This window comes from Ranitomeya variabilis, chromosome 2, assembly GCF_051348905.1.
Source record: "Ranitomeya variabilis isolate aRanVar5 chromosome 2, aRanVar5.hap1, whole genome shotgun sequence".
Lineage (NCBI taxonomy): Eukaryota > Metazoa > Chordata > Amphibia > Anura > Dendrobatidae > Ranitomeya > Ranitomeya variabilis.
Window position 1 is genome coordinate 422544074 of NC_135233.1, and position 60948 is coordinate 422605021.

The following is a 60948-nucleotide window of genomic DNA, read 5'->3' on the forward strand; positions in this document are numbered from 1 at the left end:
AGTGTGGAGAATAAGGGGCAGGAGTGGGGGGAATAAGGGGCAGGAGTGCGGATTATAAGGGGGAGGAGTCTGGAGAATAAGGGGCAGGAGTGATGAGAATAAGGGGCAGGAGTGCGGAGAATAAGGGGCAGGAGTGGGGGGAATAAGGGGCTGGAGTGTGGGGAATAAGGGGCAGGAGAGTGGAGAATAAGGGGCTGGAGTGCGGAGAATCGGGCAGGAGTGCGGAGAATAAGGGGCAGGAGTCTGGAGAATAAGGGGCGGGAGTCTGGAGAATAAGGGGCGAGAGTGCGAAGAATAAGGGGCGGGAGTGCGGAGAATAAGGGGCGGGAGTGGGGAGAATAAGGGGCGGGAGTCTGGAGAATAAGGGGCAGCAGTCTGGAGAATAAAGGGCGGGAGTGTGGAGAATAAGGGGCAGGAGTGCGGAGAATAAGGGGCAGGAGTGCGGAGAATAAGGGGCAGGAGTGTTGAGAATAAGGGGCAGAAGTGTGGAGAATAAAGGGCGGGAGTGTGGAGAATAAGGGGCAGGAGTGCGGAGAATAAGGGGGCAGAAGTGCGGAGAATAAGGGGCAGGAGTGTGGAGAATAAGGGGCAGGAGTGTGGAGAATAAGGGGCAGGAGTCTGGAATATAAGGACAGGAGTGTGGAATAAGGGGCAGGAGTCTGGAGAATAAGAGGCAGGAGAGTGGAGAATAAGGGGCAGGAGTGTGGAGAATAAGGAGCGGAATAAGGGGCAGGAGTGTGGAGAATAAGGAGCAGGAGTGCGGAGAATAAGGGGCGGGAGTGCGGAGATTAAGGGGCGGGAGTGCGGAGAATAAGGGGCGGGAGTGTGGAGAATAAGGGGCAGGAGTGATGAGAATAAGGGTCAGGAGTGTGGAGAATAAGGGGCAGGAGTGTGGAGAATAAGGGCAGGAGTGTGGAATAAGGGGCAGGAGTCTGGAGAATAAGAGGCAGGAGTGTGGAGAATAATGAGCAGGAGTGTGGAGAATAAGGAGCGGAATAAGGGGCGGGAGTGCGGAGAATAAGGGGCGGGAGTGCGGAGAATAAGGGGCGGGAGTGCGGAGAATAAGGGGCGGGAGTGATGAGAATAAGGGTCAGGAGTGCGGAGAAAAAGGGGCAGGAGTGCGGAGAAGAAGGGGCAGGAGTGCGGAGAAGAAGGGGCAGGAGTGCGGAGAATAAGGGGCAGGAGTGCGGAGAATAAGGGGGAGGAGTGTGGAGAATAAGGGGCAGGAGTGTGGAGAATAAGGGGCAGGAGTCTGGAGAATAAGGGGGAGGAGTCTGGAGAATAAGGGGCAGGAGTGATGAGAATAAGGGGCAGTAGTGTGGAGAATAAGGGGCAGGAGTGTGGAGAATAAGGGGGAGGAGTGTGGAGAATAAGGGGCAGTAGTGTGGAGAATAAGGGGCAGGAGTGTGGAGAATAAGAGGGAGGAGTGTGGAGAATAAGGGGCAGGAGTCTGGAGAATAAGGGGCAGGAGTGCGGAGAATAAGAGGCGGGAGTGCGGAGAATAAGGGGCTGCAGTCTGGAGAATAAGGGGCTGCAGTCTGGAGAATAAGGGGCAGGAGTGCGGAGAATAAGGGGCAGGAGTCTGGAGAATAAGGGGCGGGAGTGCGGAGAATAAGGGGCAGGAGTGATGAGAATAAGGGGCAGGAGTGATGAGAATAAGGGGCAGGAGTGATGAGAATAAGGGGCAGGAGTGATGAGAATAAAGGGCAGGAGTGATGAGAATAAGGGGCGGGAGTGCGGAGAATAAGGGGCAGGAGTGATGAGAATAAGGGGCAGGAGTGATGAGAATAAGGGGCAGGAGTGATGAGAATAAGGGGCAGGAGTGATGAGAATAAGGGGCAGGAGTGGGGGGAATAAGGGGCTGGAGTGTGGGGAATAAGGGGGAGGAGTCTGGAGAATAAGGGGCAGGAGTGCGGAGAATAAGGGGCAGGAGTGATGAGAATAAGGGGCAGGAGTGATGAGAATAAGGGGCAGGAGTGATGAGAATAAGGGGCAGGAGTGGGGGGAATAAGGGGCTGGAGTGTGGGGAATAAGGGGGAGGAGTCTGGAGAATAAGGGGCAGGAGTGCGGAGAATAAGGGGCAGGAGTGTGGAGAATAAGGGGGAGGAGTGTGGAGAATAAGGGGGAGGAGTGTGGAGAATAAGGGGCAGGAGTGTGGGGAATAAGGGGCAGGAGTCTGGAGAATAAGGGGCAGGAGTGATGAGAATAAGGGGCAGTAGTGTGGAGAATAAGGGGCAGGAGTGTGGAGAATAAGGGGGAGGAGTGTGGAGAATAAGGGGCAGGAGTGTGGAGAATAAGGGGCAGGAGTGTGGAGAATAAGGGGCAGGAGTCTGGAGAATAAGGGGGAGGAGTCTGGAGAATAAGGGGCAGGAGTGATGAGAATAAGGGGCAGTAGTGTGGAGAATAAGGGGCAGTAGTGTGGAGAATAAGGGGCAGGAGTGTGGAGAATAAGGGGGAGGAGTGTGGAGAATAAGGGGCTGGAGTGTGGAGAATAAGGGGCAGGAGTGATGAGAATAAGGGGCAGGAGTGATGAGAACAAGGGGCAGGAGTGTGGAGAATAAGGGGCAGGAGTGTGGAGAATAAGGGGCAGTAGTGTGGAGAATAAGGGGCAGTAGTGTGGAGAATAAGGGGCAGGAGTGTGGAGAATAAGGGGCAGGAGTGATGAGAATAAGGGGCAGGAGTGTGGAGAATAAGGGGCAGTAGTGTGGAGAATAAGGGGCAGGTGTGTGGAGAATAAGGGGCAGGAGTGATGAGAATAAGGGGCAGGAGTGGGGGGAATAAGGGGGAGGAGTGTGGAGAATAAGGGGGAGGAGTGTGGAGAATAAGGGGCAGGAGTGTGGAATAGGGGGCAGGAGTGTGGAGAATAAGGGGCAGGAGTGCGGAGAATAAGGGGCAGGAGTGGGGGGAATAAGGGGCAGGAGTATGGAGAATAAGGGGCAGGAGTCTGGAGAATAAGGGGCAGGAGTCTGTAGAATAAGGGGCAGGAGTGATGAGAATAAGGGGCAGTAGTGTGGAGATTAAGGGGCAGGAGTGCGGAGAATAAGGGGCAGGAGTGCGGAGAATAAGGGGCAGGAGTGGAGGGAATAAGGGGCAGGAGTGTAGAGAATAGGGGGCAGGAGTCTGGAGAATAAGGGGCAGGAGTGTGGAGAATAAGGGGCAGGAGTGGGGGGAATAAGGGGCAGGAGTGATGAGAATAAGGGGCAGTAGTGTGGAGAATAAGGGGCAGAAGTGCGGAGAATAAGGGGGAGGACTCTGGAGAATAAGGGGCAGGAGTGATGAGAATAAGGGGCAGTAGTGTGGAGAATAAGGGGCAGAAGTGCGGAGAATAAGGGGCAGGAGTCTGGAGAATAAGGAGCAGGAGTGTGGAGAATAAGGGGCAGGAGTGGGGGGAATAAGGGGCAGGAGTGCGGATTATAAGGGGGAGGAGTCTGGAGAATAAGGGGCAGGAGTGATGAGAATAAGGGGCAGTAGTGCGGGGAATACGGGGCAGGAGTGCGGAGAATAAGGGGCAGGAGTGCGGAGAATAAGGGGCAGGAGTCTGGAGAATAAGGGGCAGGAGTCTGGAGAATAAGGGGCAGGAGTCTGGAGAATAAGGGGCAGGAGTGTGGAGAATAAGGGGCAGGAGTGGGGGGAATAAGGGGCAGGAGTCTGGAGAATAAGGGGAGGGAGTGCGGAGAATAAGGGGCAGGAGTGTGGGGAATAAGGGGCAGGAGTGATGAGAATAAGGGGCAGGAGTGTGGGGAATAAGGGGCAGGAGTGTGGAGAATAAGGGGCAGGAGTGTGGAGAATAAGGAGCAGGAGTGGGGGGAATAAGGGGCAGGAGTGGGGGGAATAAGGGGCAGGAGTGATGAGAATAAGGGGCAGTAGTGTGGAGAATAAGGGGCAGAAGTGCGGAGAATAAGGGGGAGGAGTCTGGAGAATAAGGGGCAGGAGTGATGAGAATAAGGGGCAGTAGTGTGGAGAATAAGGGGCAGAAGTGCGGAGAATAAGGGGCAGGAGTCTGGAGAATAAGGAGCAGTAGTGTGGAGAATAAGGGGCAGGAGTGGGGGGAATAAGGGGCAGGAGTGATGAGAATAAGGGGCAGTAGTGTGGAGAATAAGGGGCCGAAGTGCGGAGAATAAGGGGGAGGAGTCTGGAGAAAAAGGGGCAGGAGTGATGAGAATAAGGGGCAGTAGTGTGGAGAATAAGGGGCAGAAGTGCGGAGAATAAGGGGCAGGAGTCTGGAGAATAAGGAGCAGGAGTGTGGAGAATAAGGGGCAGGAGTGGGGGGAATAAGGGGCAGGAGTGCGGATTATAAGGGGGAGGAGTCTGGAGAATAAGGGGCAGGAGTGATGAGAATAAGGGGCAGTAGTGCGGGGAATACGGGGCAGGAGTGCGGAGAATAAGGGGCAGGAGTGCGGAGAATAAGGGGCAGGAGTCTGGAGAATAAGGGGCAGGAGTCTGGAGAATAAGGGGCAGGAGTCTGGAGAATAAGGGGCAGGAGTGGGGGGAATAAGGGGCAGGAGTGCGGAGAATAAGGGGAGGGAGTGTGGAGAATAAGGGGCAGGAGTGGGGGGAATAAGGGGCAGGAGTCTGGAGAATAAGGGGAGGGAGTGCGGAGAATAAGGGGCAGGAGTGTGGGGAATAAGGGGCAGGAGTGTGGAGAATAAGGGGCAGGAGTGTGGGGAATAAGGGGCAGGAGTGTGGAGAATAAGGGGCAGGACTGTGGAGAATAAGGAGCAGGAGTGGGGGGAATAAGGGGCAGGAGTGGGGGGAATAAGGGGCAGGAGTGCGGAGAATAAGGGGAGGGAGTGTGGAGAATAAGGGGCAGGAGTGGGGGGAATAAGGGGCAGGAGTCTGGAGAATAAGGGGAGGGAGTGCGGAGAATAAGGGGCTGGAGTGTGGAGAATAAGGGGCAGGAGTGATGAGAATAAGGGGCAGGAGTGATGAGAATAAAGGGCAGGAGTGATGAGAATAAGGGGCAGGAGTGGGGGGAATAAGGGTCAGGAGTGATGAGAATAAGGGGCAGGAGTGTGGAGAATAAGGGGCAGTAGTGTGGAGAATAAGGGGCAGGAGTGTGGAGAATAAGGGGCAGGAGTGTGGAGAATAAGGGGCAGGAGTGTGGAGAATAAGGGGCAGGAGTGATGAGAATAATGGGCAGGAGTGATGAGAATAAGGGGCAGGAGTGGGGGGAATAAGGGGGAGGAGTGTGGAGAATAAGGGGGAGGAGTGTGGAGAATAAGGGGCAGGAGTGTGGAATAAGGGGCAGGAGTGTGGAGAATAAGGGGCAGGAGTGCGGAGAATAAGGGGCAGGAGTAGGGGGAATAAGGGGCAGGAGTGTGGAGAATAAGGGGCAGGAGTCTGGAGAATAAGGGGCAGGAGTCTGGAGAATAAGGGGCAGGAGTCTGGAGAATAAGGGGCAGGAGTGGGGGGAATAAGGGGCAGGAGTGTGGAGAATAAGGGGGAGGAGTCTGGAGAATAAGGGGCAGGAGTGATGAGAATAAGGGGCAGTAGTGTGGAGAATAAGGGGCAGGAGTGCAGAGAATAAGGGGCAGGAGTGGGGGGAATAAGGGGCAGGAGTGTGGAGAATAGGGGGCAGGAGTCTGGAGAATAAGGGGCAGGAGTGTGGAGAATAAGGGGCAGGAGTGGGGGTAATAAGGGGCAGGAGTGCGGATTATAAGGGGGAGGAGTCTGGAGAATAAGGGGCAGGAGTGCGGATTATAAGGGGGAGGAGTCTGGAGAATAAGGGGCAGGAGTGATGAGAATAAGGGGCAGTAGTGCGGGGAATACGGGGCAGGAGTGCGGAGAATAAGGGGCAGGAGTGCGGAGAATAAGGGGCAGGAGTGTGGAGAATAAGGGGCAGGAGTGATGAGAATAAGGGGCAGGAGTGTGGGGAATAAGGGGTAGGAGAGTGGAGAATAAGGGGCTGGAGTGCAGAGAATCAGGGGCAGGAGTGCGGGGAATAAGGGGCAGGAGTGCGGAGAATATGGGACAGGAGTGCGGAGAATAAGGGTCTGGAGAGGGGGGAATAAGGGGCTGGAGTGTGGGGAATAAGGGGTAGGAGAGTGGAGAATAAGGGGCTGGAGTGCGGAGAATAAGGAGCGGGAGTGCCGAGAATAAGGGGCTGGAGTCTGGAGAATAAGGGGCTGCAGTCTGGAGAATAAGGGGCAGGAGTGCGGAGAATAAGGGGCAGGAGTGTGGAGAATAAGGGGCAGGAGTGCGGAGAATAAGGGGCAGGAGTGCGGAGAATAAGGGGCAGGAGTGTGGAAAATAAGGGGGAGGAGTGTGGAGAATAAGGGGCAGGAGTGTGGAGAATAAGGGGCAGGAGTGTGGAGAATAAGGGGCAGGAGTGTGGAGAATAAGGGGCAGGAGTCTGGAGAATAAGGGGCAGGAGTTTAGAGAATAAGGGGCAGGAGTGTGGAGAATAAGGGGCAGGAGTGTGGAGAATAAGGGGCAGGAGTGTGGAGAGTGATGAGAATAAGGGGCAGGAGTGATGAGAATAAGGGGCAGGAGTGATGAGAATAAGGGGCAGGAGTGATGAGAATAAGGGGCAGGAGTGGGGGGAATAAGGGGCTGGAGTGTTGGGAATAAGGGGCAGGAGTGTGGGGAATAAGGGGCAGGAGAGTGGAGAATAAGGGGCTGGAGTGCAGAGATTCAGGGGCAGGAGTGCGGGGAATAAGGGGCAGGAGTGCGGAGAACATGGGACAGGAGTGCGGAGAATAAAGGGCTGGAGAGGGGGGAATAAGGGGCTGGAGTGTGGGGAATAAGGGGCAGGAGAGTGGAGAATAAGGGGCTGGAGTCTGGAGATTAAGGGGCGGGAGTGCGGAGAATAAGGGGCGGGAGTGCGGAGAATAAGGGGCGGGAGTCAGGAGAATAAGGGGCGGGAGTGATGAGAATAAGGTGCAGGAGTGCGGAGAATAAGGGGCAGGAGTGTGGAGAATAAGGGGCAGGAGTGTGGAGAATAAGGAGCGGAATAAGGGGCAGGAGTGTGGAGAATAAGGGGCGGGAGTGCGGAGAATAAGGGGCAGGAGTGCGGAGAATAAAGGGCGGGAGTGCGGAGAATAAGGGGCGGGAGTGATGAGAATAAGGTGCAGGAGTGCGGAGAATAAGGGGCAGGAGTGTGGAGAATAAGGGGCAGGAGTGTGGAGAATAAGGGGCAGGAGTGTGGAGAATAAGGGGCAGGATTCTGGAGAATAAGGGGCAGGATTCTGGAGAATAAGGGGCAGGAGTGCGGAGAATAAGGGGCAGGAGTGATGAGAATAAGGGGCAGGAGTGTGGAGAATAAGGGGCAGGAGTGCGGAGAATAAGGGGCAGGAGTCTGGAGAATAAGGGGCAGGAGTGCGGAGAATAAGGGGCAGGAGTGTGGAGAATAAGAGGCAGGAGTGATGAGAATAAGGGGCAGGAGTGATGAGAATAAGGGGCAGGAGTGATGAGAATAAGGGGCAGGAGTGCGGAGAATAAGGGGCAGGAGTGCGGAGAATAAGGGGGAGGAGTGTGGAGAATAAGGGGCAGGAGTGGGGGGAATAAGGGGCTGGAGTGTGGGGAATAAGGGGCAGGAGAGTGGAGAATAAGGGGCTGGAGTGCGGAGAATCGGGCAGGAGTCCGGAGAATCAGGGGCAGGAGTGCGGGGAATAAGGGGCAGGAGAGCAGAGAATAATGGGCAGGAGTGCGGAGATAAAGGGGCAGGAGTGCGGAGAATAAGGGGCAGGAGTACGGAGAATAAGGGGCAGGAGTGCGGAGAATAAGGGGCAGGAGTGGGGGGAATAAGGGCCTGGAGTGTGGGGAATAAGGGGCAGGAGAGTGGAGAATAAGGGGCAGGAGTGCGGAGAATAAGGGGCAGGAGTCTGGAGAATAAGGGGCGGGAATCTGGAGAACAAGGGGCGAGAGTGCGAAGAATAATGGGCGGGAGTGCGGAGAATAAGGGGCGGGAGTGCGGAGAATAAGGGGCGGGAGTCTGGAGAATAAGGCGCGAGAGTGCGGAGAATAAGGGGCGGGAGTGCGGAGAATAAGGAGCGGGAGTCTGGAGAATAAGGGGCAGCAGTCTGGAGAATAAGGGGCAGGAGTGAGGAGAATAAGGGGCAGGAGTGAGGAGAATAAGGGGCAGGAGTGTGGAGAATAAGGGGAAGGAGTGTGGAGAATAAGGGGCAGGAGTGTGGAGAATAAGGGGCAGGAGTGTGGAGAATAAGGGGCAGGAGTGTGGAGAGTGATGAGAATAAGGGGCAGGAGTGATGAGAATAAGGGGCAGGAGTGATGAGAATAAGGGGCAGGAGTGATGAGAATAAGGGGCAGGAGTGATGAGAATAAGGGGCAGGAGTGGGGGGAATAAGGGGCTGGAGTGTTGGGAATAAGGGGCAGGAGTGTGGGGAATAAGGGGCAGGAGAGTGGAGAATAAGGGGCTGGAGTGCAGAGATTCAGGGGCAGGAGTGCGGGGAATAAGGGGCAGGAGTGCGGAGAACATGGGACAGGAGTGCGGAGAATAAAGGGCTGGAGAGGGGGGAATAAGGGGCTGGAGTGTGGGGAATAAGGGGCAGGAGAGTGGAGAATAAGGGGCTGGAGTCTGGAGATTAAGGGGCGGGAGTGCGGAGAATAAGGGGCGGGAGTGCGGAGAATAAGGGGCGGGAGTCAGGAGAATAAGGGGCTGCAGTCTGGAGAATAAGGGGCAGGAGTGCGGAGAATAAGGGGCAGGAGTGCGGAGAATAAGGGGCAGAAGTGTGGAGAATAAGGGGCAGGAGTGTGGAGAATAAGGGGCAGGAGTGTGGAGAATAAGGGGCAGGAGTGTGGAGAATAAGGGGCAGGAGTGTGGAGAATAAGGGGCAGGAGTGTGGAGAATAAGGGGCAGGAGTGTGGAGAATAAGGGGCAGGAGTGGAGAATAAGGGGCAGGAGTCTGGAGAATAAGGGGCAGGAGTGCGGAGAATAAGGGGCAGGAGTGATGAGAATAAGGGGCAGGAGTGATGAGAATAAGGGGCAGGAGTGATGAGAATAAGGGGCAGGAGTGATGAGAATAAGGGGCAGGAGTGATGAGAATAAGGGGCAGGAGTGATGAGAATAAGGGGCAGGAGTGCGGAGAATAAGGGGCGGGAGTGCGGAGAATAAGGGGCTGCAGTCTGGAGAATAAGGGGCTGCAGTCTGGAGAATAAGGGGCAGGAGTGCGGAGAATAAGGGGCAGGAGTCTGGAGAATAAGGGGCGGGAGTGCGGAGAATAAGGGGCAGGAGTGATGAGAATAAGGGGCAGGAGTGATGAGAATAAGGGGCAGGAGTGATGAGAATAAGGGGCAGGAGTGATGAGAATAAGGGGCAGGAGTGGGGGGAATAAGGGGCTGGAGTGTGGGGAATAAGGGGGAGGAGTCTGGAGAATAAGGGGCAGGAGTGCGGAGAATAAGGGGCAGGAGTGCGGAGAATAAGGGGCAGGAGTGTGGAGAATAAGGGGCAGGAGTGTGGAGAATAAGGGGGAGGAGTGTGGAGAATAAGGGGCAGGAGTGTGGAGAATAAGGGGCAGGAGTCTGGAGAATAAGGGGCAGGAGTGATGAGAATAAGGGGCAGTAGTGTGGAGAATAAGGGGCAGGAGTGTGGAGAATAAGGGGGAGGAGTGTGGAGAATAAGGGGGAGGAGTGTGGAGAATAAGGGGTAGGAGTGTGGGGAATAAGGGGCAGGAGTCTGGAGAATAAGGGGCAGGAGTGATGAGAATAAGGGGCAGTAGTGTGGAGAATAAGGGGCAGGAGTGTGGAGAATAAGGGGGAGGAGTGTGGAGAATAAGGGGCAGGAGTGTGGAGAATAAGGGGCAGTAGTGTGGAGAATAAGGGGCAGGAGTGTGGAGAATAAGGGGCAGGAGTGTGGAGAATAAGGGGGAGGAGTCTGGAGAATAAGGGGCAGGAGTGATGAGAATAAGGGGCAGTAGTGTGGAGAATAAGGGGCAGTAGTGTGGAGAATAAGGGGCAGGAGTGTGGAGAATAAGGGGGAGGAGTGTGGAGAATAAGGGGCTGGAGTGTGGAGAATAAGGGGCAGGAGTGATGAGAATAAGGGGCAGGAGTGATGAGAATAAGGGGCAGGAGTGTGGAGAATAAGGGGCAGGAGTGTGGAGAATAAGGGGCAGTAGTGTGGAGAATAAGGGGCAGTAGTGTGGAGAATAAGGGGCAGGAGTGTGGAGAATAAGGGGCAGGAGTGATGAGAATAAGGGGCAGGAGTGTGGAGAATAAGGGGCAGTAGTGTGGAGAATAAGGGGAAGGAGTGTGGAGAATAAGGGGCAGTAGTGTGGAGAATAAGGGGCAGGTGTGTGGAGAATAAGGGGCAGGAGTGATGAGAATAAGGGGCAGGAGTGGGGGGAATAAGGGGGAGGAGTGTGGAGAATAAGGGGGAGGAGTGTGGAGAATAAGGGGCAGGAGTGTGGAATAAGGGGCAGGAGTGTGGAGAATAAGGGGCAGGAGTGCGGAGAATAAGGGGCAGGAGTTGGGGGAATAAGGGGCAGGAGTGTGGAGAATAAGGGGCAGCAGTGTGGAGAATAAGGGGCAGGAGTCTGGAGAATAAGGGGCAGGAGTCTGGAGAATAAGGGGTAGGAGTCTGGAGAATAAGGGGCAGGAGTGATGAGAATAAGGGGCAGTAGTGTGGAGAATAAGGGGCAGGAGTGCGGAGAATAAGGGGCAGGAGTGCGGAGAATAAGGGGCAGGAGTGGAGGGAACAAGGGGCAGGAGTGTAGAGAATAGGGGGCAGGAGTCTGGAGAATAAGGGGCAGGAGTGTGGAGAATAAGGGGCAGGAGTGGGGGGAATAAGGGGCAGGAGTGATGAGAATAAGGGGCAGTAGTGTGGAGAATAAGGGGCAGAAGTGCGGAGAATAAGGGGGAGGACTCTGGAGAATAAGGGGCAGGAGTGATGAGAATAAGGGGCAGTAGTGTGGAGAATAAGGGGCAGAAGTGCGGAGAATAAGGGGCAGGAGTCTGGAGAATAAGGAGCAGGAGTGTGGAGAATAAGGGGCAGGAGTGGGGGGAATAAGGGGCAGGAGTGCGGATTATAAGGGGGAGGAGTCTGGAGAATAAGGGGCAGGAGTGATGAGAATAAGGGGCAGTAGTGCGGGGAATACGGGGCAGGAGTGCGGAGAATAAGGGGCAGGAGTGCGGAGAATAAGGGGCAGGAGTCTGGAGAATAAGGGGCAGGAGTCTGGAGAATAAGGGGCAGGAGTCTGGAGAATAAGGGGCAGGAGTGTGGAGAATAAGGGGCAGGAGTGGGGGGAATAAGGGGCAGGAGTCTGGAGAATAAGGGGAGGGAGTGCGGAGAATAAGGGGCAGGAGTGTGGGGAATAAGGGGCAGGAGTGATGAGAATAAGGGGCAGGAGTGTGGGGAATAAGGGGCAGGAGTGTGGAGAATAAGGGGCAGGAGTGTGGAGAATAAGGAGCAGGAGTGGGGGGAATAAGGGGCAGGAGTGGGGGGAATAAGGGGCAGGAGTGGGGGGAATAAGGGGCAGGAGTGATGAGAATAAGGGGCAGTAGTGTGGAGAATAAGGGGCAGAAGTGCGGAGAATAAGGGGAGGAGTCTGGAGATTAAGGGGCAGGAGTGATGAGAATAAGGGGCAGTAGTGTGGAGAATAAGGGGCAGAAGTGCGGAGAATAAGGGGCAGGAGTCTGGAGAATAAGGGGCAGGAGTGGGGGGAATAAGGGGCAGGAGTGATGAGAATAAGGGGCAGTAGTGTGGAGAATAAGGGGCCGAAGTGCGGAGAATAAGGGGGAGGAGTCTGGAGAATAAGGGGCAGGAGTGATGAGAATAAGGGGCAGTAGTGTGGAGAATAAGGGGCAGAAGTGCGGAGAATAAGGGGCAGGAGTCTGGAGAATAAGGAGCAGGAGTGTGGAGAATAAGGGGCAGGAGTGGGGGGAATAAGGGGCAGGAGTGCGGATTATAAGGGGGAGGAGTCTGGAGAATAAGGGGCAGGAGTGATGAGAATAAGGGGCAGGAGTGCGGAGAATAAGGGGCAGGAGTGGGGGGAATAAGGGGCTGGAGTGTGGGGAATAAGGGGCAGGAGAGTGGAGAATAAGGGGCTGGAGTGCGGAGAATCGGGCAGGAGTGCGGAGAATAAGGGGCAGGAGTCTGGAGAATAAGGGGCGGGAGTCTGGAGAATAAGAGGCAGGAGTGTGGAGAATAAGGGGCAGGAGTGTGGAGAATAAGGAGCGGAATAAGGGGCAGGAGTGTGGTGAATAAGGGGCGGGAGTGCGGAGAATAAGGGGCCGGAGTGCGGAGAATAAGGGGCCGGAGTGCGGAGAATAAGGGGCAGGAGTGATGAGAATAAGGTGCAGGAGTGTGGAGAATAAGGGGCAGGAGTGTGGAGAATAAGGGCAGGAGTGTGGAATAAAGGGCAGGAGTGTGGTGAATAAGGGGCAGGAGTGTGGAGAATAAGGGGCAGGAGTGCGGAGAATAAGGGGCAGGAGTGTGGAGAATAAGGGGCAGGAGTGATGAGAATAAGGGGCAGGAGTGATGAGAATAAGGTGTAGGAGTGCAGAGAATAAGGGGCAGGAGTCTGGAGAATAAGGGGCAGGAGTCTGGAGAATAAGGGGCAGGAGTCTGGAGAATAAGGGGCAGGAGTGCGGAGAATAAGGGGCAGGAGTGATGAGAATAAGGGGCAGGAGTGATGAGAATAAGGGGCAGGAGTGATGAGAATAAGGGGCAGGAGTGTGGGGAATAAGGGGTAGGAGAGTGGAGAATAAGGGGCTGGAGTGCAGAGAATCAGGGGCAGGAGTGCGGGGAATAAGGGGCAGGAGTGCGGAGAATATGGGACAGGAGTGCGGAGAATAAGGGTCTGGAGAGGGGGGAATAAGGGGCTGGAGTGTGGGGAATAAGGGGTAGGAGAGTGGAGAATAAGGGGCTGGAGTGCGGAGAATAAGGAGCGGGAGTGCCGAGAATAAGGGGCTGGAGTCTGGAGAATAAGGGGCTGCAGTCTGGAGAATAAGGGGCAGGAGTGCGGAGAATAAGGGGCAGGAGTGTGGAGAATAAGGGGCAGGAGTGCGGAGAATAAGGGGCAGGAGTGCGGAGAATAAGGGGCAGGAGTGTGGAAAATAAGGGGGAGGAGTGTGGAGAATAAGGGGCAGGAGTGTGGAGAATAAGGGGCAGGAGTGTGGAGAATAAGGGGCAGGAGTGTGGAGAATAAGGGGCAGGAGTCTGGAGAATAAGGGGCAGGAGTTTAGAGAATAAGGGGCAGGAGTGTGGAGAATAAGGGGCAGGAGTGTGGAGAATAAGGGGCAGGAGTGTGGAGAGTGATGAGAATAAGGGGCAGGAGTGATGAGAATAAGGGGCAGGAGTGATGAGAATAAGGGGCAGGAGTGATGAGAATAAGGGGCAGGAGTGGGGGGAATAAGGGGCTGGAGTGTTGGGAATAAGGGGCAGGAGTGTGGGGAATAAGGGGCAGGAGAGTGGAGAATAAGGGGCTGGAGTGCAGAGATTCAGGGGCAGGAGTGCGGGGAATAAGGGGCAGGAGTGCGGAGAACATGGGACAGGAGTGCGGAGAATAAAGGGCTGGAGAGGGGGGAATAAGGGGCTGGAGTGTGGGGAATAAGGGGCAGGAGAGTGGAGAATAAGGGGCTGGAGTCTGGAGATTAAGGGGCGGGAGTGCGGAGAATAAGGGGCGGGAGTGCGGAGAATAAGGGGCGGGAGTCAGGAGAATAAGGGGCGGGAGTGATGAGAATAAGGTGCAGGAGTGCGGAGAATAAGGGGCAGGAGTGTGGAGAATAAGGGGCAGGAGTGTGGAGAATAAGGAGCGGAATAAGGGGCAGGAGTGTGGAGAATAAGGGGCGGGAGTGCGGAGAATAAGGGGCAGGAGTGCGGAGAATAAAGGGCGGGAGTGCGGAGAATAAGGGGCGGGAGTGATGAGAATAAGGTGCAGGAGTGCGGAGAATAAGGGGCAGGAGTGTGGAGAATAAGGGGCAGGAGTGTGGAGAATAAGGGGCAGGAGTGTGGAGAATAAGGGGCAGGATTCTGGAGAATAAGGGGCAGGATTCTGGAGAATAAGGGGCAGGAGTGCGGAGAATAAGGGGCAGGAGTGATGAGAATAAGGGGCAGGAGTGTGGAGAATAAGGGGCAGGAGTGCGGAGAATAAGGGGCAGGAGTGTGGAGAATAAGGGGCAGGAGTGTGGAGAATAAGGGGCAGGAGTGTGGAGAATAAGGGGCAGGAGTGTGGAGAATAAGGGGCAGGAGTGTGGAGAATAAGGGGGAGGAGTCTGGAGAATAAGGGGCAGGAGTGATGAGAATAAGGGGCAGTAGTGTGGAGAATAAGGGGCAGTAGTGTGGAGAATAAGGGGCAGGAGTGTGGAGAATAAGGGGGAGGAGTGTGGAGAATAAGGGGCTGGAGTGTGGAGAATAAGGGGCAGGAGTGATGAGAATAAGGGGCAGGAGTGATGAGAATAAGGGGCAGGAGTGTGGAGAATAAGGGGCAGGAGTGTGGAGAATAAGGGGCAGTAGTGTGGAGAATAAGGGGCAGTAGTGTGGAGAATAAGGGGCAGGAGTGTGGAGAATAAGGGGCAGGAGTGATGAGAATAAGGGGCAGGAGTGTGGAGAATAAGGGGCAGTAGTGTGGAGAATAAGGGGAAGGAGTGTGGAGAATAAGGGGCAGTAGTGTGGAGAATAAGGGGCAGGTGTGTGGAGAATAAGGGGCAGGAGTGATGAGAATAAGGGGCAGGAGTGGGGGGAATAAGGGGGAGGAGTGTGGAGAATAAGGGGGAGGAGTGTGGAGAATAAGGGGCAGGAGTGTGGAATAAGGGGCAGGAGTGTGGAGAATAAGGGGCAGGAGTGCGGAGAATAAGGGGCAGGAGTTGGGGGAATAAGGGGCAGGAGTGTGGAGAATAAGGGGCAGCAGTGTGGAGAATAAGGGGCAGGAGTCTGGAGAATAAGGGGCAGGAGTCTGGAGAATAAGGGGTAGGAGTCTGGAGAATAAGGGGCAGGAGTGATGAGAATAAGGGGCAGTAGTGTGGAGAATAAGGGGCAGGAGTGCGGAGAATAAGGGGCAGGAGTGCGGAGAATAAGGGGCAGGAGTGGAGGGAACAAGGGGCAGGAGTGTAGAGAATAGGGGGCAGGAGTCTGGAGAATAAGGGGCAGGAGTGTGGAGAATAAGGGGCAGGAGTGGGGGGAATAAGGGGCAGGAGTGATGAGAATAAGGGGCAGTAGTGTGGAGAATAAGGGGCAGAAGTGCGGAGAATAAGGGGGAGGACTCTGGAGAATAAGGGGCAGGAGTGATGAGAATAAGGGGCAGTAGTGTGGAGAATAAGGGGCAGAAGTGCGGAGAATAAGGGGCAGGAGTCTGGAGAATAAGGAGCAGGAGTGTGGAGAATAAGGGGCAGGAGTGGGGGGAATAAGGGGCAGGAGTGCGGATTATAAGGGGGAGGAGTCTGGAGAATAAGGGGCAGGAGTGATGAGAATAAGGGGCAGTAGTGCGGGGAATACGGGGCAGGAGTGCGGAGAATAAGGGGCAGGAGTGCGGAGAATAAGGGGCAGGAGTCTGGAGAATAAGGGGCAGGAGTCTGGAGAATAAGGGGCAGGAGTCTGGAGAATAAGGGGCAGGAGTGTGGAGAATAAGGGGCAGGAGTGGGGGGAATAAGGGGCAGGAGTCTGGAGAATAAGGGGAGGGAGTGCGGAGAATAAGGGGCAGGAGTGTGGGGAATAAGGGGCAGGAGTGATGAGAATAAGGGGCAGGAGTGTGGGGAATAAGGGGCAGGAGTGTGGAGAATAAGGGGCAGGAGTGTGGAGAATAAGGAGCAGGAGTGGGGGGAATAAGGGGCAGGAGTGGGGGGAATAAGGGGCAGGAGTGGGGGGAATAAGGGGCAGGAGTGATGAGAATAAGGGGCAGTAGTGTGGAGAATAAGGGGCAGAAGTGCGGAGAATAAGGGGAGGAGTCTGGAGATTAAGGGGCAGGAGTGATGAGAATAAGGGGCAGTAGTGTGGAGAATAAGGGGCAGAAGTGCGGAGAATAAGGGGCAGGAGTCTGGAGAATAAGGGGCCGGAGTGCGGAGAATAAGGGGCAGGAGTGATGAGAATAAGGTGCAGGAGTGTGGAGAATAAGGGGCAGGAGTGTGGAGAATAAGGGCAGGAGTGTGGAATAAAGGGCAGGAGTGTGGTGAATAAGGGGCAGGAGTGTGGAGAATAAGGGGCAGGAGTGCGGAGAATAAGGGGCAGGAGTGTGGAGAATAAGGGGCAGGAGTGATGAGAATAAGGGGCAGGAGTGATGAGAATAAGGTGTAGGAGTGCAGAGAATAAGGGGCAGGAGTCTGGAGAATAAGGGGCAGGAGTCTGGAGAATAAGGGGCAGGAGTCTGGAGAATAAGGGGCAGGAGTGCGGAGAATAAGGGGCAGGAGTGATGAGAATAAGGGGCAGGAGTGATGAGAATAAGGGGCAGGAGTGATGAGAATAAGGGGCAGGAGTGTGGGGAATAAGGGGTAGGAGAGTGGAGAATAAGGGGCTGGAGTGCAGAGAATCAGGGGCAGGAGTGCGGGGAATAAGGGGCAGGAGTGCGGAGAATATGGGACAGGAGTGCGGAGAATAAGGGTCTGGAGAGGGGGGAATAAGGGGCTGGAGTGTGGGGAATAAGGGGTAGGAGAGTGGAGAATAAGGGGCTGGAGTGCGGAGAATAAGGAGCGGGAGTGCCGAGAATAAGGGGCTGGAGTCTGGAGAATAAGGGGCTGCAGTCTGGAGAATAAGGGGCAGGAGTGCGGAGAATAAGGGGCAGGAGTGTGGAGAATAAGGGGCAGGAGTGCGGAGAATAAGGGGCAGGAGTGCGGAGAATAAGGGGCAGGAGTGTGGAAAATAAGGGGGAGGAGTGTGGAGAATAAGGGGCAGGAGTGTGGAGAATAAGGGGCAGGAGTGTGGAGAATAAGGGGCAGGAGTGTGGAGAATAAGGGGCAGGAGTCTGGAGAATAAGGGGCAGGAGTTTAGAGAATAAGGGGCAGGAGTGTGGAGAATAAGGGGCAGGAGTGTGGAGAATAAGGGGCAGGAGTGTGGAGAGTGATGAGAATAAGGGGCAGGAGTGATGAGAATAAGGGGCAGGAGTGATGAGAATAAGGGGCAGGAGTGATGAGAATAAGGGGCAGGAGTGGGGGGAATAAGGGGCTGGAGTGTTGGGAATAAGGGGCAGGAGTGTGGGGAATAAGGGGCAGGAGAGTGGAGAATAAGGGGCTGGAGTGCAGAGATTCAGGGGCAGGAGTGCGGGGAATAAGGGGCAGGAGTGCGGAGAACATGGGACAGGAGTGCGGAGAATAAAGGGCTGGAGAGGGGGGAATAAGGGGCTGGAGTGTGGGGAATAAGGGGCAGGAGAGTGGAGAATAAGGGGCTGGAGTCTGGAGATTAAGGGGCGGGAGTGCGGAGAATAAGGGGCGGGAGTGCGGAGAATAAGGGGCGGGAGTCAGGAGAATAAGGGGCGGGAGTGATGAGAATAAGGTGCAGGAGTGCGGAGAATAAGGGGCAGGAGTGTGGAGAATAAGGGGCAGGAGTGTGGAGAATAAGGAGCGGAATAAGGGGCAGGAGTGTGGAGAATAAGGGGCGGGAGTGCGGAGAATAAGGGGCAGGAGTGCGGAGAATAAAGGGCGGGAGTGCGGAGAATAAGGGGCGGGAGTGATGAGAATAAGGTGCAGGAGTGCGGAGAATAAGGGGCAGGAGTGTGGAGAATAAGGGGCAGGAGTGTGGAGAATAAGGGGCAGGAGTGTGGAGAATAAGGGGCAGGATTCTGGAGAATAAGGGGCAGGATTCTGGAGAATAAGGGGCAGGAGTGCGGAGAATAAGGGGCAGGAGTGATGAGAATAAGGGGCAGGAGTGTGGAGAATAAGGGGCAGGAGTGCGGAGAATAAGGGGCAGGAGTCTGGAGAATAAGGGGCAGGAGTGCGGAGAATAAGGGGCAGGAGTGCGGAGAATAAGAGGCAGGAGTGATGAGAATAAGGGGCAGGAGTGATGAGAATAAGGGGCAGGAGTGATGAGAATAAGGGGCAGGAGTGCGGAGAATAAGGGGCAGGAGTGCGGAGAATAAGAGGGAGGAGTGTGGAGAATAAGGGGCAGGAGTGGGGGGAATAAGGGGCTGGAGTGTGGGGAATAAGGGGCAGGAGAGTGGAGAATAAGGGGCTGGAGTGCGGAGAATCGGGCAGGAGTCCGGAGAATCAGGGGCAGGAGTGCGGGGAATAAGGGGCAGGAGAGCAGAGAATAATGGGCAGGAGTGCGGAGATAAAGGGGCAGGAGTGCGGAGAATAAGGGGCAGGAGTACGGAGAATAAGGGGCAGGAGTGCGGAGAATAAGGGGCAGGAGTGGGGGGAATAAGGGCCTGGAGTGTGGGGAATAAGGGGCAGGAGAGTGGAGAATAAGGGGCAGGAGTGCGGAGAATAAGGGGCAGGAGTCTGGAGAATAAGGGGCGGGAATCTGGAGAACAAGGGGCGAGAGTGCGAAGAATAATGGGCGGGAGTGCGGAGAATAAGGGGCGGGAGTGCGGAGAATAAGGGGCGGGAGTCTGGAGAATAAGGCGCGAGAGTGCGGAGAATAAGGGGCGGGAGTGCGGAGAATAAGGAGCGGGAGTCTGGAGAATAAGGGGCAGCAGTCTGGAGAATAAGGGGCAGGAGTGAGGAGAATAAGGGGCAGGAGTGAGGAGAATAAGGGGCAGGAGTGTGGAGAATAAGGGGAAGGAGTGTGGAGAATAAGGGGCAGGAGTGTGGAGAATAAGGGGCAGGAGTGTGGAGAATAAGGGGCAGGAGTGTGGAGAGTGATGAGAATAAGGGGCAGGAGTGATGAGAATAAGGGGCAGGAGTGATGAGAATAAGGGGCAGGAGTGATGAGAATAAGGGGCAGGAGTGATGAGAATAAGGGGCAGGAGTGGGGGGAATAAGGGGCTGGAGTGTTGGGAATAAGGGGCAGGAGTGTGGGGAATAAGGGGCAGGAGAGTGGAGAATAAGGGGCTGGAGTGCAGAGATTCAGGGGCAGAAGTGCGGGGAATAAGGGGCAGGAGTGCGGAGAACATGGGACAGGAGTGCGGAGAATAAAGGGCTGGAGAGGGGGGAATAAGGGGCTGGAGTGTGGGGAATAAGGGGCAGGAGAGTGGAGAATAAGGGGCTGGAGTCTGGAGATTAAGGGGCGGGAGTGCGGAGAATAAGGGGCGGGAGTGCGGAGAATAAGGGGCGGGAGTCAGGAGAATAAGGGGCTGCAGTCTGGAGAATAAGGGGCAGGAGTGCGGAGAATAAGGGGCAGGAGTGCGGAGAATAAGGGGCAGAAGTGTGGAGAATAAGGGGCAGGAGTGTGGAGAATAAGGGGCAGGAGTGTGGAGAATAAGGGGCAGGAGTGTGGAGAATAAGGGGCAGGAGTGTGGAGAATAAGGGGCAGGAGTGTGGAGAATAAGGGGCAGGAGTCTGGAGAATAAGGGGCAGGAGTGGAGAATAAGGGGCAGGAGTGATGAGAATAAGGGGCAGGAGTGCGGAGAATAAGGGGCAGGAGTGATGAGAATAAGGGGCAGGAGTGATGAGAATAAGGGGCAGGAGTGATGAGAATAAGGGGCAGGAGTGATGAGAATAAGGGGCAGGAGTGATGAGAATAAGGGGCAGGAGTGATGAGAATAAGGGGCAGGAGTGCGGAGAATAAGGGGCGGGAGTGCGGAGAATAAGGGGCTGCAGTCTGGAGAATAAGGGGCTGCAGTCTGGAGAATAAGGGGCAGGAGTGCGGAGAATAAGGGGCAGGAGTCTGGAGAATAAGGGGCGGGAGTGCGGAGAATAAGGGGCAGGAGTGATGAGAATAAGGGGCAGGAGTGATGAGAATAAGGGGCAGGAGTGATGAGAATAAGGGGCAGGAGTGATGAGAATAAGGGGCAGGAGTGGGGGGAATAAGGGGCTGGAGTGTGGGGAATAAGGGGGAGGAGTCTGGAGAATAAGGGGCAGGAGTGCGGAGAATAAGGGGCAGGAGTGCGGAGAATAAGGGGCAGGAGTGTGGAGAATAAGGGGCAGGAGTGTGGAGAATAAGGGGGAGGAGTGTGGAGAATAAGGGGCAGGAGTGTGGAGAATAAGGGGCAGGAGTCTGGAGAATAAGGGGCAGGAGTGATGAGAATAAGGGGCAGTAGTGTGGAGAATAAGGGGCAGGAGTGTGGAGAATAAGGGGGAGAAGTGTGGAGAATAAGGGGGAGGAGTGTGGAGAATAAGGGGTAGGAGTGTGGGGAATAAGGGGCAGGAGTCTGGAGAATAAGGGGCAGGAGTGATGAGAATAAGGGGCAGTAGTGTGGAGAATAAGGGGCAGGAGTGTGGAGAATAAGGGGGAGGAGTGTGGAGAATAAGGGGCAGGAGTGTGGAGAATAAGGGGCAGGAGTGTGGAGAATAAGGGGCGGGAGTGTGGAGAATAAGGGGCAGGAGTGTGGAGAATAAGGGGGAGGAGTCTGGAGAATAAGGGGCAGGAGTGATGAGAATAAGGGGCAGTAGTGTGGAGAATAAGGGGCAGTAGTGTGGAGAATAAGGGGCAGGAGTGTGGAGAATAAGGGGGAGGAGTGTGGAGAATAAGGGGCTGGAGTGTGGAGAATAAGGGGCAGGAGTGATGAGAATAAGGGGCAGGAGTGATGAGAATAAGGGGCAGGAGTGTGGAGAATAAGGGGCAGGAGTGTGGAGAATAAGGGGCAGTAGTGTGGAGAATAAGGGGCAGTAGTGTGGAGAATAAGGGGCAGGAGTGTGGAGAATAAGGGGCAGGAGTGATGAGAATAAGGGGCAGGAGTGTGGAGAATAAGGGGCAGTAGTGTGGAGAATAAGGGGAAGGAGTGTGGAGAATAAGGGGCAGTAGTGTGGAGAATAAGGGGCAGGTGTGTGGAGAATAAGGGGCAGGAGTGATGAGAATAAGGGGCAGGAGTGGGGGGAATAAGGGGGAGGAGTGTGGAGAATAAGGGGGAGGAGTGTGGAGAATAAGGGGCAGGAGTGTGGAATAAGGGGCAGGAGTGTGGAGAATAAGGGGCAGGAGTGCGGAGAATAAGGGGCAGGAGTGGGGGGAATAAGGGGCAGGAGTGTGGAGAATAAGGGGCAGCAGTGTGGAGAATAAGGGGCAGGAGTCTGGAGAATAAGGGGCAGGAGTCTGGAGAATAAGGGGTAGGAGTCTGGAGAATAAGGGGCAGGAGTGATGAGAATAAGGGGCAGTAGTGTGGAGAATAAGGGGCAGGAGTGCGGAGAATAAGGGGCAGGAGTGCGGAGAATAAGGGGCAGGAGTGGAGGGAACAAGGGGCAGGAGTGTAGAGAATAGGGGGCAGGAGTCTGGAGAATAAGGGGCAGGAGTGTGGAGAATAAGGGGCAGGAGTGGGGGGAATAAGGGGCAGGAGTGATGAGAATAAGGGGCAGTAGTGTGGAGAATAAGGGGCAGAAGTGCGGAGAATAAGGGGGAGGACTCTGGAGAATAAGGGGCAGGAGTGATGAGAATAAGGGGCAGTAGTGTGGAGAATAAGGGGCAGAAGTGCGGAGAATAAGGGGCAGGAGTCTGGAGAATAAGGAGCAGGAGTGTGGAGAATAAGGGGCAGGAGTGGGGGGAATAAGGGGCAGGAGTGCGGATTATAAGGGGGAGGAGTCTGGAGAATAAGGGGCAGGAGTGATGAGAATAAGGGGCAGTAGTGCGGGGAATACGGGGCAGGAGTGCGGAGAATAAGGGGCAGGAGTGCGGAGAATAAGGGGCAGGAGTCTGGAGAATAAGGGGCAGGAGTCTGGAGAATAAGGGGCAGGAGTCTGGAGAATAAGGGGCAGGAGTGTGGAGAATAAGGGGCAGGAGTGGGGGGAATAAGGGGCAGGAGTCTGGAGAATAAGGGGAGGGAGTGCGGAGAATAAGGGGCAGGAGTGTGGGGAATAAGGGGCAGGAGTGATGAGAATAAGGGGCAGGAGTGTGGGGAATAAGGGGCAGGAGTGTGGAGAATAAGGGGCAGGAGTGTGGAGAATAAGGAGCAGGAGTGGGGGGAATAAGGGGCAGGAGTGGGGGGAATAAGGGGCAGGAGTGGGGGGAATAAGGGGCAGGAGTGATGAGAATAAGGGGCAGTAGTGTGGAGAATAAGGGGCAGAAGTGCGGAGAATAAGGGGAGGAGTCTGGAGATTAAGGGGCAGGAGTGATGAGAATAAGGGGCAGTAGTGTGGAGAATAAGGGGCAGAAGTGCGGAGAATAAGGGGCAGGAGTCTGGAGAATAAGGGGCAGGAGTGGGGGGAATAAGGGGCAGGAGTGATGAGAATAAGGGGCAGTAGTGTGGAGAATAAGGGGCCGAAGTGCGGAGAATAAGGGGGAGGAGTCTGGAGAATAAGGGGCAGGAGTGATGAGAATAAGGGGCAGTAGTGTGGAGAATAAGGGGCAGAAGTGCGGAGAATAAGGGGCAGGAGTCTGGAGAATAAGGAGCAGGAGTGTGGAGAATAAGGGGCAGGAGTGGGGGGAATAAGGGGCAGGAGTGCGGATTATAAGGGGGAGGAGTCTGGAGAATAAGGGGCAGGAGTGATGAGAATAAGGGGCAGGAGTGCGGAGAATAAGGGGCAGGAGTGGGGGGAATAAGGGGCTGGAGTGTGGGGAATAAGGGGCAGGAGAGTGGAGAATAAGGGGCTGGAGTGCGGAGAATCGGGCAGGAGTGCGGAGAATAAGGGGCAGGAGTCTGGAGAATAAGGGGCGGGAGTCTGGAGAATAAGGGGCGAGAGTGCGAAGAATAAGGGGCGGGAGTGCGGAGAATAAGGGGCGGGAGTGGGGAGAATAAGGGGCGGGAGTCTGGAGAATAAGGGGCAGCAGTCTGGAGAATAAAGGGCGGGAGTGTGGAGAATAAGGGGCAGGAGTGCGGAGAATAAGGGGCAGGAGTGCGGAGAATAAGGGGCAGGAGTGTTGAGAATAAGGGGCAGAAGTGTGGAGAATAAAGGGCGGGAGTGTGGAGAATAAGGGGCAGGAGTGCGGAGAATAAGGGGGCAGAAGTGCGGAGAATAAGGGGCAGGAGTGTGGAGAATAAGGGGCAGGAGTGTGGAGAATAAGGGGCAGGAGTCTGGAATATAAGGACAGGAGTGTGGAATAAGGGGCAGGAGTCTGGAGAATAAGAGGCAGGAGAGTGGAGAATAAGGGGCAGGAGTGTGGAGAATAAGGAGCGGAATAAGGGGCAGGAGTGTGGAGAATAAGGAGCAGGAGTGCGGAGAATAAGGGGCGGGAGTGCGGAGATTAAGGGGCGGGAGTGCGGAGAATAAGGGGCGGGAGTGTGGAGAATAAGGGGCAGGAGTGATGAGAATAAGGGTCAGGAGTGTGGAGAATAAGGGGCAGGAGTGTGGAGAATAAGGGCAGGAGTGTGGAATAAGGGGCAGGAGTCTGGAGAATAAGAGGCAGGAGTGTGGAGAATAATGAGCAGGAGTGTGGAGAATAAGGAGCGGAATAAGGGGCGGGAGTGCGGAGAATAAGGGGCGGGAGTGCGGAGAATAAGGGGCGGGAGTGCGGAGAATAAGGGGCGGGAGTGATGAGAATAAGGGTCAGGAGTGCGGAGAAAAAGGGGCAGGAGTGCGGAGAAGGAGGGGCAGGAGTGCGGAGAAGAAGGGGCAGGAGTGCGGAGAATAAGGGGCAGGAGTGCGGAGAATAAGGGGGAGGAGTGTGGAGAATAAGGGGCAGGAGTGTGGAGAATAAGGGGCAGGAGTCTGGAGAATAAGGGGGAGGAGTCTGGAGAATAAGGGGCAGGAGTGATGAGAATAAGGGGCAGTAGTGTGGAGAATAAGGGGCAGGAGTGTGGAGAATAAGGGGGAGGAGTGTGGAGAATAAGGGGCAGTAGTGTGGAGAATAAGGGGCAGGAGTGTGGAGAATAAGAGGGAGGAGTGTGGAGAATAAGGGGCAGGAGTCTGGAGAATAAGGGGCAGGAGTGCGGAGAATAAGAGGCGGGAGTGCGGAGAATAAGGGGCTGCAGTCTGGAGAATAAGGGGCTGCAGTCTGGAGAATAAGGGGCAGGAGTGCGGAGAATAAGGGGCAGGAGTCTGGAGAATAAGGGGCGGGAGTGCGGAGAATAAGGGGCAGGAGTGATGAGAATAAGGGGCAGGAGTGATGAGAATAAGGGGCAGGAGTGATGAGAATAAGGGGCAGGAGTGATGAGAATAAAGGGCAGGAGTGATGAGAATAAGGGGCGGGAGTGCGGAGAATAAGGGGCAGGAGTGATGAGAATAAGGGGCAGGAGTGATGAGAATAAGGGGCAGGAGTGATGAGAATAAGGGGCAGGAGTGATGAGAATAAGGGGCAGGAGTGGGGGGAATAAGGGGCTGGAGTGTGGGGAATAAGGGGGAGGAGTCTGGAGAATAAGGGGCAGGAGTGCGGAGAATAAGGGGCAGGAGTGATGAGAATAAGGGGCAGGAGTGATGAGAATAAGGGGCAGGAGTGATGAGAATAAGGGGCAGGAGTGGGGGGAATAAGGGGCTGGAGTGTGGGGAATAAGGGGGAGGAGTCTGGAGAATAAGGGGCAGGAGTGCGGAGAATAAGGGGCAGGAGTGTGGAGAATAAGGGGGAGGAGTGTGGAGAATAAGGGGGAGGAGTGTGGAGAATAAGGGGCAGGAGTGTGGGGAATAAGGGGCAGGAGTCTGGAGAATAAGGGGCAGGAGTGATGAGAATAAGGGGCAGTAGTGTGGAGAATAAGGGGCAGGAGTGTGGAGAATAAGGGGGAGGAGTGTGGAGAATAAGGGGCAGGAGTGTGGAGAATAAGGGGCAGGAGTGTGGAGAATAAGGGGCAGGAGTCTGGAGAATAAGGGGGAGGAGTCTGGAGAATAAGGGGCAGGAGTGATGAGAATAAGGGGCAGTAGTGTGGAGAATAAGGGGCAGTAGTGTGGAGAATAAGGGGCAGGAGTGTGGAGAATAAGGGGGAGGAGTGTGGAGAATAAGGGGCTGGAGTGTGGAGAATAAGGGGCAGGAGTGATGAGAATAAGGGGCAGGAGTGATGAGAATAAGGGGCAGGAGTGTGGAGAATAAGGGGCAGGAGTGTGGAGAATAAGGGGCAGTAGTGTGGAGAATAAGGGGCAGTAGTGTGGAGAATAAGGGGCAGGAGTGTGGAGAATAAGGGGCAGGAGTGATGAGAATAAGGGGCAGGAGTGTGGAGAATAAGGGGCAGTAGTGTGGAGAATAAGGGGAAGGAGTGTGGAGAATAAGGGGCAGTAGTGTGGAGAATAAGGGGCAGGTGTGTGGAGAATAAGGGGCAGGAGTGATGAGAATAAGGGGCAGGAGTGGGGGGAATAAGGGGGAGGAGTGTGGAGAATAAGGGGGAGGAGTGTGGAGAATAAGGGGCAGGAGTGTGGAATAGGGGGCAGGAGTGTGGAGAATAAGGGGCAGGAGTGCGGAGAATAAGGGGCAGGAGTGGGGGGAATAAGGGGCAGGAGTATGGAGAATAAGGGGCAGGAGTCTGGAGAATAAGGGGCAGGAGTCTGTAGAATAAGGGGCAGGAGTGATGAGAATAAGGGGCAGTAGTGTGGAGATTAAGGGGCAGGAGTGCGGAGAATAAGGGGCAGGAGTGCGGAGAATAAGGGGCAGGAGTGGAGGGAATAAGGGGCAGGAGTGTAGAGAATAGGGGGCAGGAGTCTGGAGAATAAGGGGCAGGAGTGTGGAGAATAAGGGGCAGGAGTGGGGGGAATAAGGGGCAGGAGTGATGAGAATAAGGGGCAGTAGTGTGGAGAATAAGGGGCAGAAGTGCGGAGAATAAGGGGGAGGACTCTGGAGAATAAGGGGCAGGAGTGATGAGAATAAGGGGCAGTAGTGTGGAGAATAAGGGGCAGAAGTGCGGAGAATAAGGGGCAGGAGTCTGGAGAATAAGGAGCAGGAGTGTGGAGAATAAGGGGCAGGAGTGGGGGGAATAAGGGGCAGGAGTGCGGATTATAAGGGGGAGGAGTCTGGAGAATAAGGGGCAGGAGTGATGAGAATAAGGGGCAGTAGTGCGGGGAATACGGGGCAGGAGTGCGGAGAATAAGGGGCAGGAGTGCGGAGAATAAGGGGCAGGAGTCTGGAGAATAAGGGGCAGGAGTCTGGAGAATAAGGGGCAGGAGTCTGGAGAATAAGGGGCAGGAGTGTGGAGAATAAGGGGCAGGAGTGGGGGGAATAAGGGGCAGGAGTCTGGAGAATAAGGGGAGGGAGTGCGGAGAATAAGGGGCAGGAGTGTGGGGAATAAGGGGCAGGAGTGATGAGAATAAGGGGCAGGAGTGTGGGGAATAAGGGGCAGGAGTGTGGAGAATAAGGGGCAGGAGTGTGGAGAATAAGGAGCAGGAGTGGGGGGAATAAGGGGCAGGAGTGGGGGGAATAAGGGGCAGGAGTGATGAGAATAAGGGGCAGTAGTGTGGAGAATAAGGGGCAGAAGTGCGGAGAATAAGGGGGAGGAGTCTGGAGAATAAGGGGCAGGAGTGATGAGAATAAGGGGCAGTAGTGTGGAGAATAAGGGGCAGAAGTGCGGAGAATAAGGGGCAGGAGTCTGGAGAATAAGGAGCAGTAGTGTGGAGAATAAGGGGCAGGAGTGGGGGGAATAAGGGGCAGGAGTGATGAGAATAAGGGGCAGTAGTGTGGAGAATAAGGGGCCGAAGTGCGGAGAATAAGGGGGAGGAGTCTGGAGAAAAAGGGGCAGGAGTGATGAGAATAAGGGGCAGTAGTGTGGAGAATAAGGGGCAGAAGTGCGGAGAATAAGGGGCAGGAGTCTGGAGAATAAGGAGCAGGAGTGTGGAGAATAAGGGGCAGGAGTGGGGGGAATAAGGGGCAGGAGTGCGGATTATAAGGGGGAGGAGTCTGGAGAATAAGGGGCAGGAGTGATGAGAATAAGGGGCAGTAGTGCGGGGAATACGGGGCAGGAGTGCGGAGAATAAGGGGCAGGAGTGCGGAGAATAAGGGGCAGGAGTCTGGAGAATAAGGGGCAGGAGTCTGGAGAATAAGGGGCAGGAGTCTGGAGAATAAGGGGCAGGAGTGGGGGGAATAAGGGGCAGGAGTGCGGAGAATAAGGGGAGGGAGTGTGGAGAATAAGGGGCAGGAGTGGGGGGAATAAGGGGCAGGAGTCTGGAGAATAAGGGGAGGGAGTGCGGAGAATAAGGGGCAGGAGTGTGGGGAATAAGGGGCAGGAGTGTGGAGAATAAGGGGCAGGAGTGTGGGGAATAAGGGGCAGGAGTGTGGAGAATAAGGGGCAGGACTGTGGAGAATAAGGAGCAGGAGTGGGGGGAATAAGGGGCAGGAGTGGGGGGAATAAGGGGCAGGAGTGCGGAGAATAAGGGGAGGGAGTGTGGAGAATAAGGGGCAGGAGTGGGGGGAATAAGGGGCAGGAGTCTGGAGAATAAGGGGAGGGAGTGCGGAGAATAAGGGGCTGGAGTGTGGAGAATAAGGGGCAGGAGTGATGAGAATAAGGGGCAGGAGTGATGAGAATAAAGGGCAGGAGTGATGAGAATAAGGGGCAGGAGTGGGGGGAATAAGGGTCAGGAGTGATGAGAATAAGGGGCAGGAGTGTGGAGAATAAGGGGCAGTAGTGTGGAGAATAAGGGGCAGGAGTGTGGAGAATAAGGGGCAGGAGTGTGGAGAATAAGGGGCAGGAGTGTGGAGAATAAGGGGCAGGAGTGATGAGAATAATGGGCAGGAGTGATGAGAATAAGGGGCAGGAGTGGGGGGAATAAGGGGGAGGAGTGTGGAGAATAAGGGGGAGGAGTGTGGAGAATAAGGGGCAGGAGTGTGGAATAAGGGGCAGGAGTGTGGAGAATAAGGGGCAGGAGTGCGGAGAATAAGGGGCAGGAGTGGGGGGAATAAGGGGCAGGAGTGTGGAGAATAAGGGGCAGGAGTCTGGAGAATAAGGGGCAGGAGTCTGGAGAATAAGGGGCAGGAGTCTGGAGAATAAGGGGCAGGAGTGGGGGGAATAAGGGGCAGGAGTGTGGAGAATAAGGGGGAGGAGTCTGGAGAATAAGGGGCAGGAGTGATGAGAATAAGGGGCAGTAGTGTGGAGAATAAGGGGCAGGAGTGCAGAGAATAAGGGGCAGGAGTGGGGGGAATAAGGGGCAGGAGTGTGGAGAATAGGGGGCAGGAGTCTGGAGAATAAGGGGCAGGAGTGTGGAGAATAAGGGGCAGGAGTGGGGGTAATAAGGGGCAGGAGTGCGGATTATAAGGGGGAGGAGTCTGGAGAATAAGGGGCAGGAGTGCGGATTATAAGGGGGAGGAGTCTGGAGAATAAGGGGCAGGAGTGATGAGAATAAGGGGCAGTAGTGCGGGGAATACGGGGCAGGAGTGCGGAGAATAAGGGGCAGGAGTGCGGAGAATAAGGGGCAGGAGTGTGGAGAATAAGGGGCAGGAGTCTGGAGAATAAGGGGCAGGAGTGCGGAGAATAAGGGGCAGGAGTGCGGAGAATAAGGGGCAGGAGTGCGGAGAATAAGGGGCAGAAGTGCGGAGAATAAGGGGCAGGAGTGGGGGGAATAAGGGGCAGGAGAGTGGAGAATAAGGGGCAGGAGTGCGGAGAATAAGGGGCAGAAGTGCGGAGAATAAGGGGCAGGAGTGGGGGGAATAAGGGGCAGGAGTGTGGAGAATAAGGGGCAGGAATGCGGAGAATAAGGGGCAGGAGTGCGGAGAATAAGGGGCAGGAGTGTGGGGAATAAGGGGCAGGAGTCTGGAGAATAAGGGGCAGGAGTGTGGGGAATAAGGGGCAGGAGTGCGGAGAATAAGGGGCAGGAGTGCGGAGAATAAGGGGCAGAAGTGCGGAGAATAAGTGGCAGGAGTCTGGAGAATAAGGGGCAGGAGTGCGGAGAATAAGGGGCAGGAGTGGGGGGAATAAGGGGCAGGAGAGTGGAGAATAAGGGGCGGGAGTGCGGAGAATAAGGGGCAGGAGTGCGGAGAATAAGGGGCAGGAGTGTGGAGAATAAGGGGCAGGAGTGTGGAGAATAAGGGGCAGGAGTGCGGAGAATAAGGGGCAGGAGTGTGGAGAATAAGGGGCAGGAGTGCGGAGAATATTGAGAACTTCATGGATTTGTAAATAAAGTGTAACAAGTTGTGGAATGTTTGATTGTCAGTAACCATAGAAACAGCGACTAGAGAGCAAAAATGTGAAAAATAAAACTTGTGTAGTGCAGAATCTTTGTGATCATCTCCTATTCGTTCCTCCCATGCCCATGAAGCAGGGGGCTCAGGATGAGCAGGGCTGTGCCTAGGGTCCCGTGTTCTGTGGAGATTTCCTCCTGCTAGCCCCATCACCCTCCTGTCTGGCTTGTAGGCTGCAGCTGAACTGAAGCTGCCGGTGACTACAGTTCCCATGAGGCAGTGCAGCGAGGGCCGGAAGTGACAGCCTGCAACGCTCGGAGGAGGCGGATCCATCCGGGGCCTTGGCGCTCTCCTTCCTTTCGCGCCGGGCGCTGGGCTGTGTGGCGGCTCCATGTGCGCAGCTCGTCTGTAGCCCGGACACAGGCAGGAAACGGCGCGTCTCCGGCACCATGGACCCCGGCGTTCTCATCGAGGCCCTGCGGGGCACCATGGACCCTGCCCTGAGGGAGGCGGCCGAACGGCAGCTCAACGAGGTGAGAGCCGGGGGCCCCGACATCCTCGGCCCCGGCAGCGCCAGAACACGGCCGAGAACCAATATGTAATAATGAAAATAAGGCAGATGCGGAGCTACTAGACGGAGAGTCCGGGCCTCCCCGCCGCTGCCCCCCCGGGCCTCCCCGCCGCTGCCCCCCGGGCCTCCCCGCCGCTGCCCCCCGGGCCTCCCCGCCGCTGCCCCCCGGGCCTCCCCGCCGCTGCCCCCCGGGCCTCCCCGCCGCTGCCCCCCCTTCTCCTCTTTATCTTCTATCACAACCCACCTCATCGGTATTTAACGTTCCTCTCCCCGGTGTCTCCTGTTCCTCCTCTCCGGTGTCCGTGGACTGAGGCTCCCGGGGAGAAGCGGCGAGAGTTCGGCCAATAAGGCTAAGGCTATGTTCACATTTGCGTTGTGCGACGCAGCGTCGGCGACGCAACGCAAAAAAAACGAAGCAAAACGCACGCTAAAACGCTGCGTTTTGCGCCGCATGCGTCGTTTTTGGCCGAAAGTTGGACGCAAAAAAAATGCAACTTGATGCGTTTCTTGCGTCCAACGCTTGCGGCCATGCGGCGCAAAACGCAGCACAACGCATGTCCATGCGCCCCCATGTTAAATATAGGGGCGCATGACGCATGCGGCGCCGCTGCGGCGCCCGACGCTGCGGCGCTGACCGCAAATGTGAACGTAGCCTAAGTTCACATTAGCGTTGTGCGACGCAGCGTCGGGCGCCGCATGCGTCATGCGCCCCTATATTTAACATGGGGGCGCATGGACATGCGTTGTGATGCGTTTTTTGACACATGCGTTTTTTGCGGCGCACACGTCAGGGCGCACAGGACGCAGCAAGTTGCATTTTTTTTGCGTCCAACTTTCGGCCAAAAAGGACGCATGCGTCGCAAAATGCAGCGTTTTAGCGTGCGTTTTGCTGCGTTTTTTTTGCGTTGTGCGTTGCGTCGCCGACGCTGCGTCGCACAACGCAAATGTGAACGTAGCCTAACAGAACAATGTGCGACTTCTAGTTCCGTAATCTGCCGCCACTCCGGTGCATTTCTAGAGGTGGGAAACTAGTCACAGCTGAGTGCTTGTTACAGTGGATCAGTCCGGACAGTCCTCTGTGTGCCACGTGGGCCGGACTGATACATTGTAACAAGCCTGCAGCTGTGGCATCGCTCCATGCCGAGGTTTCAGCCTCTGGATGTTATTATTCTCTTAGGCTACGTTCACATTTGCGTTGCGTCGGGCGCAGGTTCGGCGACACATGCGTCATGCTCCCCTATATTTAACATGGGGGCGCATGGACATGCGTTGTCTTGCGTTTTGTGACGCATGCGTCATTTTTGGCGCAAGCGTCAGGGCGCACAGAACACTGCATGTTGCATTTTTTTTGCGCCGAAAATCAGGCCAAAACTGGACGCATGCGTCACAAAATCCTGCGTTTTGTAAGCATTGTGCTTTGCGTCGCCGACGCTGCGCCGCACAACGCAAATGTGAACGTAGCCTTACAGCAAGCAGAGATGTGCGGTGCCGTCGTCATACGGTCACTGCTGTAGTCACATGATTCCTCGCGCTGTTGTGGCGGCTGCGGATCCTCTGGTCACGTTTTGCTCTCTGCAGCGCTCGGGGGTCCCGGCTGATGAGGAGCAGTATTAGGCTGTGCGCCCACGTTGGGGATTTGACCCTGCGGATCTGCAGCGCTCGGGGGGTCCCGGCTGATGAGCAGTATTAGGCGGTGTGCCCACGTTGGGGATTTGACCCTGTGGATCTTCAGCGCTCGGGGGTCCCAGCTGGTAAGGAGCAGTATTAGGCTGTGTGCCCACCTTGGGGATTTGGCCCTGCGGATCTGCAGCGCTCGGGGGTCCCGGCTGATGAGGAGCAGTATTAGGCTGTGTGCCCACGTTGGGGATTTGGCCCTGCGGATCTGCAGCGCTCGGGGGTCCCGACTGATGGGGAGCAGTATTAGGCTGTGTGCCCACGTTGGGGATTTGACCCTGCGGATCTGCAGCGCTCGGGGGTCCCGGCTGATGAGGAGCAGTATTAGGCTGTGTGCCCACGTTGGGGATTTGGCCCTGCGGATGAGGAGCAGTATTAGGCTGTGTGCCCACGTTGGGGATTTGGCCCTGCGGATGAGGAGCAGTATTAGGCTGTGTGCCCACGTTGGGGATTTGGCCCTGCGGATCTGCAGCGCTCGGGGGTCCCGGCTGATGAGGAGCAGTATTAGGCTGTGTGCCCACGTTGGGGATTTGCTGCAGTGGAAACGCTTAAAAACCGCATTTCCATGCAATCCTATGGCATTCCGCAGCTGCTGTGCCCAATGCTGCAGATTTTCCCTCTGCAGAATCGCATAGTGGTAAAGTCCACAGCATGTTCATTATTTCTGCTTTATCGATGTGATTCCGCCTCCATAGGATTCCATTGAAATGCTCACTTTACGCATATTCATGTAAAAATAAAAAAGAATTAAAATAAAAAATATTGATATACTTACCTTCTGATGGCCCCCGGAGTCCTCCCGGCTCTCAGCGGTGCACTCGGCAGCTTCTGTTCCCAGGATGCATTGCGCGAATCCCCTGGGATGATGGCGCAGTAACGTGACCGTGATATCACAAAGGCCCTTCGCGCAAAGCATCCTGGGAACGGAACGTAGCGGGAGCGCCGCTGAGATCGGGGGCCGTCGGAAGGTGAGAATATGATTTTTTATTATTTTTAACATTCTATCTTTTACTATTGATGCTGCATAGGCAGCATCAATAGTAAAAAGTTGGTGACACTTGTCTAGCACTATGCACTATGACCAACCTGTCAATCACTTATCCAAGCGATGCTTCAAATCACTCGGAAATGCAAGCATTCTGCAAGCTAAAAACGCTTGCAAATTCCATATGCGCTTTACCCGCAGCAGGGAGTTGCAGACATTTCTGCAGCATTTCTGCAACGTGAGCACATAGCCTTACTCTGCTGTTTCCACTTATCCGCAGTTCCTGGAGTTTTTGTGGCGCAGCTCGTCCTGAATTGTCAGCTGCACTCTGTGTGTTGTAAGTGGCTTGATGGCGACTTCGTCGTGTGTGTGTGCATGCGCCCTGACAGCATCTGCGTTTTGTGTGCGCGCCTTGACGGCATCTGCGTTGCGTTTGTGCGTCTGTGTGCGCCTTGGCAGCGGCTGCTTTCTGTGTGCGCCTTGGCGGCGGCTGCCTTGTGTGTGTGCCTTGGCGGCGGCTGCCTTGTGTGTGTGCCTTGGCGGCGGCTGCCTTGTGTGTGTGCCTTGGCGGCGGCTGCCTTGTGTGTGTGCCTTGGCGGCGGCTGCGTTGTGTGTGTGCCTTGGCGGCGGCTGCGTTGTGTGTGTGCCTTGGCGGCGGCTGCGTTGTGTGTGTGCCTTGGCGGCGGCTGCGTTGTGTGTGCGCCTTGGCGGCGGCTGCGTTGTGTGTGCGCCTTGGCGGCGGCTGCGTTGTGTGTGCGCCTTGGCGGCGGCTGCGTTGTGTGTGCGCCTTGGCGGCGGCTGCGTTGTGTGTGTGATGATGGAAGCTGTGAAGTAATTCCCCAGTGAGGCCGCGGTCACACGTCCGCCACATCGGCCGTCGCACAGAGGAGTCTGGTTATTTCGGTGGTCTCTACTTTATGAATCTGGCATTACTGGACCTCGGATATCTTAGAAGCGGGGGAGGGCTGTCCTGACAAACCTCCGGGCGACCCCAAGAAAGTGAACGGAGCCCCCAAATTCAGGACTAGTCCTCTCATCAGAACAGGGGGTCCCCCTTAATGAGCTGTCCCAGAGTCTGTAGTCGTCCTTTATCCATTGGGGCTTGTTATGTAGTGAACGCCAGGACCCCTGTGACCCTGCAGTGCCTGTTCTGAATGGAGCGCAGTTGTTCGTCACTGCCACAGACCCCCGTCCAGTGCTGCTTCCACAGGTCCCATAGACCAGAGGTGTCAAACTGCATTCCTCGAGGGCCGCCAACAGGTCATGTTTTCAGGATTTCCTTAGCATTCCACAAAGTGCTGGAATCATTCTGTGCAGGTGATTAAATTATCACCTGTGCAATACAAGGAAATCCTGAAAACATGACCTGTTGGCGGCCCTCGAGGAATCCAGTTTGACACCTCTGCCATAGACCGTGGCTCCTCCGCTCCATTATGTTAGGGATCTGCAGGGCCCCCAGTGATCAGTAATATTGCTTGGCTCTAGGATTGCTTAGATTTGTTTGGAATATCCCTTTAAGGCCTGGAGGACCACTTTGCCTTTTCAGGATATTTTGGGCACCCCTTCATAGTGGTGACTTAGACCCCTCTCTGATATTTGCATTCCCTGTTGCTGGGGTCTTTCCCGTGTGTTCGGCTGCTCACACCCCCGGCCCCGAGGTGTCCGTATTGGGGGCCGCTCCTGTGTGGTGCCTGCCCGTCCACCATGTGCCCCCGGAGCCGCAGCTTCTACATGTCCGCTTCAGTCATTTCCTGCATGTGGTGCAGATGAGTCAGACATCACACAGCAGCTGACACTACTCCTCCCATCATCCATGTGGCTCCGGCTCCTCCCTCTGGGGCCCTTCTTAAGTCTCCCAGAATGTAACTGCTGAAGTCTTAGAGGGGAACCATGATAGCCACATCCCTCCGCTCAGAAGCTCCTATGAAAGCAAACAGAGATCGTACAAGTGAGAAACTAAAACTCTGCTGCACATCCAGGATTAAAGGTGATTAAGATTTGGTTACAAAGAACAAAAACGAGGAAGGAGGAAAAAAACAAGTGGAGAAAGTGCTGGATGATGCGGGGGATGAACGTCGTTATTGTTTTAGCTACTTATATCCATTTTATGGTAAACCAAAGAGGAAAAGAAAGCACCGTAAGAACCAATTGTAAAAGGAGGTAACAAACTTTATTATATCAAGAACAATACATAACAAAACAGAAAACCACAGGACAGATGACAGGGAACACACCATGAAGGTGGCAACACGGTAACCAACAGGCAAACCACAGTACATCAATAAGTGAGCATCACAGAAGACCTTATTCATATGCACCCAAGTAAGGCAAACATGCAGATATATAGATGTACTTAGATAAGTACTAATTAAGTAGGGCACCAATAAGGAGTGACTGTATCCATAAAGGACGTGTAAAAATGCTCATGAGTCAAAGTAAAGAGAGTATTACCTGCGGGACCGTTATGCCACCCACCCCTATATCCATTTTATGTGAATGTTCACACTCCGCTTCATCCTGCACTTTTTACACTTCTCTTTTTTTTTTTCCTTTTTCCCCTCATTTTTATTAGTTATTTTGTAATCAAATATTGTTACCTTTAATCTTGGTTGTTTTATAATTCCAGTGGATCCACAACATCTGTATTAGGCTACTTTCACACTAGCGTTAACTGCAATACGTCGCAAATGCATCGTTTTGCCGAAAAAACGCATCCTGCAAAAGTGCTTGCAGGATGCGTTTTTTCAGCATTGACTAACATTAGCGACGCATTGCCACACGTCGCAACCGTCGTGCAACGGTTGCACCGTGCTGTGGCAGACCGTCGGGACCAAAAAACGTTACATGTAACGTTTTTTGCTCCCGACGGTCCGCTTTTTCCGACCGCGCATGCGTGGCCGGAACTCCGCCCCCACCTCCCCGCACTTCCCCGCACCTCACAATGGGGCAGCGGATGCGCTGGAAAAATGCATCCGCTGCCCCCGTTGTGCGGCGGAGACCACGCTAGCTTCGGGAACCTCGGCCCGACATACTGCGACGGACCGAGCCCGACGCTAGTGTGAAAAAAGCCTTATTGTTTATGAACATAAGCGACTTATTGGAAAGTGGTGACACGTTGGCTCATAGTCACCAGACCGGTCGCAGACCCTGGATGTGGAGGAACGATCCCGTTGTCAGAATGTCGGGCGCTGTCCTGGAGAACGTGACGCTGCACAGAAGACCCTCGTTCTCCCCCCAGATCATCCAGTCACACAACACACATTTCACGCCATTTATGTGTTGTTGCAGTGAATAACAAGGAGACTGTAGACAGTGGTGGGGGCCTGCGGCAGTACATCAGGGTGCTATTCTTATATATATATTTTTTTGGTCCTGCTCATCCTGAGCCTCCTGGTTCATTGATTACATTTGCATTGATGTCAATTCATTTGATTTGAAGACATTAACCCCCTTCTTACTCTTAACTGCGAACCAAGAGTAGAGGTAGTGTAACTCCACAAAGCTCAGCAGATTTGGGGGTCTCTCGGGGTCTGTGGATAGCTGGATTAGGCTAGGTTCACATTGCGTTAGTGGGTGATCGCTAACGGACAGCGTTGCACGGCGAAAATGTCGCAATTAACGCCGTGCAACGGGTCCGTTAGCGCACCCATTGACAGCAATGTAAATTTTGCCTGTAGCGCATCACTAGCGCGTGCCTTTTTCGGCTCGCGCTAGCGATGTGCCGTTCTTTTGTAGCGCGCCTCGGACGCTGCTTGCAGCGTCCGCGGTGCGCCCGAGGTCCGTTCCCCGCTCTCGCAGATCGGGGATCTGCGAGAGCGGGGACATTAGCGCGACCCCTAAACGCGGCCCCTACAAAAACATTGCGTTAGCGCAATCCGCAAGCGCTAGCGCTAAACGGATTGCCCTAACGCAATGTGAACCTAGCCTTAGCTTGTTGTCCTCCTCCTCGTCCTCCATGTTTGATCTTGGGTTAGGGTATGTGTCCACGTTCAGGATTGCATCAGGATTTGGTCAGGATTTTACATCAGTATTTGTAAGCCAAAACCAGGAGTGGGTGATAAATGCAGAAGTGGTGCATATGTTTCTGTTATACTTTTCCTCTAATTGTTCCACTCCTGGTTTTGGCTTACAAATACTGATGTAAAATCCTGACCAAATCCTGATGCAATCCTGAACGCGGACACATACCCTTACATTGTAGCAGTGAAGCGTGGCCGTGGATGGATTAATCTGCTGCTGAGGAGGCAGAGCCGGAACAGATGAGCAGTGAGCCGGCACTTCTCAGGTGGTCCTGAGATTTGACCCTGTTCTCCTTGTCTGTGCAGTCCTGGCACGTGTCCCCGCTCTTCCGGTCCTCAGCCTGGCACAGCCCCACTCTCCTTGTGTTAACCAGCCTGACACATCTACCGCACGCTTTTCTCTCTGGCCAGGCACGGATCTGCCCGCCCGCGCCCTCCTCTCTGGCCTGACATGGGTCGCCCGCCCGCGCCCTCCTCTCTGGCCTGGCACGGGTCCGCCCGCCCGCGCCCTCCTCTCTGGCCTGGCACGGGTCCACCTGCCCGCGCCCTCCTCTCTGGCCTGGCACGGGTCCACCTGCCCGCGCCCTCCTCTCTGGCCTGGCACAGGTCCGCCCGCCCTCCTCTCTGGCCTGGCACAGGTCATCATCCACCCCACATGCTCTCCTCTCTGGCCTGGCACGGGTCCGCCCGCCAGCGCCCTCCTCTCTGGCCTGGCACAGGTCCGCCCGCCCTCCTCTCTGGCCTGGCACAGGTCCGCCCGCCCTCCTCTCTGGCCTGGCACGGGTCCACCTGCCCGCGCCCTCCTCTCTGGCCTGGCACGGGTCCACCTGCCCGCGCCCTCCTCTCTGGCCTGGCACAGGTCCGCCCGCCCTCCTCTCTGGCCTGGCACAGGTCATCATCCACCCCACACGCTCTCCTCTCTAGCCTGGCACGGGTCCGCCCGCCAGCGCTCTCCTCTGTGTCCTGACATGGGTCTGCCCGTCCGCGCTCTCTTCTCTGGCCTGGCACTCTGTCCTTTTCCTTCCCCCATCATGACATCTGCACATGGGAATGACAGTGAAACTCTGCTTCTCCCAGACTATTGGTGATATCACTCCAGTCATTGAGCAATGTCACTTACTTAATACATGTTTTTTTTTTAATAGAATTTTCAGATCTAGCAATTATTTTAATCTGTGCAGCTCTGGGCCCCTCGTCCGGCGCGCACATGCAGCAGATCATTTGCTAGATTTATACTCAGTCTAAACACAATCCAGGCTAATACAAAGTCAATGAGATCCTGACTGTTGCCCCTTTAGATAGGACATACACCCCCTTCCCTCTGATTCTTCGCACCCCAGCAGGAAATGTTGCAAGTGGAACCCAAAGTTCCTTATTTTTGATGCTTAGTTTGCCGGTGTCTCCTGTAAATACAGATTTCTAATGTTCTTTGTTTCAATGTGTCTCTTTTCTCACTGTGTTTGCTGTCAGTGAATGGGAACCTTCTTGTGTCTGGCTCACAGCTGAGGCTTTGTTACAGTGTGTCGGCCAGCTTTCTACTGTTACTGACTGTTTTGTTTCCCCTCCAGTCGCACAAGTCCGTGAACTTCGTGTCAACTCTGCTGCAGATCACCATGTCTGAGCAACTGGATCTACCAGTACGACAAGCGGGTAAGAGCGTGCCGGGCCGCGTACCAGCCCGACTGAGGATCCCGCGCGTAACCCTAGAATGCCTGAGCATAGACGCAATGAAATTACTGGGGTCTGATTATCAGATATTCTGGATTATCAGATAATCTGAAGTCCTGTGTGTGGCACAAGTGTCATCCAGTGCATGGGTTATTCTACATTTGTTGTTGTCTTCCTCCTCGCAGGTGTCATCTACCTGAAGAATATGATCACTCAGTATTGGCCGGACCGTGAGGTGACCCCCGGTGAAGTGCCCACGCACACCATCCCCGAGGAGGACCGTCACTGCATCCGAGAGAACATCGTGGAGGCCATCATCCAGTCCCCAGAGCTGATCAGGTGAGGTCCGCGTCTCTTAAAGTGCCAGTCCTGTCTTCAGGAAAAGGAGCCTCATGATTGCGAGTTTGTGATTCTACTCGTCGCCATTCCTCTGCTTGCTGTCAGTGAAACCTTGGCTTACTATACACAAGCTGATTGTGACCTGTCGTTGTCTTCTCACACCGCAGACTACTTAGATAGCCATCTGATTACTGTGCAGCTGATACATTGTACCAAACACATCGCTGTGTGAGCTGGACTAGAGCCAGCCAGCAGCTCGGTCACTGACTGTAAACCTGTAATGTTCCTAGCAAGCAGAGGTCTAGAAAAGTCATCATTGAAGCAGGAGGTTAATCAGAGGTGCAGAATGCGTCGCTCGTGGTCACAGTAACTGTATACAGCGAAGCGTGCACTCGTCTGGCCTCTCCCTGCATGTCTGTATAGAGAGAGACCTGTCAATCACTGGCAGTGGGCGGGGCCGAGCTGCCAAGAGCTCATCTGTCTACTAGTAGATTGGGCAGTATGTAAAAATGCAAAAGAATATGAACCCTCCGTCCTATTCCCAGTACGGAAATCAATAATACGGCTGTTCAGCATCGCTGCGCCCGAAGTCTGATTTAAGAAAACGCAGTGAATAATTATCCCGACTGGTAAATGACAGAGGAGAAAACCATCTCATCCAGAATAAAATGTTTTCTGGTGATTTTAAAATCCCAATAAAAGGGGAAAAAATCAAACCGTTCTTTGTACCCCAAAGAGATGCGTCCCCCGCTCAGGTCTGATGGAAAAACCCTCCCGGGGCTTAGGAAATGAAGACACAAACCACATGTTAGTCATAAACGTAAGAACTATTACTTCACTACCAAAATATAAAAAGAAAACGTGTGTAAATTATATATATATATATATATATATATATATATATATATATATATATATATATATATATATATATATATATATATATATATATATATATATATATATATATATATATATATATATGTATATATATATATATATATGTATATATATACATATACACACACATATATATGTGTGTGTGTATATATATATATATATATATATATATATATATATATATATATATATATATATATATATATATATATATATATATATATATATATATATATATATATATAATATGTATGTATAATTTACACACGTTTTCTTTTTATATTTTGGTAGTGAAGTAATAGTTCTTACGTTTATGACTAACATGTGGTTTGTGTCTTCATTTCCTAAGCCCCGGGAGGGTTTTTCCGTCAGAGAGATATATATATTTCTCCTACGTATCATTGGGGGACACAGGACGAATGGGTGTTATGCTGCTGCCACCAGGAGGACACTAAGTTAAACACACACAAAAGATTAACTCCTCCCCTGCAGTATACACCCACAGGCTGGACAATCCAGAGCCAGTTCTTACTTAGTGTCTCAGGAGGCACTTGGGTCCTCAGGACCCCACCAATTTTTGTTTTTAACGGAAGGGAGCGACAGGCAAATTTTCAGCTCTGATCTCTCCCGCACCAACAACGGGCAAGTACATGGAGCGTTCCTCCTGTATCCTTTCCCGCGACGATGGATGCCAGCCCTGGCTCACTTTCCAGTGTGGCGACGGTTCCTTAGCGTTCCGATCTCCCTCCCTCCCTGTCAGGCGACCACGGGGACTAATCATCCACCTAAGTTTCCTGGAGCCAGGGCACAGCCGGACAGAATGCCATGGCGTCCGTGCAGCCGCCCACTGCATCACCACTGAACATAGCGGATGTTGCACGGCGGCAGAAGCTCTCCACCCTCTCCCTACTAAGGTGAAGGTGGATGGAGCATCGGCCCCATCGCACAAGGTAAGTGCGGGGGCCGACCAGCTGACAGGGGACCGCCCGTTCAGGGATCCCTTATCCTCTTTCTAATGCGGCGCTGCAGCCGCGGGGCAGCTTTATAATGGAGGCATGGCGGGCAATCCGGCGCTCTGTTAGGGCGGTGGCACAGTTTACCGGCCCTGGGCCGGACTCCAACACGGACAATCAGACTCCCTCCCTCATACAGCAGGATGGCGGTGGCAATGGCAGCGTTCCGACGCGCATAGCAGGGAATCCACCGCCCGCCCACGACACGCCCCCCCCCCCCCTCTCTCTCTCTCTCTGGGCGCTTCTCGTTCCCGAGAAGCGCCCTTCTCACATCTCGGCGGCCATCTTGGACCAGGAAGTGCGCTGGCGGCTCTGCAGCACCACAGCGCACAGGACTTCAGGATCTCCCTGCCAAGCACCGCAGAACTTGGTGAGACGCACTCAGTAGGATTGTCTCTTCCCCTGCCAGTACGCTCACTTCATGGCAAAGATGTCACAGTCTAAGCAAAAACGGACTGGAAAGACCCACTCTGTTATTTTTGCTGTGTGCACCTCCTGCAAGGTATCTCTGCCCCGAGGTCACACTACCCCGCTGTGCTCCGCCTGCGAAATGTCTGCGGCACAGGATACTCCGGCCTCTGACCCGGAATGTAGTGAGCCTAGTACCCCCGCATGGGCGTCCTCCCTTGCTCGATCTGTGGCATCCTTGGAAAGGACGATACAGTCCCTCCGTGACCCGTCCCTTACCCAGGGCGCTTCCACGGATGATGTAACGCGGCCTAAGAACCCCTCTCGGCCTAGAGGTCGTACCGTTTCCAGAAGCCCTCTCTCATCTAGAAAGAAGTCCAGGGTAATATCTCCGGTCCGTGATCAGCCCTCCGGCTCAGAGAGCGAAGTCTCTCGTCACTCATCCCCAGCTCATAGCAGGGAATCCTTTCTGGACGACGCATCCAGCGTGTCCTGTTCCCCAGAGTATCGTCACGACCAAGAGACCCTAGATTCTCTCATAGACTCTGTAAGTCAGACGCTACAGTTAGAGGAGGAAACCCCGTCCAAGGCGGTTCATCCCGTGTCATTCGGGCGAACCACAAAGGCTCATAGATTTTTTCCTACGCATCCTCAATTCAAGGACATTGTCGATCTCCACAGAGTCCGTCCGGATAAACGCTTCTCAGGTCAGAAGGCTATGCAATTGAAGTATCCGTTTGCTCAGGACCTTGCTAAGGAGTGGTCTCAGTCACCCTCCGTGGACCCGCCAGTGTCGCGGCTAGCCACCAAGGCGGTTCTATCCTCCTCCGAGGGCGCGTCCATCAAGCATCCCACTGATAGACAAATTGATCAGATGGCTCGCTCGGCTTTTGAAGCTTCCTCGGCTTCTCTCTTCCCTTCTTTTGCCGCCACATGGGTTGCAAAAGCCATGACCCATTGGGCCGAGTCTTTAGCCTCTACAGCACTACACGCCGACTTACCCCCCGAGGTTTCACACCTGGCCACTCAGATTGCCAGAGCGGGGGACTTTGTAGTTTCCGCATCCTTAGACGCGGCCAACTATGCCTCACAGGCAGCGGCCAATGCTGTCACGATCCGCAGATCCCTTTGGCTCAGGGACTGGAAAGCGGACTCAGGATCCAAAAAATCTCTCACGTCCCTTCCATACCAGGGCGAACGCCTTTTTGGGGACAAACTAGATAAAATAATCGCAGACTCCACAGGGGGAAAGAGCAAATTCCTTCCCCAGCAACGGACCTTTCGCCCCTTTCGCAACCAACAGGGCCGAGGCCGATATTTCCGTTTCGGCTCCAATTGGTCCAATCCTCCCTCCGCGCCACCCGGCGCCGGGAGAGGTCAGCGCAAGGACAGAACCTCCCAGCCATCTTACAAACCTTCTCCCTCTTGGAGAGGCAGACCCAGACAACAGGGGTCCAGGGGGCCCAGACCTAACAGGTCTCCACCTCAATGACTCTTGGCAGACGCCAAAGGACACCGACAGAGTTGGCGGCCGCCTACTCTTCTTTCGGGACGCGTGGCTCTCGGTAGTTCCCGACCGATGGGTCCGCGAACTGGTATCCTTCGGTTACAAGATAGTTTGTCTCTCTTCCCCCATCTCGTTTCTTCCAGTCCCCTCCTCCCAGAGCAAGGGTCCGTCAGTATTTTCAGGCCATAAGATCGCTATGGGAAGACGGGGTCATCATCCCGGTACCTCAGAACGAGAGGTACCAAGGTTTCTATTCCAATCTTTTCATTGTACCAAAGAAGGACGGCTTAGTACGTCCAATATTGGACCTCAAGCTCCTCAACAAGTACGTCCGAGTACGTCAATTCCGTATGGAGTCCCTCCGCTCGGTAATTGCCTCTCTGGAAGAGGGCGAGTTCCTTGCATCTCTAGATGTTCAAGACGCTTACCTGCACATTCCCATCCTACCGTCTCATCAGCGCTTCCTCCGCTTCGCGGTCCAGGGGCACCATTTTCAGTTTGTCGCCCTACCTTTCGGGCTGGCCACTGCTCCTCGGGTGTTCACCAAGGTCATGGCAGCTGCCGTGGCCATTCTACATGCTCGAGGCATAGTGGTGTTGCCCTACTTGGACGACATCCTCATAAAAGGCCCCTCTTTCCGGTCCTGTTCAGAAGCGGTAGACGTCACTATAAATACCTTTTTGCGCCTGGGCTGGAAAATCAATTTCAAAAAATCTTCCCCAGTCCCGGCCCAAACCATATCCTACCTGGGAATGATCTTAGACTCCTCTCAGGGTCTAGTACTTTTGCCTCCGGAAAAGGTATCCACTCTTCAGAGAGAAGTCCGGAAGCTTACTCAACCTCGCTCTCACTCCCTACGCTTCTCCATGAGGGTACTCGGCAGGATGGTGGCGGCAATGGAGGCAGTGCCCTTTGCGGTTTTTCACCTCCGTCCCTTACAACACGCCATTCTGGCAGTATGGGACAGGAATCCCGCCTCGCTCGACCGCCGTCTCCTTCTCTCTCGCCCAATCAGACAGTCCCTCAGGTGGTGGACCAAGAGGTCCTCCCTGACTCGGGGGAAGTCTTTCCTTCCGGTGCACTGGCTGGTTGTCACAACGGACGCCAGTCTCTTCGGCTGGGGTGCAGTGTTCCAGCGCCACTCGACTCAGGGTCGCTGGTCTCCGCAGGAGTCCCAGCTGCCCATCAATATCCTAGAGATTCGGGCAATCAGACTGGCTCTCCATCATTTTCAGCCGTTCCTCTCCGGCCGTGCGGTCAGAGTCCAGTCCGACAACGCCACTGCGGTAGCCTACATCAACCGCCAAGGGGGCACTCGCAGCAAGGCGGCCATGGTCGAGGTGACGCTAATTCTCCGCTGGGCCGAGACACATCATTCCATACTCTCAGCAGTTTTTATCCCAGGCGTGGAAAACTGGGAAGCGGACTTTCTCAGTCGCCACAGCCTCGATCCCGGAGAGTGGTCTCTCCATCCCGCAATCTTTCACCAGATATGCTCTCGATGGGGGACCCCGGACGTGGACCTAATGGCATCTCGCCTCAATTGCCAGGTTCCCGTCTTCATGGCCAGGTCTCACGACCCCTCAGCCTTCGGAGCCGACGCTCTCGTCCTCTCATGGCAGGGTTTCAGACTCCCATACATCTTTCCCCCAATTCCTCTTCTGACAAAGGTGATCAGGAAGATCAAGGCAGAACGGATCCCAGTACTTCTCATCGCTCCGGACTGGCCGCGCAGGACATGGTATGCCGAGATGGTTCAACTGGTCTCAGACGTACCTTGGAGGCTGCCGAGTCGCGCAGACCTCCTGTCTCAAGGGCCCATTTACCACCCGAACTCAGAGGCCCTGTGTTTAACGGTGTGGCCGTTGAGTCCTGGGTACTGAGGCAGAAGGGGTTGCCCCAGACGGTGATATCTACCATGCTCCGCGCACGCAAGCCTTCTTCTATGCGCATCTACCACCGCGCCTGGAAGGCATACTTCGCCTGGTGCGGGAAGCGGGGACGTTTCCCCCTCCGTTTTTCTATCCCTCACATTTTGGAATTCCTCCAATCAGGCGTAGACTTGGGTCTTGCTCTCAGCTCTCTTAAGGGCCAAATTTCTGCTCTCTCTGTTCTTTTTCAGAGAAAGATTGCAAACAGATTGCAGGTCAGGACCTTCATCCAGGGTGTTTCTCATATGGCTCCGCCTTACAAGATGCCCTTGGAACCATGGGACCTGAACCTAGTTCTCTGTGCTCTTCAAGAGCCCCCCTTTGAGCCCTTGCATGAAGTGTCTTTGCTGTTCTTGTCTTGGAAGATTGCCTTCCTCGTGGCTGTCACATCTATTAGACGTGTCTCTGAGCTGGCAGCTCTGTCGTGCCGACCTCCTTTCCTCGTGTTCCACCAGGACAAGGTGGTTCTGCGGACATGTCCGACTTTTCTTCCGAAGGTCGTTTCCTCCTTCCATCTTAATGAGGAGATTGTCCTTCCCTCACTGTGCCCTGCTCCTTCCCACCGCACGGAAAGGGCGCTCCACACTCTGGACTTAGTGAGGGGTCTCAGACGTTACGTCTCCAGGACTGCGTCTCTCCGTAGGTCAGACGCCTTGTTCGTTCTTCCGAAGGGGCCACGGAAGGGACTACCCGCTTCCAAGGCCTCCATTGCCAAGTGGATTCGTTCCGCCATCCAAGAGTCCTACCGTGTCAAGGGTCACGCCGCACCTCCGGGGATCAAGGCTCATTCTACCCGGTCAGTCGGCGCGTCCTGGGCCATCCGGCACCAGGCATTGGCAGCACAGGTCTGCAAGGCTGCTACATGGTCCAGTCTACATACGTTCACGAAACACTACCATGTGCACTTTCAGGCTTCGGCAGACGCTTCCGTCGGTAGGCGAATCCTACAAGCGGCTGTGTCTCATCTGTAGTTCGTAGGCTCGCACAGCATTTATAACTTCTGGTGACCCACCCAGGGACTGCTTTGGGACGTCCCATTCGTCCTGTGTCCCCCAATGATACGTAGGAGAAAAGGAGATTTTTGTGTACTCACCGTAAAATCTTTTTCTCCGAGTCATCATTGGGGGACACAGCACCCTCCCTGTTAGCCTAGTTGGCTCAATTGTTCTTTTCAGTCTGTGTTTTGACTATGACATGTTTTCTGTTTGTTAACTGGCTTACTCCTACTGCTTTGTTACCGAACTGGCTCTGGATTGTCCAGCCTGTGGGTGTATACTGCAGGGGAGGAGTTAATCTTTTGTGTGTGTTTAACTTAGTGTCCTCCTGGTGGCAGCAGCATAACACCCATTCGTCCTGTGTCCCCCAATGATGACTCGGAGAAAAAGATTTTACGGTGAGTACACAAAAATCTCCTTATATATATATATTATATATTATTATTTTTATTAGTTTGTGTTTTTGGGGTAAAGCTTTAGTTTTGTGTTATTCGCCAAAACCAATGATTGTTTGTTTGTGTCGATTGCTTTTTCTCGGATTTTTGCTCTCCGCTTTTCGGTACATTATTACCGTACAGTCGTTCCCACTCAGATTCCAATGAAGGCGCTGGAAACCTGAGCTGTGAATGTTCATAGCTGCCATGGATGGTCTACTGCCACCGTTACATAACTGATGGTCTCATTCTCTCCTGTAGGGTCCAGCTCACCACCTGCATCCATCACATCATCAAACACGACTACCCGAACCGCTGGACCGCCGTAGTAGAGAAGATCGGCTTTTATCTGCAGTCCGACAACAGCGCCTGCTGGCTGGGTATCCTGCTCTGCCTCTACCAACTAGTGAAAAACTACGAGTAAGCGACAGCGGGGCGTCCAGAAAACCCATCACTGGGCACTGTGTGATGAAATGAGTATTATACTCCAGAGCTGAACTCACTATTCTGCTGGTGCAGTCAGTGTACATACATTACATTACTGATCCTGAGTTACATCCTGTATTATACTCCAGAGCTGCACTCACTATTCTGCTGGTGCAATTGCTGTGTACATACAGGATGTAACTCAGGATAAGTAATGTATGTACACAGCAATTGCACCAGCAGAATAGGGAGTGCAGCTCTGGGGTATAATACAGGATGTAACTCAGGATCAGTAATGTAATGTATGCACACAGTGACTGCACCAGAATAGTGAGTGCAGCTCTGGGGTATAATACAGGATGTAACTCAGGATAAGTAATGTATTATACCCCAGAGCTGCACTCAATATTCTGCTGGTGCAGTCACTGTGTACATACATTACTGATCCTGAGTTACATCCTGTATTATACTCCAGAGCTGCACTCACTATTCTGGTGCAGTCACTGTGTGCATACATTACATTACTGATCCTGAGTTACATCCTGTATTATACCTCAGAGCTGCACTCACTGTTCTGCTGGTGCAATCGTATGTTATAGTATGACTCTGTAGAGCGGCACTCTCAGCCAGCAGAACTGTGATTCCTGCTCTGCTCTACACTAGTTTGGGGAACACTATGTAGAATAACCCTTATTTTCCTTGCAGGGGATGTTGATTTTTCTCACTTGTAGTGGGTGGTCCTGTAGTCCTGGCTGTACAGTCACATGCAGATTTTGGAGTCTCTCTCCCCCCTGTACATTACATTCCTCCATTCTTTGCCCTCCCCAGATATAAGAAGCCGGAGGAGAGGAGCCCGCTGATCGCCGCCATGCAACACTTCCTGCCCATGCTGAAGGAGCGTTTCATTCGTCTGCTTCCTGACCCCTCCGAGCAGTCTGTCCTGATCCAGAAACAGATCTTTAAGATATTCTACGCCCTGGTCCAGGTGAGTGAGCGCCGCTCTGGCTGTTGCCCGATCAGTACTGTGGATGAGTCCTCTGTCTGACGGCGCCGTCTCCTTACGTTGCAGTATACGTTGCCCCTGGAGCTGATCAATCAGCCAAATCTGACTGAGTGGATAGAGATCCTGAAGACGGTGGTGGACCGGGATGTGCCTGCAGTGAGTATCCCGGGATCGGGCGCTCAGGGGACGTTTTGCTCCATGGCGTCTAGCTCTCCTCCATCTTGGTCCTCTCTCTCATACAGGAGACCCTCCAGGTTGAAGAGGATGACCGGCCTGAGCTGCCTTGGTGGAAGTGTAAGAAGTGGGCGCTGCACATCTTGGCCAGGCTGTTTGAGAGGTAAGCCGTGCCCCGGGGTGTGGGGGACGCAGGGTGAGGGGTCTATGTGTAAATGCCTGCAGACACAGCACAGCCACTGTCCTCGTGTTTCAGGTACGGGAGTCCAGGGAACGTGTCCAAGGAGTACAACGAGTTTGCTGAAGTATTTCTGAAGGCCTTTGCGGCCGGCGTTCAGCAGGTTCGTGTAGTCTCTTCTTTCTGATCTTAATGTTTTGTTTGATCTCTGCCTCAGAGAGGATATTATTATTCTAAATTTAACGTTATTCTGAAGTTTGTACAGCTGTGCCTTATAGGTGTGTGTGCAGTGTCAGCGTGCCGCTGGTAGAGCTGAGCCTTATGGGTGTGTGCACAGTGTCAGCGGGCTGCTGGTAGAGCTGAGGATTATAGGTGTGTGCATAGTGTCAGCGTGCGGCTGGTAGAGCCGAGCCTTATAGGTGTGCGTGCAGTGTCAGCGTGCTGCTGGTATAGCTGAGCCTTATGGGTGTGTGCACAATGTCAGCGTGCGGCTGGTAAAGCCGAGCCTTATGGGTGTGTGCAGTGTGAGCGTGCGGCTGGTAGAGCCGAGCCTTATGGGTGTGTGCAGTGTCAGCGTGCGGCTGGTAGAGCCGAGCCTTATGGGTGTGCGCAGTGTCAGCGTGCGGCTGGTAGAGCCGAGCCTTATGTGTGTGCACAGTGTCAGCGTGCAGCTGGTAGAGCCAAGCCTTATAGGGGTGTGTGCACAGTGTCAGCGCACTACTGGTAGAGCCGAGGATTATAGGTGTGTGCAGTGTCGGTGTGCGGCTGACGTCACTTTTCGCTTTAGGTTTTGCTGAAGGTTCTGTATCAGTACAAGGAGAAGCAATACATGGCTCCACGAGTCCTGCAGCAAACGCTGAACTATCTGAACCAGGGGGTGTCCCACGCAGTGACGTGGAAGAACCTGAAGCCGCACATCCAGGTGAATGTTGTGTGTCCGCATCCCCTGGGTGGTCGCCTGCTGCTGCTGCTGGATCTGATCTTTGGCTTTTCCCCCGACCTCAGGGCATCATCCAGGACGTCATCTTCCCCTTGATGTGTTACACAGACTCGGACGAGGAGCTCTGGCAGGAAGACCCCTATGAATACATCCGCATGAAGTTTGGTAAGATAATTGTGCCGTGCAGCGTCAGTCTGACCCCGGCTGTATTAGTTTATACTGTGATTGGACTGTTATAAATGTGGCTTCCAGATTTGCGTGAAGTGAGGGGAGGCTTTCTTTTGAGCCCCTGAACCTGCAGTTATTTGTTCATACACGGAGTTCCAGGCGGGTTCAGCATCAGATGAGCGGCCGGACCCCTGAAGCTCTGCGTGGTTGCGTATCATGGGCACCCGCATGGCAACCTTAATGCCGCTGTCAATGATTGACCGCAGTGTTTAGCAGGTTACAGCAGTTGGCGCTCAGCTGCTGGGGACCGCACCTCAACCGCTGGCGGATCTATCCAAGAGGGGCATTAAGGCACGGAGATCTGTAATGGTCTCCTGTGTGGGGGTCCGCAGGCTGAAGGTTGTCTGATCACTTCTCTCTTCTTAGATGTGTTCGAGGATTTCATCTCCCCCACAACGGCGGCGCAGACGCTGCTTTTCACGTCCTGCAGTAAGAGGAAAGAGGTAGGGCTGAGTGTGGCCGGTATGTCCCTTCCTGACATCGCTTACTGTCACTGCGTCTCCTGCTGGGAATATCTGGATTTTGCTTTTCCGGGTTCTCTCGGATTGATTCATTTATTTTCGCGTTCAGTTCTCTGCTTGCTATCAGTGAATCGCTCCTGTGAGCAGAGTTTAGTGCATGTGACTCCAGACTGATGCCATTACAGAGTCATTGTAGGAAATCGGCCGGATTGGGGCTCAGAACTAAGGCTTTCCCACCTCTGGCTGTAAGCGCGGTTTCGTTTCCATATTAAGTGGAGAGGAATTAAAGGGGTTGTCCCGCCAAACCGATATGTATAACTCATAAGAGGCCCGCCCTCTGGCCTGGAATATGTATAACTTGTACATGCCCTCCGGTCCCAGGTCAGAACGGTGCGAGCGCCGGGTGGATTCATAAGTCTGCAATCACACAGCGAACGTCACATAGCCTATAAACCCCCGGAGGGGATTTGTGACCTGAGCTCCGTGTTGCCTCCCGTGTGACTTGTAAGGCTAGGGTCACATTGCGTTATGTGACCGCGTTTAACGGACTACGTTACACCGCGGCATAACGTGGTGTTAACATAGTCCGTTAACGCCGCCATAGCCTGTAATGGTGAACGCGTCGCTAGCGCCCGCCCACATTGGGCGTGCGCTAACGATGTGCCGTCATTTGAGTGACGGACCTCGGACGCTGCTTGCAGCGTCCGCGGCGCGCCCGAGGTCCGTTCCTCGCTACTGCAGATCGGGGATGCCGAACGCGGACCCTAGAGAAGCATTGCGTTAGCGCAATCCGCTAGCGCTATGCGCTTAACGGATTGCCCTAACGCAATGTGACCCTAGCCTTACTGGTCGTGAGGTCGATCCTCTTTTCTGACTTTTCCCCGTTTCCCCAGGTCTTACAGAAGACGATGGGATTCTGTTACCAGATTTTAACGGAGCCAACAGCAGATCCCCGAAAGAAGGATGGCGCTCTCCATATGATCGGCTCATTGGCGGAAATCTTGCTGAAGGTGGGTGTGACGGCGACGTATTCTGTGGGGTATCGACTGTACGACGCTCGTGCCTCTGACGCGGGGACATGCAGATCCGCTTGGTGTAACCCACGCGTGTGCATTCTCCGCTCTCGGGGTCAGCGGTCAGTGGGCTCCTGAGCTCATCCTTTACACTATATGTGGAGACTTTCCACAGCTCTAAGCAGGAATCGTGCGAGGGGCTCCTGGGGTCCCCATCACTGTTACATTGTCTGCAGATCCTTACATTGCTGGTATTGTACAGAAGGACCCCACTAAGAGCGCCCAGATTTCTGTGCAGATCGTGGTGTCTGCTGCTGGAACTCGTGGCCTCCCTGATTACTCCAGAGCTGAACTCTCTGTTCTTCTGGTTGTTGGAAACAGTCAGTAAGCTTGTGGCCAACGAATCCCTACTACAGAAGCATTGCTTATCTCTTCTAATGCCCGAGTTCGTCCATATCCCGCCCTGACGCAATGCGTGCACTGGTCGAAGTCGTGTGACTGTACAATATGGCGTCGGCTCGTTCTCACTTTATTACGTTGTTACAGAAAAAGATCTACAAGGACCAGATGGAGTTCATGCTGCAGAATCACGTGTTCCCTCTCTTCAGCAGCGAGCTGGGATACATGCGGGCGAGGGTAAGTCACCTGCAGGGTGTTGGTGGGCGACGCAGATCTCCATGGCGGCTTCAGGACTGTGTGCACAGTGTCCATCTGTGTCTGGTAAAGCTGTCTGCCTGCGTCTTGCTGGAGGACTGCTCTGCTCACACAAAACCTAAGGGCCAAGATAATGGTGAGATCATAGTACTGGTCTAGTGACGTCTTCTGGACGCTCCACCACTGGCCAGCCTCCGACTCCTCCCACATGTCTCCATATAACAGTACGGGGGGATTCCTCTGACTTGTCTGCTCTTTCTGCAGGCCTGCTGGGTTCTTCACTATTTCTGTGAAGTAAAGTTCAAGAATGACCAAAACCTGCAGACGGCTCTGGAGCTGACCAGACGCTGCCTCATCGATGACCGGGAGATGCCCGTGAAGGTGGAAGCCGCCATCGCTCTCCAGGTTCTCATCAGCAATCAGGAGAAAGGTGCGTCCGGCGTGTGAAGGTGGCTGTAGTCCAGTGTTGGTGGCTACATCCCACCTCACATGTCCTGGAGCTGATTTAAGAGGGTCTTATAGCGAGGTGAGCGCCCCCCAGGGGTGTCTGCAGACAGTTATAACGCGGGACCGTGGATTCCCTCCCGCCTGCTAACAAGGGGCTCTGACTATTTCTCAGTCCTGACCTCTGTAGTCAGTCTCTTCTATATACGGTTCATGTAATAATGGCGCTGTTACGTTACAGCAAAGGAATATATCGCCCCCTTCATCAGGCCGGTCATGCAGGCCTTGCTGCACATCATCCGGGAGACGGAGAACGACGATCTCACCAACGTGATTCAGAAGATGATCTGCGAGTACAGCGAGGAGGTGACGCCTATAGCGGTGGAAATGACGCAGCACCTGGTGAGTCCGACGGCGTATTGCCATGACTGATGCAGATGCTGAATATAGGGGGCATGGGTGTAATACACGACGCCGTGGATCTGGGGCTGTGGGGCAGTGTGCACAGTGCCAGTCTGTGTCTAGTAAAGCTGCTCGCTGGCGTCTTGCTGGTCGGCTGCTTCGCTCACACAAATCCTGCGGCCCAAGAGAATCCTGAGATCATAGTACTGGTCTAGTGACGTCTCCCGGACTCTTCACCACTGGCCGGCCTCCGACCTCTCAGACACCACCAAATGGACACCGGATCGAGCCTTGTGGTGAGGTCTTATTCCCGTCTGTTTCTTTTCCAGGCAATGACGTTCAATCAGGTTATCCAGACTGGTCCTGACGAGGAGGGCAGCGATGACAAAGCCGTCACAGCCATGGGAATCCTCAACACTATCGACACCCTGCTCAGCGTTGTGGAGGATCACAAAGAGGTGGGCAGAGTTGTCCGACAGCGGACTGATGCTGTGTTGGGTGACGTCTGTGGCCGCTGAGTGTCTCTTGTCTGATTCCTCAGATCACCCAGCAGCTGGAAGGAATCTGCCTGCAAGTCATCGGCACGGTTCTGCAGCAGCACGTTCTAGGTGAGCCTCGGCCGCAGCGCTGCGCAGCTCCGTGGGTTTGGGAGTCTGTCATTGACTCTCCATCCTCGTGTCTATAGAGTTTTATGAAGAGATCTTCTCCCTGGCGCACAGTCTCACCTGCCAGCAGGTGTCGGCTCAGATGTGGCAGCTCTTACCGCTGGTCTTCGAGGTGTTTCAGCAGGACGGATTTGATTACTTCACAGGTGAAACCGGCTGATAAAACTAAGACACCCCACTAACACCCCTTCCCATACACATGCTTCTCCAAATCTTTCAGGTTTCGGTGCTATTGTTGGGTAACATTGTTTCAGCTTCCTCTAAAGACGTTCTATTGAGTTCAGGTCTGGAGACTGGCTAGGCCACTCCAGGACCCTGAAATGCCTAAGCAGCCACTCCTTAGTTGCCCTGGCTGTGTTTTGGGTCATTGTGATGCTGGAAGACCCAGCAACGACCCATCTTAAATGCTCTTACTGAGGGAAGGAGGTTGTTGGTGAAATTCTTGTGATACATGACCCCATCCATCCTCCAATACGGTGCAGTCATCCTGTCTCCTTTACAGAAAACCAACCCCAAAGTATGATGTTTCCTCCACCATGCTTCATGGTTGGGACGATGTTCTTGGGGTTGTACTTGTACTTCTTCCTCCTAACACGGCAAGTGAAGTTGATAAGTTGTTTTTTTGGTCTCTTCTGACCACATGACCTTCTCGGGATCATCCAAATTGGCGAATTTCAAACTGCCCTTGTCATGTGCTGACATGAGCAGGGGGACCTAGCGTGTCCTGCAGGATTTTAATACATGACGGCGTAGTATTACTAACGGTAATGTTTGAGACTGGTCCTAGCTCTCTTCAGGTCACAGACCAGGTCCACCCGTGTAGTTCTGGGCTGAGTCTTGACCTTTCTCAGAATTGTCCTTACCCCACGAGGTGAAATATTGCATGAAGCCCCAGACTGAGGAAGATTGACAGTCATCTTGTTTCTTCCATTTTCTAATAATTGTGCAAACAGTTGTTGCCTTCTCACCAAGCTGCGCTTGCCTATTGTCCTGTAGTCCATCCCAGCCTTGTTTGTGCCGGTCTACAATTTTGTCCTTGCTGTTTGGTCTTGGCCATGGTGGAGGGGTTGGAGTGTGATTGCATGTGGGAACAGGTGTTTATCAGGTAATGAGGTCAAACAGGAACAATTAATCCAGGTAATGAGTGCGGAGTAGGAGGCTTCTTACAGAAAAACTAACAGGTCGGTGAGAGCCAGAATTCTTGCTGGTTGGTTGGCGATCAAATACTTATTTCATGCAATAAAATGCAATTTAATTATGTAAAAATTCTACAATATGATTTTCTGGATTTTATTTTTAGATTCGGTCTCTTACAGTTGAAGTAGATCTATGATAAAAATTACAGACCTCTCTGTTCTCTATAGGGGTCAAAACTTGCAAAATCTGCAGCGTATCAAATACCTTGTATCCCAGAATAGTCAAATCTGGGTCATTTATACTGCATGGCGAACGTCATGAAAACTAAGCTCAAAAATGGATAGCGGAATGGCTTTTATCTTTAAAAGTAGGTAAAATAGTTTTATACCTATAATATTTAACCCACAACCAAAATATCGTAACGCAAAACCAATTTAAACTCCAAAATAGTTTTTTTCCTTTGCACCTCTGTCACAACATGCAATAAAAAGTGATCAAAACTTCACATCTATCCCAAAAATACCACAAAAAACACAGCTCGGGCCACAGAAAACCAGCCCTCGTGGAAGGATTACTTGCAAGCAGATTCTCGATTTTTAGGTTCTTTTTGTTTTATTTTAAGAAGGTTCAAAATTGTAGCAACTAAAAAAATAAAAGTAGTGATAAAGCTGCCTTGTGTCCTGACCCTGACAGATATGATGCCTCTGCTGCACAATTATGTCACTGTGGACACGGACACCCTCCTGTCGGACACCAAGTACCTGGAGATGATCTACAGCATGTGTAAAAAGGTAAGAAACCATTATAACCAGTGCACATGGACCACTTTCCACACTGATCATTGGTCTGTGGGAAACATGGAGCAGGCACAAGTTTAAGGCAGCTCTGCCCCCATCCGTGGAGCGGCCGTTCTTCCAATATGTACGTCTGAACCCGGCCTAAGATAGATGTTTCTCTCCAGGTGCTGACAGGTGTGGCCGGAGAAGATGCAGAATGTCACGCAGCAAAACTACTAGAAGTCGTCGTCATACAGTGTAAAGGACGCGGCATTGACCAGGTGAGACTTGTATCATCGCCCCTCGTTCAGACCACATGTGCTGCAATGGATTTTCAGGTCCACCATATTTTCCTCATACTGGCCTTAAAGGCAATTTATGGTGGTCTTCTCGGAAATATTGTATATTGCATGTTCAGGTAGCAGACCCTATACGTGGCTGCTGCTTCCCATGTGTAGCAGGGGTCAGCAGTCCCCTCTGGTGCAGGCTCTTTCCGTGTTTCTCGGCCGCAGTCCTCTGGTACAGGGTCTCTCCCTCCGTGTTTCTCGGCCATAGTCCTCTGGTGCAGACTCTCTCCCTCCGTGTTTCTCGGCCGCAGTCCTCTGGTGCAGGCTCCTCTCCCTCTGTGTTTCTCGGCCGCAGTCCTCTGGTGCAGGCTCCTCTCCCTCCGTGTTTCTCGGCCGCAGTCCTCTGGTGCAGGCTCTCTCCCTCTTTGTTTCTTGGCCCCAGTCCTCTGGTGCAAGCTCTTTCCGTGTTTCTCGGCTGCAGTCCTCTGGTGCAGGCTCTTCTCCCTCCGTGTTTCTCGGCCGTAGTTCTCTGGTGCAGGCTCTCTCCCTCTTTGTTTCTTGTCTGCAGTCCTCTGGTGCAGGCTCTCTCCCTCAATGTTTATTGGCCGCAGTCCTCTGGTGCAGGCTCTCTCCGTGTTTCTTGGCCACAGTCCTCTGGTGCAGGCTCTCTCCCTCCGTGTTTCTCGGCCGTAGTCCTCTGTGCAGGCTCTCACTCCGTGTTTCTTGGCCGCAGTCCTCTGGTGCGGGGTCTCTCCCTCTGTTTCTCGGCCACAGTCCTCTGGTGCAGGCTCTCTCCCTCCGTGTTTCTCGGCCGCAGTCCTCTGGTGCAGGCTCCTCTCCCTCCGTGTTTCTCGGCCGCAGTCCTCTGGTGCAAGCTTTTTCCGTGTTTCTCGGCCGTAGTCCTCTGGTGCAAGCTCTTTCCGTGTTTCTCGGCTGCAGTCCTCTGGTGCAGGCTCTTCTCCCTCCGTGTTTCTCGGCCGTAGTTCTCTGGTGCAGGCTCTCTCCCTCTGTTTCTTGTCTGCAGTCCTCTGGTGCAGGCTCTCTCCCTCCGTGTTTCTCGGCCGTAGTTCTCTGTGCAGGCTTTCCCTCCGTGTTTCTCGGCCACAGTCCTCTGGTGCAGGCTCCTCTCCGTGTTTCTCGGCCGTAGTGCTCTGTGCAGGCTCTCACTCCGTGTTTCTCGGCCACAGTCCTCTGGTGCAGGCTCTCTCCCTCCGTGTTTCTCGGCCGCAGTCCTCTGGTGCAGGCTCCTCTCCCTCCGTGTTTCTCGGCCGCAGTCCTCTGGTGCAAGCTCTTTCCGTGTTTCTCGGCTGCAGTCCTCTGGTGCAGGCTCTTCTCCCTCCGTGTTTCTCGGCCGTAGTTCTCTGGTGCAGGCGCTCTCCCTCAATGTTTATTGGCCGCAGTCCTCTGGTGCAGGCTCTCTCCGTGTTTCTTGGCCGCAGTCCTCTGGTGCAGGCTCTCTCCCTCCGTGTTTCTCGGCCGTAGTCCTCTGTGCAGGCTCTCACTCCGTGTTTCTTGGCCGCAGTCCTCTGGTGCGGGGTCTCTCCCTCTGTGTTTCTCGGCCACAGTCCTCTGGTGCAGGCTCTCTCCCTCCGTGTTTCTCGGCCGCAGTCCTCTGGTGCAGGCTCCTCTCCCTCCGTGTTTCTTGGCCGCAGTCCTCTGGTGCAGGCTCTTTCCGTGTTTCTTGGCCGTAGTCCTCTGGTGCAAGCTCCTTCAGTGTTTCTCGGCTGCAGTCCTCTGGTGCAGGCTCCTCTCCCTCCGTGTTTCTCGGCCATAGTCCTCTGTGCAGGCTCTCACTCCGTGTTTCTCGGCCGCAGTCCTCTGGTGCAGGCTCCTCTCCCTCCATGTTTCTCGGCCGTAGTTCTCTGGTGCAGGCTCTCTCCCTCTTTTGTTTCTTGGCCGCAGTCCTCTGGTGCAGGCTCTCTCCGTGTTTCTCGGCCGTAGTTCTCTGGTGCAGGCTCTCTCCCTCTTTTGTTTCTTGGCCGCAGTCCTCTGGTGCAGGCTCTCTCCGTGTTTCTTGGCCGCAGTCCTCTGGTGCAGGCTCTCTCCCTCCGTGTTTCTCGGCCGCAGTCCTCTGTGCAGGCTTTCTCCATGTTTCTTGTCATCGTTTTCAGCTGTGTCCTGACTTTTCCTGTTGCAGTGCATCCCGTTATTCGTTGAAGCTGCTCTGGAGAGGTTAACCCGAGAAGTGAAGACTAGTGAGCTGAGAACAATGTGCCTCCAGGTGGCCATAGCTGCTTTGTACTATAGTCCTCCCCTCCTTCTCAACACCCTGGAAAACCTGCGCTTCCCCAATACAGTAGAACCCGTCACCAACCACTTCATCAAGCAGTGGCTGAACGACGTGGACTGCTTCCTAGGGTGAGTGCCGTGCAGTCCATGGACGGTCCTGCTCGTCTCGAGCTTTGCGGTGTACAGCCACCATGTTGGGTTTCATAAGAGGTCTAATGCCAGCTGCTTCCTCTCTGCAGGTTACACGATCGCAAGATCTGCGTCCTGGGACTTTGCGCACTTATAGAGCTTGAACAGAGACCCCAAATATTGGCGGAGGTCTCGACACAAATTTTGCCAGCTTTTATTCTCTTATTTAATGGTCTGAAGAGAGCTTACGCCTGCCATGCAGAGCAAGAAAACGACAGTGACGACGAAGAGGATGGCGAAGAGGAAGATGAAGCCGGTGAGAAATGCCATGGCCTTTTCTAATTGGAGGGGTTATTTTTCTACAGTTAATGGGGTTGTCTTGTGGCATGTGGATGTAATAGCCGAGATTGTCCCACCGGGCACCTCTCACGATAAGCTGCTCAGTCGAAAAGTGCAAAATCTTTTTTTGGGGGGGTTCCAGAGTGGAGGTCTGCAATGAAAAGGCCAGCTATGGTGGAATTGGTGCTGATTATTTATTACATCTTGCTGGATTTTCCAGCGATGACAAGTTGTTTTTTTTTTTTTGTGTTCAGCAGCTGCACTCATTGTGCTGAGTAATAATAATAATTTTTATTTATATAGCGCCAACATATTCCGCAGCGCTTTACAACTTATAGAGGGGACTTGTATAGACAATAGACATTACAGCATAACAGAAATCACAGTTCAAAACAGATACCAATAGGAATGAGGGCCCTGCTCGCAAGCTTACAACCTATGAGGAAAAGGGGAGACGAGAGGTGGATGGTAACAATTGCTTTAGTTATTTGGACCAGCCATAGTGTAAGGCTCGGGTGTTCATGTAAACCTGCATGAACCAGTTAACAGCCTAAGTATGTAGCAGTACAGACACAGAGGCTATTAACTGCATAAAGTGTATGAGAACATGATGCGAGGAACCTGATTATGTGTTTTTTTTTGTTTTTTTTTTAAATAGGCCACACAGGGATAGTTAGGTTAATGCGTTGAGGCGGTAGGCCAGTCTGAAAAGATGTGTTTTTAGGGCACGCTTAAAACTGTGGGGATTAATCGTATTAACCTAGGTAGTGCATTCCAAAGAATCGGCGCAGCACGTGTAAAGTCTTGGAGACGGGAATGGGAGGTTCTGATTATAGAGGATGCTAACCTGAGGTCATTATCGGAGCGGAGGGCACGGGTAGGGTGGTAGACTGAGACCAGAGAGGAGATGTAGGGTGGTGCTGAGCCATGGAGTGCTTTGTGGATGAGGGTAGTAGTTTTGTACTGGATTCTGGAATGGATGGGTAGCCAGTGTAATGACTGGCACAAGGTAGAGGCATCGGTGTAACGGTTGGTGAGGAATATGATCCTGGCAGCAGCATTCAGGACAGATTGGAGCGGGGAGAGTTTGGTAAGAGGGAGGCCGATTAGTAGAGAGTTACAATAGTCCAGACGCGAATGAATAAGTGAGACAGTAAGCGTTTTTGCAGAGTCGAAAGTAAGAAAAGGGCGAATTCTAGAAATGTTTTTGAGATGCAGATAAGAAGAGCGAGCCAATGATCGGATGTGGGGGGTGAATGAAAGCTTGAAATCAAGGATGACCCCAAGGCAGCGGGCATGTTGCTTTGGAGTAATGATGGAACTGCACACGGAGATGGCAATGTCAGGCAAAGGTAGGTTAGTAGAGGGAGAGAACACGAGGAGTTCAGTTTTTGACAAGTTCAGTTTCAGATAGAGGGAGGACATGATGATGGAGACAGCGGTAAGACAATCGCTGGTGTTTTCTAAGAAGGTCGGCGTGAAAGCAGGAGAAGAGGTGTATAATTGGGTGTCGTCAGCATAGAGATGGTACTGGAACCCAAATCTACTGATTGTTTGTCCAATAGGGGCAGTATACAAAGAGAAGAGGAGGGGGCCTAGGACTGATCCTTGAGGAACCCCAACAGTAAGGGGAGAGGAGGAGGAACCAGCAAAACATACAGTGAAGGATCGGTCAGAGAGATAGGAGGAGTAATCCTCTAAGGAAATTTTAGGACAAAGTTGTACGCCATTTTTCTTGCTCGTGTTGCTGCGGCCTGTCTCAGAAGTGGCTTCGCTGAGGCCAGGTTATAACCACTTGGCTCTGATTTCAGAACTTGGTAGTGATGAGGATGATATAGATGAGGATGGTCAGGAATACCTGGAGATGTTGGCCAAGCAGGCGGGAGAAGACGGAGACGATGAAGATTGGGAAGAAGACGATGCGGACGAGACGGCACTGGAGGGTTATAATACTCTAATCGACGATGAAGATAACCCTGTAGATGAATATCAGATATTTAAAGCTATATTTCAGAGTAAGTGACAGTGATCCCTGGCTCCGGCACATTTTGGGTGGCTCCATTGTGAGTAATCGCCATGTGGATGTTTCCGGTTTCAGAGTTGCAGGGTCAGGACCCGGCCTGGTATCAGACGCTCACTCAAGGACTAAATGAAGAACAAGGAAAACAGTTACAGGATATCGCAACGCTGGCAGATCAGAGGCGGGCGGCTCATGGTAAGGAGATCGGGGCTGTAACGTGCAGCCGTATACACCGGCAAACCTCCATGATTTACACTGCAGGAATATTTCATTAGTTCCTTCAGTTTATTTCAGGTCACCTTGTCCCGTTCTATACTTTCATGATGATGACTTTGTTTTTAAGTTGCTGATCCTTTTTGTTTCTCTGCAGAATCTAAAATGATCGAGAAACATGGAGGCTATAAGTTCAACGCTCCAGTTGTGCCAAGTTCATTCAATTTTGGGGGCCCGGCCCCGGGCATGAATTGAGCCGTTGCTTCCTTTCCTGCTAACGTGTGACTGATTGTAGTGAGAAAAGCTTGTGTTCCTCCCGATAGTGGATCCAGAAGCGCTCGGTCTGAACTGTGGAGAGTGAGAGCGGATCATGCGACTCGGCCCTGGACAGCAAATACGGGGGTTTCCTTCAGATTAATTTTGTTTTTTTTTCCCCTTGTATTTTTTTTTTTATATCTGCAGCCTTCCTCAGAGATGTCATCATTGCAGCTTTTTTTTCCTAACACCCCCTTTCCTTTTTGGGTGCAGTAGAATACACCATAAATCGATGAAATCCGGGACTATTTAAAAGCTTTTTTTCACTCACGAGGGCCAATTTTACTTCACCAGTTTTAGACTCCAGCCTCGAATTCGTCTATTGCCTCCGATTGATTTTCATTCTTTTATTGTAAAATATCTAAAAAAACAAAAAAAACAAAACATGAAGAGGCAAGAGTCGTAGCCTTAGTTGGCGACATCCTGGATCAGAGCCCGGTCCTGATGTCGAGCACTTGTAGCACTACACAATTAATGATGAATATTGAACAGCACTTTTTATACGCTTCCCACTTGGTGTGAAAAGAAAAAAAAAACAATTACAATAAAAAACGACTGATTTTTCAGTTTCTGCATTAGAAGGGGCGGACAGGCTCGGTTCTGTGTTTGTGGCTCGGCCCGAGCTGCTCCCTGGATGTAACTTGAATCTGGTTCTGTAATTTTGGGGTTGGTAATTCATTGCTGCTACATTCGGCGATGCCCTCAATTTTTTTTTTTCTTCCATTTTTCTTTTTTAAACCTCTAAGATGTACGATTCGGATACACAGCGGTCATGTGAGCGCTGAGCCGGACGGCCGCTATCTTCTGACGCATGTTATAATCGGACATGAATCTCTACTCTCAAAGAGTGTGAAGTGTGGATGAAACATCTGTATATGCAATCTATTAAAAAAAATATCAAGATGAATTCGGATAATCGCTGCCTCGTGCTGGTTTATTATGTTGGCTCTGAGCCGCTGTATTGGGCCCGGGAACATCCGAGATAACGTCATAGTTCAGACACCCGAGCCGTCCACATGTCTGCGCCGCTGTATCTGCGCCGATCTTCACTTTTGAGCACTTTTCTGCTCATATGAGTTATTAGCTGCTCGCCTCGGGTTTACGTGCCTCGCTTACTGTATTGGGAGGAGAGTGGCGCTGCCACCCAAATTCACTTAGTTTTGCTGGAGAAGCCCCTTTAATGTTTAATAATTTCTACCGGCTGCAATAACGACAAGTAATGCTGACAAATGGAAATGAGATGTAATAAATGTTAACGCTGCTTTGGCCAATTTTAAAGAGGTTGACTGTGGATAAAGTTTAGGAACGTTTGCAAATAAAAATAATTTGAACGAACAATTATTCCTGTGAAGAGGTTGTACAAAGTCTGTTCTCCACTATTGATGGAGTAGACATTAATTTATTGATCACTGGAGGACTGATTGTTGGTGGCCAAATCCCCCCCACGTGTGTGGAGCAGAGGTTGATGTAGTGTTACCTCCATACAATATCCAGTGTTCCCCTAGTGCATACAATCCACCTTTGCCCTCCAAAAGGATTTGCGGGGTCTCAGGCGATGCCCCCTTAATAATCAGTTATTAATAAGGTGTATAACCCCCTTATCG

At 53.4% G+C, this 60948-nt stretch overlaps 1 protein-coding gene and 2 non-coding genes across 3 annotated transcripts; all 3 read left to right on the forward strand.

The window, feature by feature from the left end:
- Window positions 1-29095: 29095 nt before the first annotated feature.
- Window positions 29096-60260, forward strand: IPO7 (importin 7). Its single transcript, XM_077286640.1, has 25 exons — window positions 29096-29400; window positions 37685-37766; window positions 37970-38123; window positions 45573-45731; window positions 46566-46722; window positions 46807-46896; window positions 46983-47077; window positions 47171-47255; window positions 47880-48014; window positions 48098-48197; window positions 48627-48703; window positions 49615-49731; window positions 50281-50370; window positions 50653-50818; window positions 51074-51234; window positions 51564-51692; window positions 51776-51842; window positions 51920-52045; window positions 53730-53827; window positions 53998-54093; window positions 56237-56457; window positions 56568-56773; window positions 58608-58811; window positions 58895-59011; window positions 59187-60260. Exons 1-25 carry the CDS (start codon window positions 29317-29319, stop codon window positions 59282-59284), a joined length of 3114 nt encoding a protein of 1037 aa, XP_077142755.1. The 5' UTR covers window positions 29096-29316; the 3' UTR covers window positions 59285-60260.
- On the forward strand, window positions 50421-50600 carry LOC143810821 (small nucleolar RNA SNORA23). Its single transcript, XR_013223202.1, has one exon. It is a non-coding gene; the product is annotated as a small nucleolar RNA SNORA23 (small nucleolar RNA).
- LOC143810822 (small nucleolar RNA SNORA23) lies at window positions 51323-51502 on the forward strand. The gene has a single exon (XR_013223203.1). It is a non-coding gene; the product is annotated as a small nucleolar RNA SNORA23 (small nucleolar RNA).
- Window positions 60261-60948: the final 688 nt, after the last annotated feature.

What these genes read in the sequence shown, in the direction of transcription:
- IPO7 (XM_077286640.1), top strand. Translation starts at nt 29,317, where the DNA reads ATGGACCCCGGCGTTCTCATCGAGGCCCTGCGGGGCACCATGGACCCT. An exon ending in TGGACCGGGATGTGCCTGCA is followed by an intron (nt 46,897 to 46,982) that starts GTGAGTATCCCG and finishes TCTCTCATACAG; the next exon opens with GAGACCCTCCAGGTTGAAGA. An exon ending in ATTTAAAGCTATATTTCAGA is followed by an intron (nt 58,812 to 58,894) that starts GTAAGTGACAGT and finishes TTCCGGTTTCAG; the next exon opens with AGTTGCAGGGTCAGGACCCG.